This window comes from Bacillus rossius, chromosome 6 (genome assembly GCF_032445375.1).
Source record: "Bacillus rossius redtenbacheri isolate Brsri chromosome 6, Brsri_v3, whole genome shotgun sequence".
NCBI lineage: Eukaryota > Metazoa > Arthropoda > Insecta > Phasmatodea > Bacillidae > Bacillus > Bacillus rossius.
The window spans coordinates 11,065,894-11,137,982 of record NC_086334.1 but is presented as its reverse complement, the minus strand read 5'-3'; the positions used below and the strand labels follow the sequence as shown (position 1 = coordinate 11,137,982).

The 72,089-nt window shown below is 40.2% G+C and overlaps 3 protein-coding genes across 16 annotated transcripts in view; 2 read left to right on the top strand and 1 right to left on the bottom strand.

The window, feature by feature from the left end:
• LOC134532624 (trafficking kinesin-binding protein milt) overlaps positions 1-5,566 on the top strand; it is a 108,320-nt gene extending 102,754 nt beyond the window's left edge. For 3 of the 8 annotated variants that reach the window (XM_063369225.1, XM_063369229.1, XM_063369226.1), the window contains one exon: positions 1,087-5,565. In XM_063369225.1, coding sequence (XP_063225295.1) covers positions 1,087-1,476 — 390 coding nt within the window. In that variant the 3' untranslated portion in view covers positions 1,477-5,565. Of the gene's footprint in view, positions 1-1,086 lie in introns of all 8 variants that reach the window. The other 5 variants (XM_063369230.1, XM_063369227.1, XM_063369231.1 and 2 more) reach the window with 2 other exon arrangements.
• Positions 5,567-12,589: 7,023 nt separating this feature from the next.
• Positions 12,590-19,259, bottom strand: LOC134532626 (large ribosomal subunit protein eL6). The gene is made up of 2 exons (XM_063369236.1): positions 19,118-19,259; positions 12,590-13,515 (listed from the first exon to the last, which is right to left on the bottom strand). Exon 2 carries the CDS (start codon positions 13,506-13,508, stop codon positions 12,645-12,647), a length of 864 nt encoding a protein of 287 aa, XP_063225306.1. The 5' UTR covers positions 13,509-13,515; positions 19,118-19,259; the 3' UTR covers positions 12,590-12,644.
• A 15,481-nt stretch (positions 19,260-34,740) lies between these two features.
• LOC134532623 (beta-glucuronidase) lies at positions 34,741-67,034 on the top strand. 7 transcript variants are annotated; one of them, XM_063369221.1, is made up of 13 exons: positions 34,741-35,001; positions 48,719-48,927; positions 50,715-50,897; positions 52,379-52,545; positions 55,217-55,359; positions 56,365-56,564; positions 56,697-56,843; positions 57,963-58,135; positions 59,932-60,075; positions 62,150-62,234; positions 63,442-63,618; positions 64,192-64,330; positions 64,634-67,034. In XM_063369221.1, exons 2-13 carry the CDS (start codon positions 48,730-48,732, stop codon positions 64,822-64,824), a joined length of 1,947 nt encoding a protein of 648 aa, XP_063225291.1. In that variant the 5' UTR covers positions 34,741-35,001; positions 48,719-48,729; the 3' UTR covers positions 64,825-67,034. The 7 variants fall into 7 exon arrangements, with proteins under 7 accessions (XP_063225291.1, XP_063225289.1, XP_063225288.1 ...); XM_063369219.1 differs by lacking the exon at positions 34,741-35,001 and adding an exon at positions 45,961-46,169 and having other exon boundaries at positions 48,190-48,927; positions 64,634-67,028; XM_063369218.1 differs by lacking the exon at positions 34,741-35,001 and adding an exon at positions 45,961-46,169 and having other exon boundaries at positions 48,159-48,927; positions 64,634-67,028.
• The last annotated feature ends 5,055 nt before the right edge of the window (positions 67,035-72,089 follow it).

Sequence of the window (72,089 nt, the reverse complement as noted above, 5' to 3'; positions counted from 1 at the left end):
TGCACAGCATGAGTAAGCGTTACCTTTGCCATTCTGAACTACAGTGACCAGTTTTTCATACATTTTTAAAATTAAGTTGTGGCTGTTACTTTGCAAGAACGTGTTCAATAATTTTCCATTGCTATTCCTACCATTTCTGCTAGGATTTGTTGAGAATCAAAAAAGCATCTTCTGTGGTTTTGCATTAAGTAGATAAGCTCAAGTTGTCTGCGAAGTTGCTTTGACGAGAATATACCATATGTTCAAGTAAAGATACCGAATACCAAGTGAAGGTTGTAAGTGTGAATACAAGCTTTAGAAACAGATTAAAACTGGTCAAGACCCCATCCTTCATTTTTGTACTCTGCATGCAACAGCGACATAAGTACCTTCTCGTAGGATGACCTGTCAAATAAGATCATTGGAAGATTTAAGATCTTAAAAAAAAAATTCTCACTTTTATTTATGCTGGAAAATACTGTGTAAAAAAAAGGGGGGGGGACTCAAATACTTGCTTGTGCAGTCTTTTGGAATCAGTGATAGGAGCATGGAGTGTATTGTGGAGGAAAAATATTTTCGTCAGAGCTCTGTTGTCCTTGCATCACTCCTCATTGCTTGTAATGTCACAAATACTGACGAGATATTAGTTCTAATTCAATGAATTCCACTTGTGTATGAATTTTTTTTTTTGTTGTATCTTGGAAATGTGATGTAAAACAAGAATGCACCAGCCTATTGTTATGCCCCCAGCACTTAATAAAACATATCCCCGTTTTGGGTTTTCATATTAATGACATGGCAAGACACTGAAGAGGAAGTGTCCATGCACATAGGCGACAGTTGGTCCTTTTCTTATTGCCGACTCATTGGCAGTAACTATGGTCAGTGATATTAAGTATCAAGGAAGTTTTGCACTTGAATGCAATTGGTTCCTAATTGGCTGCTGTGTATAAGGAGAGAGCATACATTTTTAACTTTTTTCATACCGTAGTAAATAACACCTTTGCAAAAGCTATTTGAAGTTATAAATATATCTTTGAGAGCTTGGAATTCTGAGTGCACTCGTTATGGTAGCCTTGACTCGAGGTCGCTCGTGCCACTGCACAGGCTCTGACTGGCATCCGCCTAGTGGAGAAGCTGGAGCGCATCGGCCTGGAGACGATCATGGCGACCACTCCGTCCTCCGTGCCCCTCACGCTGCACGGCGCCCTGTACTCGCGGCGCACCCTCAAGAGCCCCATGGCGCAGCTCACCAGCCTCAAGGGGGCCCTGAGCACGCCCGTGCCGGCCCCCGAGGTCCCGCCGCCGCTGGGCGTGCCCGCAAGGCCGGGCAGCGGGGCCCTGGACCGTGCCAGGAGGCAGCGCGGCGCGCCGGGCAGCGTGCGACCAGACCTGGGCACCGTGGGCACGCCCTCCAAGCGGCCGCGCTCCCAGGAGCCCTCCGCGCTGGGCACCATCAGCTCCCTGCTGTTCGGTCGCAAGGGCGGCCTGCTGTAGGCGCACGGTCGTCATGTCCGTCTCCCGTTCTCGTTGCCGACACTGATGTTGGAGAAGTGCCCCAAGAAGATGCCGATAAAAGTATTTTGCTGCTAGGAAAATTACTTAGACTGAACTGTATAAATACATATAAATAGTTTTGAAAGTGCGTGATGTAAGTAGCATTGCTGGCGTCGAGGCAGCTGTTGTGTGCTGTGACTGAGGAGTGGGAGTTGTCCCCTAGTGTGTAGAAGTGTAACTTGCCCCAGGAAACGTGGGTTGTGAAGCTGCAGGAGGCTACGCAGGTTTTTAAATGTTAGTTTTCATCCTAGCATCTGCTGTCAATAACCAAATTAACATAGTTTTATAAAGTAGTGATATTTAAAATACTGTAGCTCTAGTCAAAATTGTAATAGTAGCTTATTTAGTTACATTTAATGGTAACAGTATTTTAATCCTGGTAGCTATTTTATCAATTGGGTTGAAAATGACGTACAAATATAAAGACTTATACAATTATGAGTTTCAGCCGTAACACTTGTCAAACATGTATAAAAATCAACCGAACTAGATGAAGTCTTTTTTTATTATTATTGTTAGAGCACCAATGCATCTGTCAAGAACTTTTAATTACTCCTGCTGGTTGCATTTTGTAAAATTGTGTGTATCCTGAACGTCATTTGTCTCTGAACGAGGAGTGGTGGATTCGTGATGTTAGTGAGCTGTCGCTAGTCTTTGAAGAAGACTGTGCAGTCAGCTCATGTGGAGTAATAAGCGATTTCTTAAGATTTATTTAAAATTACAACAGAAGTAATGACATGTTGTTTGAATGATCCTTGCATAAGGTGAAGATTGATTTTTAATAATTTTATGAACATACGCCATGCCTGTTTACTTTGTTCGGGTGTGCAAATTACGTTGTTTGAACAAATGTATGGGTGACATCATGTGAAGGGGCAGGCGTAACGGGCGTGGTCTCTGTTGCGTAGTGTCGTGATGTCTCCCTTGTGGGTGCGAGACTTGAACACCCTTATTACACAGTCACGAGTACTGGCCCTACGAGCATCGCTTAAGGCTGTTAGATGGTAGATAGTAGGCTCTCTAGGCATCCCACATGCCTCAGTTCCTATTGAAGTACACATGTGGTGGTTCGGAGGAAGACTTGCAAGCTACTGGTGGAATGGGTTTCATTAACATGTTGCTTACAGATGTTAGTATTTGATAAGTAAATAAAATTCCAACTGCTAAAATCAACAGCAGCACAAAATATGTATATGTGCGGACCAAGACACCATGTGGATTGGTTTTGTGCAAATAATTCTTTGTTAATGTAAAAGAAAAATAAGTGGAATTTATCAGGTGAAACATTTACCACCCGAAGCAAAATCCAAGATAAAAAAAAATTTAAATACTTGGTAAAGTGGCAGATGCTTCCAGATCAGTTAAAAATATAAGTTGCACCCGGCCGGGCCATCATGAGAGACTGGACCTGATAGTGTCTTCTCCGTCTTTACAGACTGTAGTTGTATTAGAAAATGTGCCGATGGGAATATATGTTACTAACCCTTTGAACACTTGCAGATCTGATTACAAATAGACAGAAATAATATCATTGAAATAAATACATTTCTACGTAATTAATTTTAGTAAAGTTCAAAACTAAGCCGCTCGAGCAGGAGTGTGTTTGTAAATCTTGCATGAGTCACCGCTGAGTCATTATAGACCTGAAAATAAAAAAAATTCTTAGGGAGTAAAACAAAAATTAAAAGTTACAGTGTTATTATTTATGTTAATTACTACTTCTGGGGCATGGAACCCTCTTCTCTTGCAGTACTGTAGTTGGAACATGCATACGCATGTTGCTGCCAGAAAGATAAGTTGATAGTGGAGGATGATGCACATCTGGCTTAAGGGAAGGCATAGCCTGGGTCGACGTCAACATGTATGGCAACAAGAAACCTGAAAAGTGAAAAACAAATACGAATAGGTACATAAACATAGTAATCAGCTGACTTGCTCCGTGTAGTGTGTTCACCTTGGTCGTCCCTTCTTGAGGTTTCTCTGCGACATGTCTCCAGTGTGAATCGGCAATGGCATGTGTCCATAAAAATATTTTTTAAAAAATAATTATGTGCATCCTCAATTATAAATATTGTTTTTGATTGAACCCCACAGACCTTAAAGATCATAATCACAGTTTATTATGCAAATCCACACATCAAAAAGAGTTTTAGTTACATGACATGTTGAGTGTGTGGTTCCCTCCCTCCCCTCCTTTGAATATGAGAACACCTTCCATAGAAATTAATTTATGTTAATGAGGATGTTTATTATTTTTAATGATATCTGTGGCCTGAGAAGGATGCACAGCTCACTTATCTTCCTTGCAGCTGCGCAAAACTAGATGTAGTGTGGTGAGGTTTCTTTTCAAGGTCATGTTCCTGAACTGTGGAGGTTGTGCCAGGTACAAAAGAGTAATGCCACTCGGTTTTAAAAAATTGGTGTGAAATGTTTGTGTTACGTAAAATGTAACACCAATAAATATTTATACTTCCTGGAGTTATCTTCTGTGTTACATAGCTCCACTGTGTAATTCTAGTTTGGCGTAATTTTTGTCCTCTATAAATCATAAGCTTTATGTTCAAAATTAATCCATTATGAGAGCATACATACTCATACTCAGTTTCCTAGCTATTTACTCTTGAGTGAAGATAGGAGAGCAGAGAGTGTTGCCCCAGGATGATGGAAACTTAGTGGTTAGTGTTGTTCTCTGCCACATCACTGAAGGTAGCTTCAAGAAAGAGATAGTGTGGTGAATGTTCAGATATTTAACAGTGAATTCCTGTTGTACCCTCGACCAATGCAAGCAGCAGTGTGCATGTCTGGAGTTGGCTTGAGTCCTCACCCTGTGTAGCTCTCCCGAGGGACCTTGCCACATGAGCACACGCAGCTGTGCATGGCACTCGTTTCAACAGTTAAGAGTAGTGGTGTTGGAAACAGTTTGGCCGTGCTGTGCTCTTATGTATTACTGAACACTTGCCATCAGATGAACATTCTTTCTTCAGATAACAACTTCACAGGAGACGTTCCTAATAATTGCACGACTTCACTATCCCGTCGCAGTCCCGATTCGTTTTTAAGCCCTCTTCGCAACAGTCCGACTACACTTGCAGGCATCTAGATACCAACAACGGCACCCTTTCTTGTCCCGTAGGTTTTCCAGTGGTTATGGTGTAATGACAGGCGTTATAAATACTTTATGTATTAAATTCCAAACAAATTCAATCTTCATTACTCCAATGTTTGTGTTGAAACAGTAAGACTGCTAGGACAGCTGTACACTGAGGTTGGTCGTTATATGTGAAATACTTAAATTGATTCAGCCTCATACTGCTTTCAAGGAACCATTACATTGGGCACTGATTAGTAATACATAGTTAGTTCAGGTATTGGTAAATGAAACTGTTTTGAACGTCTCTTGTAATGCATAACGTGGTCTGTGCTTGGCAGCCAAGTCTTCTGTCAAGCACTAGACGTGCAGAGTGACTTTCACAGAATGCCATCTTTTCAAACGCACTGAATTAACAGGTAAGGTTCATAAATATTATGACAATGTGTAAAGATCGAAAACTGTAAACATTCTCTGTACTGTGAACATTTATCAGCATTGAATTTTGTGAAGCATTTGTGAAACCTATTTTTGTGCAATGGTACAAACGAAGCTAGTGGTTAAGTATGTTTTGTTGGTGCTAAAGTATTATGTATGATTTGTGAACAAAGTATTTCTATGATACATGCCGCCTTTAATATTTTGTCCGACAAATGTATTATTAAAAATTAATAAAAATCTGAGAGGCATATTTGGTGGGAGTGTATTTTAATGTTGGTAGGAGACGAAGATTGTAAATGTTTTATATTAGTAACTGTAGATGTTCAAATTTGAAACTTTGAACAGAAAATATTGTCACAGAAATTTTTTGAATTTGACTTAATCTTTTGGTGAGGTATATTACCTTGTATAATATGTGCATTTCTTTGTATATTATCTTAAATTAATATGTTGTAAAATAAATTATTTAAACATGTTTTTGTTCTGCTTTTGCGTTCAGATCCTGATCATTATGCTAACTAACATCTCTTCAAAGATGGAGAAAAATTTTAGGGTGGCTTATAGCAGAGTTGCATGAATATTTTATACACACACACACACAACCACCCCCTAACCCCTCTTTTTTCTTCTGGAAGATAAATTTTACAATCAAAACTTTCTGTTTCTTCAAAGATACCTTTTATCCGGACGCATTGGGATATAGCATCTTTATACGTAATACCAATTCCGATCCACATATTTAAAAATATTTTAAAAAGTACTAAAGAATCCCAGAATTTAAAACTGAACAGCAGGGTCAAGGATAAAGAGGCAAACTGTTGTAAGTATAAAAAATGCATTGTTAACCAGTAAAAAAAAGTTAAACTAGCATTTTACTTATCGGGTACAGTATAAACTATTTCAATGTCTTGGGCCTAGAGCTGCATCAATAAGTTAAGTGTATGTTGATCCATTCCGTAACATTTTCCATAGGTTTGGAATATCCATTGATCAATTGAAATTAAAATATTTTATCAACGAAGCATCACTAACTATTCCTAACAAATGTTTACATAATAATTTTTGAGTATCTAAAGAAATGTTGCATTGTTGTGTCAAATCATATTTTACAAGAGCATATGGTAACTAAGTTAATTAAATTTTTAATATATTCAAAGAAAATATTTAGTTACTACACTTATGAGTCATAAATCATGGTATAGTTTGAAGCAATTCGTGTTGGGCAGCGCACAAATACCTCACATGTTGAACAGCGTATTGTTGCTGTGTTGAAACCACAACCTGGCAGACATCTTTTTTTTTGTGCACTTCTGGTAACTCTGGCAGGTTCAGCACATGTCTTTTGCGAAGTGCATCTGGTGGATGAGGAACTTGAGTTCTCGATAGAAGGAAGAAACTCAAAGTCTGGATCATCCTCACTGGTGGAACTCTCCTGTTCAGTGAAATTGAGAAACTCATACTTCATTCGAAAGCTGAGGCAGAAGTCAAAGAAAAGCATCATTATTCTGACAGTCCTGGTCTTTGCTTTGATTCTGTAAAGGTTCATAAACCTGTCCAACATGTCCACGCCTCCCATGTTCTTATTGTACTCAAGGACAGAAAACGGACAATCAAATTGGATTTTTCTCTGCTCTTTCTTGCTCCAGCGTTGACACTTGTCAGTTGGAAACATTTCCTCTTTGTTGGACAGCATCACAATAGTCTTGTTGTCAAACCATTTGGTGACAGAAATCAAACCATCAGTTCTGACACACTAGTCCATTCCCCCTCTCCCTTTCTTCTCTAGTACTATATCAGTCTTCAGTTTGGTGTTTTTTGGTATTCTAAAATGCTGTACAGTGCCCGTAGCAGTACACCGTGCTTCAGAGTGCAAGAGGTCGAGCAGGTGCACAGAAGTAAAGAACCAGTCCAAGTAAATCGAGACTCCTGCAGGCAGGTTCCGTACCAGTCTCATCACTGCCTTACCTCCAACTGCAAGGCGCCAAAGATTATTCTCTTTAGCAATTGGATCTCCTTGTCCTTGATAGAAGAAATCCAATGGCAGTCCATCAGGTGCAGCAGCCAAAAATATCTTCATACCACATGGGTTTGGTTATTGATTTGATAACTAGCCCAGCAGGCATACGACCCCAAAATGGCACCATTGGCTCATCCACTGAGATATTTGCAGCCTTCGGATTTAACAGACAGCCATTCAGTACCATTTGTACTAAAGGCTTAACCTTTCAAAACTTTTCTTTCTTTTTAGCGTCAGGGATTTCATCAAAATCAACAAGTTTCAAAATGTTTCTAATGGTGAGATCTATCTGTACTCATTTTTTCTGCTACGCCAGTTACTCTTGTTTCTCCCGTCCAGTACATCCGTGTGCGTGGATAACCAAGGTATGACATTACAGTTACAGAAAAAATTTATTTTTATTTATTCTGGTGTGCATTTCAATTCTTTACCAGTTTCTTTGAAAAATATCATGTTTGTGTAATCACTAAGCAGAGAGAACAGATCATGTGGTAGGTATTTTCTCACATAGTCCTGGGGAGGCAAATTTAGAGCTTGCATTTCTTCTGGTTCATAAGTAGGTGCTGGTGGAAGAGGATAAGAATTCTTTTTTTTTTTTTTTTTTTTTCAAAACATTCTCTCTCTCACAGTTTCTGAATACAATACATGCCATTCTTATCAAATGGCTGTTTCTGCTTTTCTTCCTCATCATCTTCCTCCTCTCTCTCTTCATGTCCAACTTCACATTCACTTTCAGGTTCATGGTCTTAATCATTATTGAGGGGGGACACACCACAACGCCGAAATGCCAAATTGACCACAACACCGACAGCTAGAAAACTGCTGTGTACCACAACGCCGAAATACACTAACGCTGAAAAATGTCATTGCAGGACTGCCACAAAGGTTAGGTTAGGTTAGACTAGGTTAGGTTAGACTAGGTTAGGATATGCTAGGTTAAGTTAGGCTAGGGAATATTATACTAGGTTAGGTTTGATTGTGGTATTTCGACGTTAAGGTACATTTAAGAAAAACACACAAATTCATTCAGTTGTTATTTCGGCGTTGTGGTATACAGCAGTTTTCTAGCTGTCTGCATTGTGGTAAATTTTGACATTCGGCATTATGGTATTTCAGCGTTGTGGTAACGACCCTTATTGAGGCTGTCAACGTCAGCTAGCTCCATTTCACTAAAATCTCCATCAAAGTCATACCCCAAAAATTTATTGAGTATGTTTAAATGGAAACAAACATACAAATAAATTTTAAACTTTCTCAAAATGTAAAAGTTTTTATTTTATTCTATGCCAATTAAATGGCTTAGCTAAGGCCATAAACTAGATTAAGTTAAAACATTACATCAAACAATAGTGTAGCAAATAAAGTTACTAAACTCAAAAAGTATAAATTTTGGTCAATATATATATATATATATATATATATATATATATATATATATATATATATATATATATAGGTTATCACATAACCATGAATTTATTTTACTATAGAAAACTTAATATAAATTATTAATTTTGCAATAATTTTTGATTGAACTAGAATAAAATCGAATTCTATGGCCTAATGTCTTCTATAGGGCACATGACTTTAGAGGTATATAAAATAGTAAATAGACTTAAATTTTTTAATGTATCATAAGGCATATAGTTGAAACAACTTTTAAGAAATAAATTCAGCTACATAATAAATAATAAATGTAAAAATAGTGGGGAAAAAATAACTTACCAACACACAATGTTCTCCTGTTGTAGAAATGTTACGCCATCTTGTTTACAACTATGCACCAGAGACAATATGCACAACAAAAAACTACCACAGAGGAATTTCATGAAGATGGTACCATCTCTTGATACCTGTTGGAAACTATACAAGGCTGCCAACAGCTCTATGCTTAAAACATTCCTGTCCAAAGAGGTTAATAACCATTTTGTAAATACAGAATTTAAAAATATTCTCATTTTCCATTAACTGGATAGGATTGTGCTGTATTGTAAAAATTTGTGGATCAATATATAAAATGATTCTAGAAATAATATGAATAAAAATTGAAATTAAATTAGGTTAGGTGCATAAACACATTTAATCCTTCAAAAACTTTAATATTTTGAAAAACCTGTTACATATAATTATTGTAGCTGAATTCAACGAATGTTTTACTTCAGTATTGTATTATTTCCCAGAAGGCACCACTCTACATATTTACTTTTATTTCCTTATGGTTACCTTATTATTATTTGCAATTCCAATTATTGTAAATCTTACTATTCAAAATCAATATTAGTATTCAAGAATAATTTGGTATTCAGAATTTTCACTTTGAACTGATATCACACTGGCCTAATAGAAGGTGAAATTTTTACATATACTTATTTTAAAACTTTGCTACATTTACAACACACTTCATTCTCTCTTCTTTTTTCACTTTCCAAATCATTTTATTTTTAAATTTTAGGATCTACTGAACTTTATACACATATGTACTAAAAAAAAATTTAGTAAACATTTACGTAAGTCCTTCCATGGATGCTATATTTTCTAACAGCACTACCAGTTAATTGTATTTAGAACTAACGTGCTTGTGGCTCTTTGACATAAGTCCAATTTTAAAATTTTTGTAATTCAAGTTGTTCCTATAATTTGTTCAGAATAGTTTTGTTTGGATGTCCTGATAAACGATACTGTACCACAGTTATTTTAGGCTTGTGATATTCATGATTAAATATCACAACAATGTATTATTTTTATTCAAAGCATGAAGCTTTTGCTTATCTCCTTGTGTCATTATTGACACTGATATTGAGTCATGCAATCTGGAAAAAGCTAAGTTCAAAATGTGCAAATGAGTAGTTTGCAACAACTGCAAAAAATTCTTATTAATTAGGAAACATTCTTTAATAGTTCCATTAAGTAACATCTTGTGTTCCAATACCACCCCACCATTAATATAAATAAAATAAAAAAACTTCCAGTACCTTTATAATATATAGCAATAATTTAAGTGAAACATCTAGGCGCTCTGTACACAGCAATTAGCATGAGTAATTTTGTGAGTGCGATGGAAATCGAGGAACACAAATGTGCAACAGCTAGTAGGGAGAAGCACATGCCATTCAATTTTATTTTGATAAAAAACAGTAATATCTTGTTAAACAGAATTATAGTTAGGTTTATAACAGAGGATTTTTTTTTACCATTTCTTCCTAAAAATAATATTAAAAAGTGGAAGCAATTTTTAAATTTCAAAAACTCTTTTAAGTGTTCCCCAAAGCAAAAAGGCTACAAGAACACAATAGAAAATATTTATAATAGCATAAACAACATTTTTTACCTTTTAAAAGATTTTAATCCTAAATTTTCCCTGAATTTCTAAAAAAACTTCAAATCCTTTTTTGAAACTACCAAACATGTTTTCTAAATGTGTAATGTGATACACAAGGTAATGTACCAGTAGGTAGTTTACCATTTTAAATAGTCATTAGGTTAGCTACATTACAAATGGTGTGAACAGTTGGCTGAATAGCTACATTATTAATAAAGTTTCAATGGTTACCTATGGGCGCGGTTACACGGGACCCTGAACTACTTCAGGTGAACATGTTTAAGTAAACACGTTTACAAACGCGAAAGTGTACGGTTACACGGTAGTTGCTGAAAAGTGTGTTCAGCTCTTAAACAGATTGTCTACTGTCAACGAATGACTGTGTTGTTGATCTTCCTATTTTGTATCCAGAAAACGCGGGATTTTCTCACTTGTTTATACAGCATTATCAGCAGAAATGGAATGTGTTTTCATATTGCTCAATATTTTTTTTACAAATCGGGAATTCAAACAACATGCACAGTAAAATTTTTTAAACTTATTTTTTACTATTTTTTGAGCGAGAGTAGGTACCTATCTCAGTTTGAAGAAAATTAAGGTCGGGATCAATTAAAAATATATATATAATTACCGGTTGATTTTTTTTTGTTGCATTCGGTAAAATATTACTCGAATTTGTGCCAGGAACACTTTCCATCTTGAATTTCTGCAAAGGACTGTTTATTCTAAACAGCCAATCAGAGGCTAATGTAGAAGATATGTCGATCTGAACTACTTTGCCAACCTGTTTAAGTTAAATGGGAAATGGCCTCGAACGAAACATGTTCAGACTGTGTGTAACCGCACTCAACAACTGAACATGTTCACCTGAAGTAGTTCAGACTCCTGTGTGACCGCGCCCTATGTGAGGTTAAAATAGCTACCTCATACTAAATTAATTTCTTACAGTATTCTTAATGTAGCTATCCCAACCTAACCAACTGTTCTCATAATTTCACAATCTTTCATATGCCTAACTCCTCATTAAAATGGTAAACTACTGAAAAATTAATTAAAATATCAGAGTACCCCTCCAAGAGGAAACAAAAAACTTCATAGTAATAAAAAAAATTGTATTTATAATAGCTTTTCTTCAGGAGTATCTCCCAAGTTCATAACCCTCCTGAATATAAAAATTTTCTTTTAAAAATAATTGCCATTTGTAGCAACATTTGCACTCACGTTTTTCAGAATTTTTGATAGAAAAAAAAAACAGATTCCACATCACTTATTATTTAATGCCATTATGGATGTGCAGAAATCATGCGTTTAGTATAACCTTACTGAAATTAAAACAAACATAAAGTTAACTCTCTATTATTTTCCTTCTATTTTCTAGTTAGTAATGAATGTCGACTTATGGCAATACATAGACATTTTCCTACTTCAAAAATTTATTTTCAAAATGGTATTAAAAACATGTTAAATACGTATGTATACTTTGTTGACAAAAATACTTACGTCCGCCCATTGATAAAGGATAGGCGTCTGCCATTTAAATAGATATAAAAAGGTAGGAAGAGTTTGAGTCGATCAGTGATACTACTGATTGCTGCTGTAGTAGAAAGACATTTTCTTTTAATAGTTTGTCTTCATCTCTGACATACAGCAGGCCATTCTAAAATAGCATCCTTTCCAGTGTTTAAAACATAAATAGTGGACGTAACATTTGACATTTTCTTGAACAATGTAATTATGTAAATTTAATTGTACTTGAAAACTGCGCAAATATAAATATGAACTTATCCTGGAAAAGTTTGCAACATTATGGTACGGAAATTTATGCACATTGCATGGCATATATTTAATGAGTTATAGATATGTATATATTATATATACACACACATAAAGGATGCTGTCTCTCATCCTGCCAAGTACAAACAACTCAACTTGAGACAAGTCAAGCTTTAGCTACTCACGACCATTCCTAATATTTTAATATCCAAAACATTAAAAAATTATTCAGTGTGTCATGTATTAACAGCAATGTTTTAACACTGCTTAGTTTCCACAATCAAAAATCTGAACAATGATAATAACCAAAAAGGTTTATGAAAGTGCTCATCTCCATACTTTCTTTAATAATGAATAATCATGCATTCAAGGATTTTACATAGAAGTAAATTTAGTTTAAAAACTTAGACATATAAAGAGTTTTCAAGAAGCAGTTTAATGACAGCCAAGTGTTACGTGATACAGGCCAATCAGAACTTGAGTCTGTGTGGGTACTGGCTGCTGCGCAGACCGAACATGGCGACCAGGTAGCGGAACATGTCCTTCTTCTCGGGGTGCTTGTTGATGATGTCCACCAACTGCTTGTCCACCACCTTCTGGTCCGTCTTGCGCTGCTCCGACGGCTTGTACGCCTCCTTCTTCTGATTGAAGATGTCTCCGTCCTCCTTCTTGGCCCGCTTCGCCTTGTTCCTCTTGAAGTAGGCATCGTCAATGTGCTTGGGCAGCTTGAAGCCCTTCAGGCTGAGGCGCGTGCTGGTGGCGATCACGTAGTTCTGGCTGACGCGACGCAGCGGGCAGCCGTTCACCTTGTGGGGCCCGGTCACCAGCAGCAGCCCGCTCTTCAGGCACTTCAGCAGGATCACGCGCTTTCCCTTCTGCACGCCGGCCAGCAGGATCACCACCGTGCCGGGCACCAGCGACGGCCGTGTGTAGCGCCGGTGCTGCGAGAACAGCTTCTTGGCCGGCCGCCTCTTGATCTTGTCCGCCGTGGGATAGTAGTTGCGGCGCTTCTTCAGCAGCACGATGCGCGTCCCGCCGTTCTTCTCTCCGCCGATCGGCTTCTCCATCGTGATGGGCTTCTTGGGCCGCACCGTCTTCGGGGTCTTCTTGCCCACAAACTTGTACACTGCCTTCTTGTGGTACATGTTGGAGTGGCTGAAGCGGTACACTCCGTTGCCGAGGTCATAGTTGCGAGCCTTCCCGCGCTTCTTCTTCTCCTTCTTCTCGGGTTTGTCTCCCCTTTTGCCGCGTTTGCCCGGCTTCGCGTCTCCCGCGGGGGCAGAATCCTTCGCGGGAGAAGTCTCCTTCGCAGGCGTGGGTTGTTGGTCCGCCATCACGACTCTGCAACACACACCCCTACTGTATGCAACTGTGGGCACAGTAACTTGCTGCCATACATGGAGCAAACAGGAGGAAATTATCACTATCGAAATTAAACGGCAGCATTAAACTACTTAAAGCTAAATGCAGCATGGCACACGACTCATTCCAGTGACATGCTCTCGGCAAATACGGAGCAAATATCAGGGATAAGGTTTGGTGAGACAAACAACATGAACTGAAGGTATTACTCAGAATGAAACAAATTACATAGAATTCTACTTTGTACAGTGCTGAATTAACATCGAGGATAAAAGACGGAAAGGTGATGGAATGCACGGTTTTCACCAGCAGGGACACACTTCCTATGTGCTACGTGCTGTAAGTGGTGGATGCCAGCACATTCATCGTCATGCACAGCTATCATACAATTATTAAAGTACAACAATATGTACATCCTTAGTTTCCATCCAGCAACACAACATACTTTGGAGCATTTAAAATGATTCCCTTTTCTGTTAGATCAAATCTTATGTCAAAAATATTTTACTTTGCTCCTCAAAAAAGGTATTTGTATTTGTAGTAGCTTAGTTAGTAATTGTCGAGTTGAGATTTTCTGGAAAATTAAAGGTTATTTTATATAATTTAAGTTTGAATGAGAAAAAAGTTAAAAGATTCCAGAAAATATGAGGTTATATTTTTCCAGAATTTTTTCACTCATTTCTGAATGAGTCCTGAGTAACGCAACAATATGTAATGTTTATTAACATATATTCAATGATCCATTTTTTTGTAATTACAAAACAAAATGAATTTTACTGATCCTTGGAAAAACTGATTTTTGAATTGAGCTAAAATAAGCTATGTCAGCCAAAATACTAAAGAAAATGACAACCTTACAATTAAGTGTTTGCCCTAACATTGCCCTTTTCGAACTGCCCTTATGATTTAAGTTTAAAAAAAAAAACTAAAAATAATTTGTCATATACTCAAAGGTAGAAAACACAGATTTCTAAATGTTTTTTGATAGTCTGCACACAAACTGGATGGTTATTGAGAGATCCCCATGTGACCTACATGCATTGGATTGGCAAATGTAAAGTTTGCCATTCATTTTAAAAATATAATATAAAAGTATATTATATATTGATGTCCCTCAAATTATATCCCATGTCAACTGGCTTCTAGAAAACAACACAGTGGGGAGGGCTAACATAGTCCAATTACTGTAACACCCGTGACAGCATACGTATTTCCCTCAATATTGTAAATGTGGCTTTATTTCAAAAAGTGAAACTTTGGCTGCAAGATATTCATAGTGAACTACTGTTATTCCTGTTATCATAGGAAATAAAGTCGATGTCTACTAATTCTAAAATGAAATATATATGTAAAAGTAAAAATATAACACCAGCAACAAATGGACTAGCTGATGATTTAAAAAAATTAAAAATAAATAAATACCACAAAAGTGCTTGAAATCACTTTACTGAATAGACAGGATAATAAACCGTTAAAGCAGCCAAAGGAGGCAATAGGTATGAGTAAAAATAGACTAGAGATGGGCAAATGGTTCACGAACCGCTCAATTGAACCGGTTCGCCTCGAGGAATGCTCGGGAACTGGTTCTTGAAAAAAGAACCGCGGTTCACTAGCTCAGTCGAACGATGTACACGTACGATCCATGGTACGATCTCTACAAGGAGAGATGGTTAGTTCTTTGTTTCTTCCCTTCCTCACAAGCTGCCCGATTCCATGCGTCGTGCAATTCACATAGCTCTCTGTTCTCGTGTTCTCGGCTCTTTCTCTGTTCTCTCCGCTCTTCGGTTATTTTCCGCACTTTAGAGTGGGAGAGGGGAGAACCAATCCCCACTCCAAACAACTCACCACCCCTTCCCGGCGAAGTGAACGGTCTCGTCTCTTCTTCCCCTCCCTTCTTTCACCGATCACGGCTCTTCTTCCTCTTCCTTCTTTCTCAGTGCACGTGACTCATACATAATTGTGACTAAAAGCCTCCGTCCCTTCCCCCACTCCTTCGACACGTCACTTTTTTAATGAACAAGGTTCTCATCCCTGTTTAGCTTTTTATTACTTGTTTTATCCAGTTTTAATAAAAGCATTTATTTGTTTATAAGTAGATTACTGAACAAATCTCCTCACTTTATTTCAATTACACGTGCATCAAAGAATTTTAACTAACAATAAATTGATATATTTTTATGTGAGCTGCTCGGCTCTTACGGAATTATCGGCTCTCGTGGTTCAAATCTCTCGGTTCTTTCTTTACTTGTCCACTCACCTCCACAAAGGACCTGCCCGGCTCTCGTGCTCGTGGTTTTCAAAGCTATCGGTTCCTTCTTATCACGGTTGTTTCTCTTTAGTTTCACGTGGCATTGCTCGTCGCTGCCATTCGTGCTGACCTCTTGCGGATACATTTTCAACTAATAGTGACAATAACTGCTCTAGTACCCACGAGAGGCCTCTAAATTGGATTTTTCTACATACAATTTATAATTCTCACATCATGAGCAAATATGCATTCAATTTTATTTTCATTTTACGATTAAAAATACTTAGTAAATATATATTGAGTTACTAGTACATCTTTATTATTACTACTTAGTACTTATATACTTTTTATTATTGGGCTTAATCAACAGATTTGTTTAATTGCAGTCCAATAATGGCAATATTTTTAATTGGTTAGCTATGCAATTAAATTTTTTCTTCTATAAAAATTAAGTTGATAGTACAAATACATCGTAATTGCGATAAGTACGCAGTTAATTCAAATTCTAGTAAAAAAAAAATTAAATGAACCGAAGAACCATATCAACGAACCGATTCACTTCGAAGAACGAACCGGTTCTGAACCGCTCATTAAAGTGAACCGTTCTGCCCATCACTAAAATAGACCATTCCTGGTTTTATTTCTATGAATTTGTTGAAGTTGACTTTCATGCTTCAATCTAACGTCTTACGTTTTGGGTGTTTGATTTTGAAGTTTTTCTTGACCAATAGTAAGGTTTGTAATAAGCAAAATGTTATATTTAAATATTGTAAATTAATAAATTTAAATAAGCCAGAGGTATAAAATTTCTTACAGATGTTTCTTTCTCTGCATAATATTGCAAAACATACTTTTCTGCATGAAAAATGACATTTATTAGGTTTTAAGATGGTTTTAAAATTTATGTTAATTTATTCTGCTATGCTAAACAATTTGTTCATAAGAATGAGGTAACCATGCTAAACTGTTACAAAAGTTTTTAGTTGAGTTATAGCCATAGAATGTTACAGTCCATACTTTAAGCTTCTGGAATTTGAATACTAACAATTCGGAGGACTGCAGAATATTACCATAACTTGAATACAAAAATAATTCTTTAAGTTCTATGAGATATATTAAGATTGAAGGTCACCAACAACATACTGTAAAAGTTACTCTTCCACAGCCAGACTACCTCAAAATTAAGCTGTGCTGAAGAAATCCACAAAGTCACTTCATTTTGAAATCGTTAAAGGAATTGTGCTGAAGAAATCTACCAAGTTACTTAATTTTGGACTAAATGAATTGAGGTTTGTAAATGGTGGTTCAGCGAAGTTAATCAATAGCTCAGGCAACAAAGGTTTCAACATGAAAATTTGCCCAAGGCTGAATTTTTGCACAGTGGTAACGTCAATTACGCTTAACAACATACCAAAATTTTACAGCAGTCGTAGACCTTGTGCATATCACCAAAAACATAAATTAAGTCCTACATGACAGACTTACAGCAGTCCATAAAAATGCTTCCCATTAACAAAATTTTTAAAGTACTCTCTCCATAAACGTATTAAAATAATCCAAAAATGATATTATATACACATAAATATTGATAAAAGTTCAGTGTTAATATTAAATGTAAGAAATAATTTATTTACTAAGGAAATAAGTTTTTTTATCTTAGTCAAGGAATAAAAACCAGATTCATATAATAAAGGGTCCGATAAAATAATTACTTTAACAAAATTTGTTGCATACTTCCTAAAATTTAACAAAACATATTTTTCAAAAGTAGCGTAATTGATTTAATCGCTAGAGCATTCTAAGCATAACAGTGTTGTGTACGTACTGTGTACCGCACATCTGGAACTTTTCTGCACAGATGTAATTTTTTAAGTGTTTATTATGGGGGCCCTCCCTATTTAAACTTTACCCAGTCGGTAGTACCCTGCTAATGCTTCAGCGCTGAGCAGACAGACACGCTGTGATAGCAAGCATGCAGCGTCTCCGGTCCAGCCATGACCGTGTGTGCCCACTCGAGCTCAACCCGCTAACTGTTTCGATGCGTCCGCCGTGCCTGAATTATACTAGCCCGCCCTATGTCTACTCTTGAGCCCTGGATGCCATCTACCAGCCAATGGTGTGAATTTATGATCTACAAGATAACTGTAGTGTTTTATTGCATAATCGTTGCATGCGCATAATTGTCGCACCATTATTTTAGGACATGAAAATTTGGAGAAAAAAATTTCTTACATAAACGTAGCATGATGTTTTAGTTTCCGAGCGCCTGTGTAGGTAGTTTTCCCGTATAAAACAACGTATTTTAAAGTTGAAATCTAATATTCATTCGGATATAACCGCTTAATTATTTAATTAACGGAAATACTAAGTTGTCTGAAGTGTAAATTTTCTTTTACAGACTTTTCAAACGTGATAACTTTTATATTTTCGTCTTCGTCGCTGCTGTGTACCGCTTATAAAAATATAGCCAGTGCTAGTTGGCATTTGGCATTTCATGTTTGGTTATGTTGATTTCCGTATAGAACGAGCACACATAGTCGAATATCGATACAGATATCTCATCGATTGCATGCAACACGCGCGCTCTGTCTTGTGCCGAGTTAACTAGCCAGCGCTTTCTCATCGTTTGTACTACGACTATAGTTATGCACTCCGACTCATGTCCGCGTTACAGTTTTGGTTTTTCTATTTAAAGTTGAACAAAATATTTTTGTTGCATAACTTAATTTAAATTGTTTGACATGCTTTTGTATACTCTACTTTTTAAAAGAATGTACTTTGATTGAATAGGTTTTGATTTTATGAAAGACTTTACCTAACAAAAAATGCTTTTTTTTACATAAACAACGCACCATTAATTTTCAAACTTGATTTTAGTATTAAATGTGCGAACATTATGCGTTAAAAACACGGTAGTGAATAAAACTGTTTATTGCCATAATCGGTAAATATGTACAGTCGCGGTAGATGCCAAAAAAAAATGCTAAAAATCCGAAAACACTTTTATTCTGTGCTCTTTCACTTCCTCTTATCAAATCAACCGGCGGAGATAACAAATTCCAAATACTTTATGAGATATCGAATTTTTTAATTTTCATCACAATACCTGCGTAGTATGCGGCGATCACCATTGTTTCTTGTCATAGATATATTTAGTGTACTATGATTTGACTAGTATTACAACCCAAAATGAGGTGAAACAATAAGTGAAGAACATAAAAACAATGCTACCTAGCATGACGGTAATTTCTCAGAAACCATTATAACATTATATAATTATAACATACAGTGATGAAAATCTACTGGAATTAACAAATATACTAACTGACTTACCTCTTAGTCCAAATTTATTAAGTGAAATAACAACATCAAACAACGTGGTAGCCAACACCAGAACTGACCGGAAATAGGAAACTACTAGTACACCACCATTACCACCTCAACGACCATTTCTATCCCTTATTTCAAAACAAAATTAAAAGTAATTATAATTACTTTATGTGAAATACATATATAACTAAAATTATAATTAAAAAGGATAAATATATTATAACATGCTGTCAATGTACTTACAGATGTATTATTTCTCTTTTTATAATATTATACTTTTAATTACTTGAGATGAGACCTAGCGACAGTTATGCACGGGTGTTTACTGGAATCAGCCAGTACAATTAATTACTAAATAACTATAGACTCTAGCCAGATATGGTGATTTGCGAATTTACGTTATTAATTTCAACGTTGGTCAGCAGATGTATGCTCAACTATTAATTAAAAATGGTGGGCTGTAGTCGGCCAACACTGTAAGTTCTTAACCACGCAATAGAATGATCACATGGTGGGTGCATTTAATAATGGCCGAGTTGAGCTCTGCACCGTAAATAATTAGGGGACATGCTGAGGGGAAATGTAAAAAAAATAGGATAAAAATTTATAATTACCAGAATAACTGTAGTCAATTAGAATAGTAGTGATGGCCCCCTGTGGAACGATGCATCTACCCCATACCACAACCTGTTGAAGACCGAAGACTGACGCATGGTGCCTGGCGCGAGAGGAAGGGAACAGAGCTCTCTCCTGCCAAACTGCATAAAAGGAAGACTGTCAGTGTTTATTTTCAACTGCTTGGTAACTATATTTAAAGTAGGTATAAAATTAAAACAGTGTAAATATGCATAACCACAATTTAAGATAGACCTCAGTCCTTAAGGGGAAACTGGAATTCACAGAATTTGGTGCCCTTCTTAAAGGGCCAACATGCCTGTTTGAGGATCTAATCCTTGTGGGCACTAAAGGGGATGATGCACATTGCACTGGCATATGTGGAAATTTAAGTATAATTAACACACGTGACCACTTACCACAAATGTTGATTACCCTCCTTCTGTGTCGCCACAGTTATGTATTTGATGGGGCCTGGGCAAGGGGTTCGTTACGCCAGTGTGGCCTTGTACTGGTGAGGTGGGGACCGGGCTTTTCTGCAGCAAGAGGTACGACGTCAAGCTCTAACAAAAATAAAATGAATTCGTGTGGGTGGTTGTTTAAATTATATTAAATATACTTGACATCGTACGGCCGAAGGCCACCCCAAAGCCCGACCTGCATCCGCCAGTACTCGGCTCCGCTAACGGAAAGCACCCCTAGCCATGGCCCACCTGAGTCAAGTGAGCGGACCGCAGCCCAAGGTAGAGAATAGCGAACCATTTTAATTACGCATGCAATGCACTCCCCGTGCCTACAAAATTCCCCACACAATAATAAAGTAATAAAAAACAAACAAAAGCCCCTAATTAATAGAGTGCGACGTAGGAGTGCCCGGGTCACTCACATGTAGCTTTCTACTAAAACAGCTGTGAGTGCAACCCTTGCGGCCTTCAGCCTAAATTCAGTAGTGAAACGTGTGACAAAACGCAAACCGCCCCAAATTAACATTATCATTCGGCACTAGAGTAGTTATCAAGAAACAGACAGTCTCCAGCTTGACTCTAATATGCAAACTTATTTTAGACAAACTTATTAAATGTCAATTCTAAAACATAAATAGATATTAAATTAATCATTATGTTTTATTATGTGAATTTAGAGCCACTTAAATTTAGATAATTATACAGATTTTTACGAATAACGGAACTTAAGAAACTCTGGCGCGACAGGGAGCTCACCCCTCCCCTCGCGCCAGGGCTAGACGCCAGTACAGCGCGACTCGCGGACCGGGATGGACGCACGTCCCACAGTGTTTCACCGAACGTCCATCTGGTAATTATAGTCACAACCAAAACCTTTTTTTAAATACTCCCCGTGTGCGCCCGGTCCTTTTCCGGTTTAGGGCCTAACCCAGCCGCGTCAATTTAACACGCCCCACACAAAGCATTACGTGGGGCCGTGCAGTATACGGTACGGGCCGTCTCCCGCCACCCCAGAACTTAAGTTAATCGCCCAGTGCACAGGCACAGGCTACATCCAAGCTCAAACGTGTTTTTAATTTAGTAGCGAGTCGCGGTCCACACAGGTGGGCCCGCGCTTCGCAAGTTACCGATTACGAGCTTAGCCGATGCTAATCGAACGCTCTCCCTCAACTGCGACTGGCGTGAGGACTTAATAAGTAAACACACGTAGAGACACGCAGGTGTCCCTCTCAGATAACGTGTGCAGTGTAATTGTGTACGTAAAAGCACCACAGAGTGCCGTTTTGTCAAGTGTAATTGTAATAATAGTGTAATCAAAACTTCTACGTGTTCCGACGCCTCATTGGCAGTCATGTACCGCCGAGTAGACCTCGCGCCCAATGTAATGAACCAGTGTAAATCGTGAACAATAAAACGTCCACCCCGCACCTCCCGTGCGCGACGTGCGACCCATAGAACAACCAGAACAGTGTATGTAAACTAACCTAAACAACCCAACCTAATCAGGAAACAAATTCCATCACCGCCGGTGGTTCTAGCGGACCACGCTGGGGCAACGAACCCATGACCACCACACGGTTAGACACCGAGCTAGCCTGGCGCCCTCCCGGAACAGGAACTTCTAAGAAAGCCAGCCACCCCGCTAGGACCTGCGCCCGACCTCGAACACGAGACCGCAGTGGACGGCATACTTTACAATCGTGTGGATTGTTGGTTTTCATATTTTTATCTTTATTTGGGGTGCCTCACTCCTTCATATTACCCTCCACTTTCCAATGCAGTACCCATTTGGGTTTATAGTTGTAGTTAAAGTATAAGTAAGAAGTAACTTTCAGAACTTGAACACATATGCATTATAACAGTAAGCAAAACTAATTTTAAAAAAACTTAAATTTAAATAAGTTGCCATTTAAGTACAGTGCATTATAGTGTTTAAAATTTTAATTTTGCAAAACCCCAAAGACACTAAAATAAATAGCTAATGTTACTGAGGAATGCTTTGAACATACACCGACTTATTCTTTCATGTTGCCGGCACCCGGCCTCTGTGGAAGGCCCGGGAAGAACCTGACGGGCGCCACGGGAGTCGCGGTGCTGCTGTTGTCCGGGGGGCGCCAGGCTAGTGGAACACTAGGCCGTTGGTGATGGGTCGTGGGTACTCTGCCCCCGCGTGCCCCTCCAGGTAGACGGCTTGAAGTCTAACCTGAAATCCCCTGAGGCCGCTCGACTGTGTGGAGGACGGGGTGGCGCGAAATAATCGTATGCGACACCGGTTATGTTGATTTGCGTTTAATTAACGGACTTCTCCGTTGGTACGCATGGGTACTCGGTACTCCCTATGCATACTCTATGCGGTGGCAGAACCGCTACAAACACTATGCGAATGCGCTATGTGGCATCTGAGCTGTTCTACAGTTACATTACACATGCTGATTACAGAACAAACACGCCACAAGTATAACACAATGAATTTGCCGTGGAAGTTTCGCGGGGCGCGTTTACGAGTGTTCTGGAGACGGCCAGTACCGAAAGTTAACTGTCTTAGGGTGGCTCAGTAGCGTGACCTTAAATTGCACCTTACACTTTGACATGTCCCAGCAACAGCATCCAGTACTGGAGTGGCTTGAAGTGGGGTGAACACCCTCCTGGGGTATGATGTCCTCAGTCGTCACTGTCGAACAGCTCCTGAGGGCGGGCAGTCTGCCAGGCAGAGCAGGGCTGCAGATTTCCCTCTTACTGGGCAACAAGGAAGAGGAGGGAGGGCAAAGTCCTAGAGCGTAATCCTCGAAAGGCCGCTCCAGGGGGAGGGTCCTAGGGCGTAATTCTCTTGAGGCCGCTTCAGGGGAAGAGGGATGCTAGAATTAGACTTGTGTAGTTCGCGAACGAACTAGTTCGGAAGAGTGCTCCCACAGACGAACTACTTGAACTAGTTCCCAGATCCCTCGCTCCTCAGTTCATTAGTTCGTTCTTTTTCCGATCTCCTTCTTTTATTTTGGTGCACATGATCTGGCTCTTATCAAAAGTCGTCACTCTGCCATCAGCCGGGGTTTCGGGTGCGATTCCCGCGGCGAGTCTAAGGAGCTGTACGTGAAAATTGGGGTGTTTTCCGGGAGGGCGCCAGGCTAGCTCTGTCGTTTAACCGTGAGTGGGTCGATCGGCCCCAGTGTGTCCCCTAGACTCGGTGGCTTGACTTGGAAAGTAGCGACGGCCGGGTTAATCCCTGCACCATAGAAAAAAAAACCGACCCGGAGTCTCGTGGGGAGTTGCGTTGAAAAAGGTATTTGGTGATGACTATAGTTACCAGCCGTGAGGAATCAGAGAGACAAAACTGGAAGGCTCCCCAAGGTACGCGCACATCCGCTCCGGGCCGCGAGCTGATCAGAACTGCCTCAGGGGTTGGCGTGCGGATGAGGGGGACACTCCCTCCATGTGCCAAGGTTACGCCGCTCGTCTCATCTGGGTGGAAACTTGGCGAGGGGTGCGTTCCGCCAGCAGGAGCCAGTACTGTGGGCTCAGGCCGGGCTAATGGCCTTCGGTCGGTTCGACGTCAACTCGTTCTCCCTTTCGGGTATAAGTTACGGCTTTGTCGCTGATCTTTTTGGCTGGCTATTGTTATCTTCTCGGATCGGATAGATGAAATTTCAGACGTCTAACAGATACTGACTTTACAAAAATATTGACTCTTGATCGCTGCAAATTTTTACTGCAATGATACATTTTCAATTATAATCATTTCGTTGATGATGATAGCTTTATACTCGTGTCCGAGCACAGTTACCCCAGGTCTTACTTCGCGGTGGGGAAACCGTGGCGTATACTGAGAACAAGTCAGACATAATTACATTAGGTACTTATATGAGTGTTTACAAAATGATTTCAATATTCATAAAATAATTTTGACAGCTGATTACAACTTTAATATTAAAATTTTGACTAATATAAAACCATTGTTAAATCAACTTATTTTTACATTTCTTACATTATTTATTTGTCATTTAATTAAAAAATAAACTAAACTAGTTGTTTTTATGACTGTCTTAGAATGCCAGTACATGCAGTGTTAAGTAATTATCTCAAACATAATAAGAGTTGAGCACATTTTTTGTTAACTTCACTCATATTTATTGTTTGCAATTTTTTTTTATTATTTCCAAAAGTCGTGTGTGTATCTGAAAAAAATTCTTAACTACTATGTACTTAACATTTGATATTATCGACTGTAGATACTTTTCATGTTACCCTATATATCAACGAGCATACATGCTATATTCTTTGATCAGATGTCTTTAGCTCTTATGAATACGCACGTCTAAAGCTGTGTTTACGATGGATTACCTTAAGAATTATAACTTAACATCGAGCACACGATTAAGTCAAAACTACATTTTCCAGTTTATGATTGACATAGAAGTCATTAATTCCAACCAATCACAGCACAAAACATATATGATCGGCCATTGTTAGAAATGGAGAAGCAGGTTTGATATAGGTTATTGACAAATGGGATATCTATTTTTCGAAATGGATGATGATTACAAATTACAAAAATACGAATTCTAACCAAAAATACTGCCTCGCTCGGTACAATATCAAGCCATAAACTTCCGGCTGAAAGGTTCCGGTTTGTTGTGATTGGTCGCTTCCCTTAAAGGTGGGTTTACGATTGAAAATTAAGAATTAAGAATTAAGACTTAGTCGTGTACTTACCATATGACTCTATGTAAACTAGTGGAATGGTTTATGATTGTCGTGTGTGAATTTTGACGGTTCGTGTGCGAACCATATGATGTCTTAAGACTTAACAGCAATGGTTATATTTTTTATTTTTCGTTAAGACTTAAGGGAAGCAACTAATCACAACAAACAGAACCTTTCAACCGGAAGTTTATGTCTTGGTATTGGACCGAGCGAGGCAGTATTTTGGGTTATAATTCGTATATTTGTCATTTGTAATCATCATCCATTTCGAAAAATAGATTAACCCATTTGTTAATAACCTATTTCAAACCTGCTTCTCCGTTTCGAACAATGGCCGACCATGTGTTTTGTGCTGTGATTGGTTAGAATTAACGACTTCTATGTCAATCATAAACTGGAAAATGTAGTTTTGACTTAATCGTGTGCTCGATGTTAAGTTATAATTCTCAATCGTAAACCCAGCTTAACCATTTCTGTTAAGTCTTAAGTCATCATGTGGTTCGCACACGACCTGTCAAAATTCACACACGACAATCATAAACCATTCCACTAGTTTACATAGAGTCATATGGTAAGTACACAACTAAGTCTTAATTCTTAGCTCTTAATTTTTAATCGTAAACCCACTTTAAAACTTAAAAAAATAATTAAAATTTGTACATTTATAAAACGGTATTTTATTCACTAAAATCATTGAATATGTATATATACATATTCAATGCTAAAATAAACACATTTCATAAATAATATTTCTTAACCTAGCTATAAAATAAATCCTTTTATAAATTAAAATTTTTCGATAATAGTGTATGTTAAGTGAAGAATAAAAACAGAACACCATTTTACCCAACTATGTAAATTATTGTTTCATTTACTCATTTGATGTATAATAACCCAAAAAAAGGATAATAATCTAGGCGTTAACAACACTGATCATTATAAAAAATATCTACTATAACATACAAAGATGTTCACCTGCAGTAGCGGTAGCAAAGTGAACGAACTATCCGTGACATGTCTTCTTTGAATTCGAGATGGGAGTGGACGAACTAATTGAGCGACCTAGTTCGCTAAGGAGCTGCGAACTAAAAGGAATGCTCCCGGTCGCGAACTATTATGCGCAAGTCTAGCTAGAATGTAATCCCAAGGGCCCCTCCAGCAAAGGATTCCAGAGCATAATCCCGGAGGCCGCTTCAGGGAAGGGAAGGAGAGGGAGGGTGTGGTAAAAGAGCGGGAAGCAATAAAGAGCGGGAAGCAATAAACCAAATTCCAAACTTTTGCTTTAATTCTCCAAATTTCTCTGGGATACAGACCTCTGACTGGTACAGTACAAGCCAAGCTTATATACAAGTCGGTTACATTATCATTACAGTCAATATTTACAGATTTAGCCTTTGCAGCATGTTCTATAAGATGTCACTGACTGTCCTGATCATATGCTAATTTCTGACTCTCCCAACACGAGCGGAAGCCTGCTCCTTCCCTAAGTAATGACACAATGAATCCCACTTCGCCATCTATTGGCGCCGGGTGCATCACCATCTTACAGGATAACTAGCTTAGGCATATATTGACGCCGTCGTCGGTGCTCCCTCTGAGAGCACAGGCCGTTATGTGTCCTCAACACATGATCAGTGTCGTGCCTCGAACACGCCCGTGCGTGCAACGTAGTGCAGTGCCCCGAACGGCGTGACGTCAGTCACGGCCTCCTACGTGTGCAAAGCGCACGGCCGGGTGTGGCACTGCGCAACTAAATAATCTGTTCATGCATTCGATAAAACAAGCAAAAACTAATACTTGTAAAATAACTAATAATTAATGTTAATTCAATAATCATTTTGTAAACTAATATCATTCACAAAACTGGCCGAAATCATCTTCCCGCACTCCGCAGTTTCCCGCGGAATTTTCCCCCTCCCTGGCCCCGGTGGCCAGGGAGGATAGTCAGTCGCCATCCAGCACTCGCCAGGGCCGGCAGCCCCGCGCACGGGGAGCATTCATCTTTCGCGCCAATCTCACCATTAACAGCAATAGGTAATTATAGTCAAACCGTTTCAACAGCTCTCCGGTCGGCCCTAACCAGCCGTACGATATTTCGTGCGGGCCTTCAATTTAATGTGTGACTCGCCACCGGGTTTTTCTTGTGCTACGTAAATTAATTAGGTGACCCGCCGTGGCACCTGCGCCTCACGCTACTGAAACTTCCCACGGGGAATTAGTTCATCGCCCACGCGGGGCGGCACTGTGCCAAATGCGAGACTAAGTTTACGGACGATTCATCAACTGGGACGTGCGACGGTCATGGACGCGATATCCCGCCGGATTCCGCCGTGCCCGTACCCAGCATAACATGGCCCTCGCCACCACGTGGAGTAGCCGCCATTGTGTGACCACCTGAGTGGGACACTTGAACTTGACCCGAACCCGAGACTAGCCCTAGTGATTAGTGTATTGTTTTGTATTGAGTAACTTTGTATGACCAGTCGTAAACATATTTCACGTTACGTCCCGCACGAACTTTCACGTATACAGAAACAGGCTTGCCGCTCACCCGAGCATTCATCTCGCAACTCACCGGGTAACTACCCCTCTTAACGTACTAGCCGTCGGACTACCGAGTGACCGTAACGAGTACCGCCAATTGAGGGTAGTGTAGGCTGAGTGGAGGTCGACGATGATGCGGCCAGTCGAGTGAGAGTGCCATATGTGATGTAGCGAAGTGTAACGTGTGCGACGTAATAAATCAGTTAAAATTACGTGTGTGGTTTTTCTAATACGGCGTCCTGGGAGGCCTTAACAGCCCGGGGAGCCCATTGCCGATGCGTCCCTGCCTGCAGCCACGAGGCCAGGAACCCCGCCCTTGAGATCAAAATTCATCAAAACCTAATAATTTAGCGTAATTTCAAAACAGGCAGCGGGGACGGCGTCAATATATTAGGTAAAAAATACCCTCCAGTTTCAGGGCAGCCATGTTTTTTTCAGGAATGAGCATGTAGCACTCGCACAAGGGGGCCGAGGCCAAATGCAGGACACGACAACTTACTTGTGGTTGCAGCCGGCAGGCGTATGAGCGGCAGTCTAGCGAAAGCGTGTTGGCTGGAGTCGGCCAGTGTCGTAAGTGGCGTGGTCCGCGATGCGGTGCGGAACTACTAACGAAGGCGGTCGGGATAATCCCGGGCCCGCAAAATACACGCCGAGTCGACGTGAGCAGCTATGAAGTAAAAGAAAAGATTTAGATATTAAAATGACTACAGAATGAACGAGCGGTGAAACAAAGTGCGAGGCTGCTCATGGACACACGTCTTGACCCGGCGTGGAGTGGTTGTAGACTGCCGAACATGGCCACCTCTCAAGGGAGGGAAACTTTCACCTCCTTTGTGAGCCACTTGTTTAAAGTCTGGTAATTAGTAATTTTGTCCTAATGTCTTTACCCTTAATTGTTTTATGGGTTCGAACCCCCGGGGTTCCGTGTCCTTTAGTTTCTTTACGTCTATTGGGGTCATGCCCGAGGCGCTCGCCTGACTCATTCCGATTGGGTTGGGGGTGCGCTCCGAAAATGGGATCGGGTACTAGCGGTGCGGAGCACGGGCTTAGAGGCCATGGTCGGAACGATGTCAATGTGCAAGACGTAAGTTTAGTTTGAGCATACAGCACTGTGCTAACACAGAGCCTGGTGTTATATTATAACTTAATAAAATGTTTTTTGGAGACATGTTTGTAAAAAGTACAATAACCAATATGTGAGGCGAAAAACAAAATTGAACTGCTTTTCGGCAATTTTTGGTTTTTAGTTAGTGATATTTTTTAATTAAGCTCTAAATTCTAAAAATAAAAAAAATAAAAATGTGCAAAAATCATGTGTCTGTGATTTTTTTTGTTTGAGGCATAGGCATTTGAATTATAAAAAAATTTAAATGGGAATTTTGAGAATAACGCACTTAAAAATTCAAAACAACACAGAAGCTGTATTTTTTTACATTTAATAAATAATTATAGTATGAAACAAAAGCTGAAAATGTCCTCTTTAATATATATATATATATATATATATATGATATGCCGAAAACTTCAAAATTTAAACTGAGCATTTGCGACACTTCTTTGAATTTTTTGGATGGGGTTGAGGGTCTTCTGGGCAGAACTCCCAGTATTTGGTTCAAGTTCCACAGATGGTTCCGGTTGATGGCATAACGCGTCCTTGAACTCATACTTGCAATATTCCCTAATGTTTTATAAAAGGTAGGCACTCTTTACATGTCCATGGCATTCTGTTCAGAATTATCTCTTCTGGAAATCTGGCTGGTCCATTTTCGGTTTCGATGATCTGGCGTACATACTCACTTCCAGCAATCTCTTTTTTACAGTGAACATTGCCTTTGTCATCAATGTCAAACTCGAAGTGGTTATACTGGGAGATAAGGGCCATTTTATTGGCACCATTGATGTGAACAAATGGTAGCCAGTCATAAATTTTTAGAGCAACTTCGCGTTTCTCATTTGCAATCAACTAATTTGGACAGAGTATATGTATATTTTTTTCCAAAAGTCCGAAGGCACAATCACAGATAAATTTTGTGTAGCCCACCGGCATGAACGACAAAACTATTTTTTTTTTTTTGTTTTTCTGTTGACATATCCTCCATGCCAAGGACCCCAGAAAGATGTTATTCTTATTTTATCCTACGCAGTTGTTGGCATCGATAAACATAGTTTGTTCGCCCAAAGTGATGGAACAGGCTCACAATAAAATTATGACCTTTTGTTGTACTGGCACTTTCGGTAATCAGGTAGTTAACTCGTTTGTTCGTTGCCTCGCACATCTCACAAAATAACAATTTTAAATGGCACTAAGAACTAGATAGGGCCAGACTGCAAAGGGTTGCTAGGTATGTGCACTTGTGCTATATAAAAACTGCACTACATAGAAGATTTGTGATCACTTTCTAAATTGTCTGTAGTTTTTTCTTATAGTCTCGTTGTAGTACTTTCTTTCCGTAGAAACAATCTGCAGATGGGATCTAATTTTCTCAATTGTTTGCATCTTTTACTCTTTTGAAACTAAGGACATGGCTACTCCAGAAGTAAAATGTTTCTGGCATAAAGCACATAGGTCGGTTTTGGGTTTCATTACTACTATATCGAGACAAATACTTCGCCAAATGTTGGTACAACCCTAAAGTGTACAGGTTTTTGAGTCATGTCAACTCTAAAAGAAATCTTGTATAAGTAATATATTTTAATAATCATATGTGTTTGGTACAATGTACTGCTTATACCTGGCAATATTATGGCATGCAGTTCTACAAAATTGTAATTTAACATCAAACTCAGTATCCGAAAAAGATGTCACATTATTTTTCATTTTGTGTTACCATGTTCTTTGTCAATCAATCCTGTAGTGTTATACAATTTAGTAAGTCATTTCAGCTTTTTAATTTTGATTTGTTGACAAAATATGAAGGTGTTTTTGCAAACTGACCTTCCTTTCAACATTTAACTGGTCGGTGTGGTGTATCTTTCGGTAAGGTTTTTTTTTTTCGCACAAGAGGTTAATGTGGATTTTAATATGAGACAGCGAAGTTGTCCTAAGACGACTTAGTCTAATATATTAAAAAGGTCATTGTAACGATCGATCTCAGCTCATTCATAGCACATTTGCTATGAATGCATAGCACATTTCCTAATTCATTATCAGAAAACAATTTGCAACACTTTTCTTTGCATCCACAACTAATCTTTAGAAAATTAGTCACCAAATGATGGTCATATTCAACATCTAGAGGGTTGACAGTATTAATACAATTGTTAACTGTAACCAAATCGAGCACTCTATCATTTTCATCAACAAATTGATCATGGTATCCACCTAAACACTATTTCTGATGTAATTTGCATTTTACAATATCACATAATTACAAATTGATATATAAATGAGTAGGATAATTAGAAAACACGAGTAGTTGAGAAAACTTACAATATAAAATCTACCTTCTATTCTACTTTCATTCCGCTCTCCCCAGACATCCTTGTGGGATCAACATATTTGCAGTGGTGAATGGTGGATATCTATTTCACATGGTTACCTATCACCGTAATGATTTCATTAGAGCATTCGTTTGCTGGGTACATAAGCTACACATTCAACCGCTTTGGTACTAATCTATCAGTGGTGTTTGGTGGATATCCAGAGGATAGGATCTTCAGTAGTTCTAAAATCGCTGAATGCTTGTGGCGATATAATACTACTGTTCTTTCTCGCAGCAACATCGTGTTTAAAGATTCAACACTAATCAAAGTGCCCCAGAAAAAAAAAGTAGCCATTGATAAGATCTAACGATACCTAATTGAAATTATGTGCTCAACATTTGAAAACTAAGGGACAAACTAAGAGTTCTTCAGTAGATGCAGACAGCGACATTGTGAGAACCACGCTCGACAATGTAATTTCCTTTGAGAATGTGCTGATAATGGTATAGTATGTGGACCTACTGGTTCTTCTCAATGTCTTGGACTCGATTATCGATGTTTATTTCCAGAAAAGGGGCAGAGGTAAGTCATGTTGCGTGCAGTTTTTCACCACATCAATCAATCGTGGAGAATTTGAATCCTCCCCGGGATTTTAACATTTTTTAACACGCATTCAGTGAGTGCGGCATCAGCTCTGCCCTTAACTCCATACCACGTACCCCAGAAGAATCACCGCCCGGTGGACTTAGCGACAATTTTGTTTCCACCTTATGCCACTCATGAGGTCATTGCCAGAGCTGGAGAGAAGTACCTCGTGGCTCTTTATGAAGGGGAGAGCAACACTACTCTCTACATAGCTTACATGGTCTTTTTGAAGATGGCAACATGCAAAGTTTAACTTGGCTCGTTTGCCTCCAACAAAAGAGGCTGCCAGATATTATACCTACCGCACACATCACCAGGTGCAAAAGTGGAGATAGAAGCGAATGATTGGGGTTGTATTAGATGCCAGCAGGGGTCAACCCCAATCACTGCAAAGAGTGAACCAGCTCCACAAACTCTCCACAAATGTCTATTAATTGCAAGAAAAGGTGCACTGGAAGCTGCATGTGCCACAAAGCAGATGTGCTATGCCTTGTGAAATCCTGTGCCAGCAAATCGTGTCAAAATGTACCTGTCAACCAGATTTTTGACCAAACAAATGACGAATACGTGACCCCAACGATCCATTGCCTGGGGAAATGTGGATGGAGGAACAAAAAGCGAGACGGAACATGGCGACTTTGTCAGAACTATTCAAAATATCAATATTTCGACAGTATAAATTTTAATTATGAGTATTATTATTGTACTATATTATTATATTTCATTCAATTAAATACACATTTCATTTCGTTTACATGGTATTATGAATTTTTCCCCTTCAAATTCTCGCACTTCATCATGGCAGGTGTTTAAATCAATTCCTACAAATATTAAATTTTCCTTTCTTTTATAGTACGTATATATTTTTTCCAAATAATTAGAGACCTACTACATCTACATGCATTATTTGTACTTAAATAAAGGCTAAAAATGTGTAATGCAAATTCATTGCTACTTCCCTCATAGGATAAGTACTTTTTCCGATATTTGGCTCTAAATTTGACCAAAAGAAAACTGCTTCACTTTTATAAGAAAATAAAAAAAGGCCCAATGTTTTAAGTGTTGCATTCATTTCGGAAAATAATAGAACAGAACTTCGGTGTGGCTCAAATTGTTACCAATTAAATCTACTTTGAAGAATGTGTGTGTGTATATATATATATATATATATGTATATATATATATGTATATGTGTATGTATATATATATATATATATATATATATATATATATACACACAACTCTTTTTTTCTGAACCCTTATTTTAGGACTGAAAAGAGAAATTTTGAATAAGTCCAAACTTTTTGCAGTTTTTCACTCATTATACAGTTAGCACAGGCCTTCCTAAGCTGCAAATTTGGATTCAAAATTATAACTACATTAATTATTGCATTTAAACTGACTGGCCGGAGCACGAAGAGAGCCGGTGAGTATATTTGTGACCCTAGCTCACTCTCCAGGCCACCAAACCCTCGCGAACAACATTTCCCTCTCAAGCGCAGGTGCTGTAACGAAACCTTCCAGAGTGTCTGTCTGGGGCTGCTGCCCCCGGCCCGACGCGGGGTCAACGCCTAAGTGAGTGGAGGGTCATGGTGGAGAGGGAACGAAGGTACACAACACCTCCCACGCATGCTGAGAGGCTCCTCACTAACCATTACCTTGCCTGGGTGTCTGCTGCGGTCGTGGCTGTCCTTGGTAGCTGGATGGTCGGTGACCCCAATGAGAAGAGCGAAGGAGGGGAGACGAAGAAAAAAGCAAGCTTTGCCTCCTGTGATGTCAACGACGATCAGCGCGCTACTTGCCTGTGAGAAGAAAAACTGTAAGAAAAGTACTTACGTTTGCGTAGCTTACCACAGACGGAAGACGAGGTGGACAGCTATAGTATTCTATGCACTCCAGAAGGACTGCCTGGATCAAGTCGAAAGATGCCTGCATCGGTCTACATTTGGTATTACACCATATTTGAGCTTCTGGAAAAAGTTATTTTTTAAATTTAAATAATTATATCTATAGCATTGTGATACATGTCAAAAATAATTTTAGTAATGGTGATAAAGGTAGTCTACTTTTTGTACAACAATGTTATGGCCAATATTAAATAATTACTTTGTAAGTTATTTTTCATAACAAAATATAAATTTATAAATGGATACAGTGCCCAATTTAGGTCCAATATGCGACCCATCTTTGCATTACAAGCCAAAGATACTAAATCTGAGGCACAAACGAAGTGTTGTAATTCACTGACGTGTGAAAACTGCGCTTTGAGCTGTAGACAGTGTTGGCGAACAAGCTGTTCATTGTTGGAGTAGCTGACGGCAACCCAGAGTGCTCGACTCGTGACTGTCGTTTGTTTGTTCTTTGGTTCCACTACCTTATCCACTAAGTCTGGTTACGTGGTTTTCTCGGAAACAGTCATCGACCTAAACAAAAGATAATGTTGATTTGATTGATGGATTTCGTATTCCTTGGTCTGAAGGCCAAAGCCAAGTTTGGTACTGGCTATTTCTTTTTTTTTTATTATTATGGCTGTTAGGTTTCCTGAAAGGAGACTAAATTCCATCCTTTCTTTTTTTTAACTCAATCAAAATTTTTTTGGATATTTTACTTACCTTCGAGTAAATTCAATTAATTTTTAAAATGGGCCTATTTGTCGAGGTAAGAACGATACAAAAAACTTACATTATTTCAAACTTTGTTCACAGTGACTAACATTTTTTTTTACCTGCCAAACAAAATTAAATGGGTTCGTTTGATTCACCGAAATTTTTACATATTTGTATGCTTACGACCCAAATTTGGTTCAAGCAAACATTTAATACAGGCTAGACTTGGTTGATCCTCTGAATGGGTAATCTCATTATATAGGTGTAAATAACATTATTTATTGAAACCACTCAGCAAATCAATAGTTTTTTTTTCTATTATTTTGGCAGAGCAAATTACTCTGACATTTCCATGATGCCAATTAGTTTTATGTTTAAGAAAGATTTTGAACGGAGAGAGCGGCGGTGCTTCTTTGAACATCCAGTCGACAGCCGCGACGCAAGAAGAACAGTGTTGTTAGAAGAAGAAGGAGAAGAAGAAGAGAGGGGAGCTGAAATGCGCGGACCACGCTCACACGCACACACACGCACACGCGGTTCCCATTCAAGTCCCAAAGATCGCAGTTCGTTGACCTCACATCTGCTGAACATGTGCTCGAACCCTCGCCAGAGGCCAGCCTGGCCGCGGCTAGTGGCGCTCCCAGCGGCGACTGGAGGAGGCACAAGGGCCAGGTGTTCCAGCCCCTGCGAGGCGACTGCCAGAGCGACGCGCCGGCTGATAGCCCGGGCTTGCGGGCTGTGGGCCGGTCTGCTGGCCAGTCGCCAGTCTGCGGTCCACGTGGTGCGAGGACTCTGCCGGAGAGGAGGGGTCCGGTCTGCTGGCTCGGACCGCCAGTCGCCAGTCTGCTCCGGGAGCTGAGGCACTGCAGCGTGGAGCCAGCTACGGGCCGAGGTAGGCACAGACTGCGTGTAGCGCTCGTAACAAGTAGGAAGTAACCATTATTCAAAATTTCACCAGCAAAAGAAAAAAAAAATCTCGGGAACTATAACTCGAATAAAAAAAAAAATCTGAAACGGAATGAAATAACATCTGTCTGAAAGAAGGTAAACAAACGCCTAATCATGACCGCATCAAGCGCTCGCGGTGGACAGTGTCTGAACCAGCACTGCAGTCGCTCGCTTGCTTCGCACTAATACCTCCATGGTCCAAACATCGACGACAACACTGTGAGTTATCGCAGCCAGGTGTTCCCGTGAACTCTTTGAATGAAACCACAGTCATCGTAGCTAGCCTGAGGAATGAAGCCTTATCGATGATGTAGATGACAAATTAAACGTTATAATGACTTGGTAAGAGTTTATACTGTAAACGGTAGGAATGCTATCAAAGTCCTATCTCTGTGCCCACTTTTTGTTTTAGGAACATTATGATAAATAATTAGTCGCAATGTTTCAGGTTTATTGAACACGTTTTCCTAGAAAAACTTGAATAATACATCAAAAACTTTTACGACTTCTGGTGGTTGTAACTTGCGCCATTATGGAAAACAGAGATGGATATTAATCTAGGCACTAGATTTTATTTGAATTCAAAATGTCAACATTAAATTTAAAAAAAAATGTTTAACTATTTACCAGAAACCCTGCTTCATTTTATTTATTTTAATTAAATAATATTAAATTTAAATAAATTTTGATAAAAATATGTTTTTATTAGAAAACATTAAATTGAACAATTTAATGTGTAAAAATTGAATACAAAAAAGATTGTTTAAAAAGATATTGTTTAATAAAGGTTGTACTATGCAACAATGTATACCTGCCCTACAAAAACAAATCTTAACGTTCGGCATTGACTTTCCACATTTTGATGTATTTTAGGGCAATTGGTACACATTTTTAAAGTTTTGAAATTGAGTTTCAGTTGTTTTTTTTATTTTTTTTATTTTTTTAGTTAGTTAGTTACGTCGACAAATTAGTAGGCTTGCACTTAATTTTATTATATTTTTTTGGAAGGGTATGGTGAAGTGTTAAGGTGACTTTGGTAATTTTTTTTTTAAATGTAGATACATATACAGCGTGTTCGGAAATTGCTGTGTTAATACAGTCAATGGAAGGAAGTGTAAAAAAAAATTGGTTGTCTGTAAATTCGGTTTACGGACGATAGTTTCATGTGACGTCATAACAAAAAATTAATGAAATGATTGCATACTTTTATGAATAAAATTGAATTAATTTTATTTTAATAATAAAAGAATAAATACTTGAAATTATACTAGTAATCAGATTTTTAAAATGCAAGAATAATTAACCTTTATTGCCGAAATTGTTGTTGTAATAAGCAATGAAAACCACATTAACTTTTCACTTCACTTTATAAACAGTCGACGAAACAGTTCACGTGTAGATGACTTGTAATTAATTTTAAAAACTGGCGTTTAGCTATAAAGTTTAAATATAATTAAGAACAAGTTTTCATATAAATAAACTGTAATTAAATATCTATCATCAATTATATGAATCACCATAATTTTTTAGTCAATTGTAACATAACCTATTATTACTGCACTCGCCGACAGCGTAACGGAACATAGCGTAACGGAACGATGAGCGTAACGGGATATAGCGTAAAGGAACAATGAGCGTAACGGGACAGAGCGTAACGGAGCAATGTGTGTAACGGGACACTTTTTGGTGCGTGCAGCCGGCGTTCATCGATTTATTAGACGTCACGTCAAAAAGCTATATTTTGCTAAGGGCCGTATATCCGCGAGTCACAGGCGCACAGCAACACGTCAGGGCATAGCTGCGCCGGCTGGAGACGCCGTGGCGATCAAGCAGGCTTGTACAGGATACTAGACACACTGCATTTCCCTGTGAGGATGACAAGGTCAGTTTAGGTTCAACTGTTTTCACTAGAAAGTTGCACGGTCATCTCGCCATTTGAAAGAAGTGTCGTGTGTCTCCAAATCGCAACTGCCATTGTTGTCATCAAACACACAATGGCCGCCAAGCCGTGACGACGAATATTCCCTGCGTATTTTTTTTTATTCCCCTTCTTTTCATCAGCTGCCACTCACCTGCCGGCACACGTGTGACGTGAGATTCTCGTCACGGAGAACATAGAACATAGTTCGGAACCTCGGGCACGACTCCGGACAAGGAAGCCCTTGCAGCGCCGACTCTTGCGCAAGCACGCGACTCCTCGCGCGTGCCTCGTGCCTCGTGCCTCGCTCTCTCCGCCCGCGGCGTGCGTGAGGCCTCACCCAACCTCACTGACACAAGCATCACTGCACTGCCCGACGCATGTTCCAGTTGGCGCTCCGATGTTACGTCATCCCTATCAGTCGGTTACGGGAAACCTAAGATGTACATCAAGCTCTGTCCCTGCCCGAAAATTCACCTTCAGCCAACCTCGGGATATGTTTTATTTTTGCGCAGGAAAAATGAATTCAAATATTAAAATTGGTCGGTTAGGTTACGGTTAGTTAGGTTAGTAAAGCTACATTAAAATAAACAGAGAAATATAAATATATATAAATAAACCCGAGGTTGGCCGAAGGTGAATATTCGGGCGTGTTCGGGCAGGGACAGAACTTGATGTACATCTTAGGCTTCCTACGGTTACTGCTGATACGCGTACACCACTCGCAACTACGCCGCTCCGATGCGGTCAACAGCAAACATTTAATAAAAACTTTCACAAGAGTTGCAGAGCTAAATTCTCGTTGTGTTATAATTATAAATCAACCCTCAAATTCTCGAATACAACTATTTTAGGAACTTATTTCACCTAGGAAGTAGTTTCATTGCAACAATATTATAAATTGTGTACACCCAGTATCGCGGCTAAATTCATTATAAGTATTTATGTTATCACCACATCTGATAATTTCTAAACACACGTTTTTTATGGTTATAGTTAATTACAATATAATTATTTTTAAAGTGAAACTTTTTTGGGCACGATAGAGTAAAATTTCAAGGCGGAATTTTAATACAACGTTTTTAATGAAACATTGTCTTGAAACGTTTAAAGAGAGCACTATGTTATATACATTTCTGGTCTCGTTTCCGTTCTTCTCTTTGTGCGATGATTTGTTCCTCCACCCCCTCACACGCACAAAAAAAAAATAGTACCGAGAGAGATAGATGTACAAAAGCATAATACAGACTTTGTGCGCAAGCGCTCGTTTCATAAAATGGATATATGTATTCCATACAGTCATTTGTGAATGCCTAGAATTTATATTTGCTACCAGCGCGCTCACGTTCCTCCTTGTTCAACCAGCAGCGTAGAAAGTTCTGTTGAGTCAGTCCTTGCATCTCCCGCATACATAGCGCTACCTGTTATGAATTTCATATCTCATTCGGGGATTTGACAGAATGGTTTGTAGAACAGTAGCACGCGCAGTTTTTCTTTATGGTGTATTTCAACAGTGGGTAATTTTTATTGTTAATTAATCATTATTGATTTATCAATAAATATTGATATCTTGAGCAGTTATTTTGAAGCGAGTAATAATTTTGTTAAATAATGTTTATTAATATGTATTATATTTATCTCAACTTTCTAATTAAAAAATTAAAAAAATACTAGTCTTAAATACTTGAAAAATAAGTGGAAGCCCAAAAAAACCACGCTGTGATTTTTTTTACAAATTTACTTTTTATCTCTCTCTCTCTCTCTCTCGCTCTCTCTCTCGCTCTCTCTCTCTCTCTCTCTCTCTCGCTCTCTCTCTCTCTCTTTGCCGTTTTACAACTTACGATATAACGACTAGTCGAGGTTTGAATTACCAAAGACGTTAAACTTACATCACGTGTACTGAGATATAAATGCTTTTTTTATTATTATTTCATTGGTTTAGTAGTTACAAGATACGAAAATACAATTTACGAAATATGTCATTCTGTTTGTGCAAATAAAAAAAAAAATCAGCCAATCTATATCAGCCAGAAACAGCTCTACGCGCCAGGACTTTACACATGTCATGTGCGTAACAAGAAAAGGCGTTACAGCTGCAGGAGTCACGCCTGTGTGACATCCAAGTGTTCCTGGATCGTGGAACTATCGGGAGATGTCTTATTACTGAGCACAAAATACACTGGGCGGCATCGCTGACAAGACTAGATTAGCCACAAGTTAGCCACGCAGTTTGGCAGAACATGATGGACTACAGTATTATAATGGGCTCCAACCATTTGCGTATCAAAGAAAGCTGCACATTTAGGTACAAAACCCAAAATCATAGTCCTTCGTACTGCTGAACGCCTTGAGCTTCATTGTTGGGGTATTGTTGGTGGCCACACTCGCAAGCTTGTAGCAGTGCCGCTGCAACTCTAGCGGGCCAGTTTTCATGCAGGCAAGGGCGAGCCATCTGCTTGCACAGTCCGAGCTAGCGACACCCACGGCTGCTAAAAAAACCACCAGTAGCCAGGCATTCAAAACCCGCGTTTTACCTTGGTCTTTATAGTTATGGGTAGAGACCGGAAAAATTCGCGGGTTCAATGACCCTTAGGATAGAGTCCAATATCCTTTACACACTCGGGCAAATGTCAACTGTTCATTGGCTGTTGACTTGTGAGTCGTCACGACTAAGTGGCCTGTGATTCGCCACTTCTATGAGTGAGGGTTTCTAATTGGCCCTCAGTCCTCCAGATTAACAGTGGACCAATGGCAGAAGCAGCACTAAGGTATAATTATTAGAATTTTAGCATAGCACGTAATGAACCCGCGAATTTTTCAGGTCTCTAGTTATGGGTTATTCTCAAATCACGGTCCACTTTTTGACATCTTAAGTCAGGAATTCGGCTACTTACTCTGTAGGTACTTGTATTGAAGCTATTGTGGAGGCGTGAAGATGTGAACTGCAGTGCGAACCGTAACGCCGGCCAGTTTCGTCCGCAGGGGTGCATGCTGACAGTCTCTGCGCGAGACAAGTCGCAGCCTGCTCCTCCAGCTCTGTCTAGCTTGTCGGTGACCCGCCGGCAGCCAGCGGCTATTGGTCGCCACCTCAGCGCCGAACAACTCTGCCAAACGGAACTTTCCACGTTCGAGGATGCAGACGGTGTTTTGTACCAATTTCATGAACCCCCTCATTTGACTTCACCTTTAAATACGTTAAACGAATCTCTGAGAACCTGCCGGCACGTCCATCAGGACTGAGCCCAGCTCTTGGACGCTCCATCGCTGGAGGCTCTTGAAGAAGTCCGCCGTGTGTTGGAGTCGAACCCACGACTCTCCCCCACACCAGCTAGCCGCATTTGGGCCACAAGGTTGTTAGCTGAACGGGTTAAGGTGAGCGCTGCTTCAGTTGTCGGAAATATTGATATTTCAGGTTCAATATTTCTATAATTTTCTATCGATGTTTTAATGCCGATATTTTTATATCGATATTTGGTTTTGATAGTATCGAAGTAAAAAATAATAATTATATTAAAATTATCTGTAAATAATTTTGGCAATAAATAATACAATGGTGTACCGAAGGTTTTGAAAGAATAAGTTATTATTTAAAAGGGAAATATTGGAGTTCACGTAGGGAATTTCATTGATTGGTAGGTTGAAGCATTGCAATGCAGTGGCCGGTGACGGAAAGTAGCTACTTGGACGTAGGCCTAGTAACTGATTTCATATTAATTTTAGCTTAAATATATCAAGAACTCAATGTAGCATATACGTAAATAATATTTTATAAGTAAGCATGAGCAAATGTTTGTAAATTATTATCGACCTATATAACGAAAATATCGATATTTTCAGGCCAATATTTTAACGGTTTCAATATAATTCAAGCTATATATTGAAAGACCGAATATCGATGTGTTGAAAAGTTTTGCCATCCGTAACTTCGGTGATAATGAGTTTGACCGTCAGATGGCCGACGACAGTCGTCAATTGTTTGCTGTTTCTGTGAGCACGAGGATCTGAGTGTTAAACGTTGCTGATATTATATCATCCTTGCGGTGTTTGTGACCGTTGCTTTGTAAACTGTATAAACCACTGAATGATTTTTTTCAAATAAGTTTTTAACTGTGCGTTAATGCTTAAAACCGTATTTAAAACAGTGGTAGCTTAATTAGTAAAGTATTGGTTGCTGAGGATTGTAACCTTGTGTTTACAAACCAGTGCTGCATGCAAACTCATTAAATCCAGACTTTCAATACGCCAAACCATTTAGGTCCCTAACTTGATCTATGTAGTCAGTAACCTAAATGGCTATTCCAGGCGCGTTAGTTACTCTTCCAGGATGCAGACCACAACACTCGTTATTTCAATCTCACACGCATGAAAACACGTACCAACAACACACTTATAATGCACGATGGTGTTAATCATATAAACACTCTCATCACTGACTCACTGACTGACTCTGTAACGTTGTATGAATTCTGTCTTCATGCGCTTACAGTGTAACATTTTCATTGCTATTTGCTAATCTGTTTCGCCTAGCATTGCTGCCGAGTCCGTGTCGCAAAGATAATATTTTGAATTATGTTTCAAATTTTAACATTGTTTGAAGATTGTTAAATTTCTCGGCTTGCATGGGGGCGTAGCGTCATCACCGGGTGTCTTAGGCACCTTACTACTAGCTAGTAAAAAATAATTTGCCTGGAGAAGTACTTAATGGGGCGTAATTCAACTTTCTCCCATCTACGTTCAGCAAACATGACACGCAGGCATATCGACAGCGCCGAACTCGTTCATTAGAAAGGCGCGTGTGGTGACAGCTGAAGGCAGCCCAGTGCGACGAAGTAACGACCCAGGCTCCCGAACATGGGAAGCCATCAATTCACAGACGAGAGAGCCACACCCGAAGTTACCCGAAGTTCATGCTCGCTTTTTTTTTCGTTCTATTTCATATCTTTAATGTAGCTATCCTAACGAAATCAACCGTCCACAATTTTTTAAAGTATTTATAATGTAGCTAACCTAACCTAATTGACCATTAGTATCCTTTTATCAACACCCCCATATTTATTTACAAAGAACAAAAAAAAAACGAAGATGCACGATCGAGCATTTGGCTCTCTCGTCTGTGAAAAGAAGGCTTCCCCCCGAACATGAGCCTCGCCGCGCTCGAGGCGTGAGGCATGAGGCGAGCGGGTAACCACTGCATGTGGCCGCTAGCAGCGCTGTGCGCCAGTGCTTGCCGGAGCTCGCCAGTCTGTGATGCGGCACGTGACGAGTCCACGTCCACCGGGGAAAGTGTCACCGAGCTTACCCTGAGCTCCACCTACGCCATTCGGCACTACGCCATTTCTAGTCACACCGTACGCCATAAGAAACTTCAATAACGGACACAAAAATTGGTTGTCTGTAAAGTCGGTTTACGGACGACAGTTTAACGTGACAACGTCATAACAAAACATTGATGAAATGATTGCATACTTTTATGAATAAAATTGAATCATTTTTATGGAATAATCACTATTTTGTATGGATACAAAGAAGGAGTGAAATGAAATCTACAATTTCAGTGATAAATTTACTTTTATTTGCACTCATTAATTCAAATATGTTTATTACTTTAACGAAGAGATTATTTTAACTATAACTTTTATACATGTTTGCTATTTAACTTCTTCCAATCTGTGTTATTCTGTTAAGGATAGGACGATGATAGGAAAAGTAGGAAACGAATGGGAGTGTTTCAAGTTTAATGTGCCTCGAAAAATTCAAATCGATGGTTGTTCCAATCGAGTGGAAGAGAGATAGATGCGGCGCAAGCGTACAATAAGCGTAACGGGACACAGCGTAACGGGACAATGTGCGTAACGGGACCCTTTTTCGTGCGTGCAGCCGGCGTTCATCGATTTATTAGACGTTGTCACGTCAAAAAATATGAATTGAAAACACGCAGAAAACAAGCCAAAATCAATCGTTGTCAAAAGTTTATATTTTCTACACATTATCTGTTTATAATCATCGTTGAATTGTCTCTGGGTTGTCCGAGGTCGATTTAGTCTTTATTTATTGTTCTTGTTTCAACTGTTTGGTCGTTGTCAGTCCACGTGTTCGTCTGTGCTGTCTTTTTTTTTTTTTTTTTTTTTTTTCTAATTCCGTCCTCGGAATATTCTGGGTTGTTTATGCATGTAACTTTTGACAAACGCTGGCAAAAGCTTTGGCTCGTTTGTGTTTTGATGTTTGTATTTTTTGTACGTTATTGAGCCTTCTTTTGACATACAGCGACATACAAACCACGAGCCCCACGCGCCCCACGCGCCCCGAGATCCCTGTGAGCAATACAAGGACCAGCAGGGAGTTAAGCCCTCCTGAGAGCCTTGGCTCGCGTCATCGCCGTCACTTAGCTCCCGTACGTGCTGTTCTTACACAGTAGCACACGCAACGGTCGACTATTTCGTCACTTGTGAAGTAACAAAGAAGACACTTAACTACGGCACGAGCTAAAAGAACAAGTCCTTCACTTAGCTTAAGAATGTGTTTCAGTGATTAAATCCGTACGATATGTGATGTTCCTACAACGCTTTTACTTAGTTACAAAATATTTTGGGATAGCGGAAACTTCAAATTGTCATGCTAACTATGGCTGTCAGTTAGGCACCTGATTATGGCACTCATTGTCCTGGTTGTGCCAAATATTAAACTCCGGTACCCACCAAGAGTAACAACTAAAAAACTCTGTTCGTATCGGCTAACTGTGGCATACTTCTACAACAGATCTCTTTTCTTGGTTGCATAGGGTTTGTTCTAAGCAATAATATTTTATTTTATTTAACTGTGCAAACATTTATCTATATCAACATCGTTCAATGCCAGCCCTGCTGGCTTGGAGGTGACAGCTTTGACTGCGAGCAGAGGTCCCGGTCCAGACCTGACTGTGAACTGAGGTCCCAGTCTAGACCTGGCTGCGAATGTGCAATGTCACTACGAATGTGGCCTCCCTCGGGATACGGGTAGGCCTACTTGCCCGAGAATAAAGTGCCCTCGCTGGACCGCACTGTGGGTCGCCGCATCTGGACCGACAAGGGCACATCAGCCGTCGCTCGCCAACTAGGTCAGTACTCCAGACTGCAGACGTCGCTCTTCACTCAGCCACTACGGCAGGTCATAGATGCCCTTGGAGTGTGTTGTCCCGCCTGATTAACCAAAGTATATTTTAAAAAAAATAAGTAATAAAATATCCATTACCTCTCCACAGGAGCCTGAAGAAGAGAGGTACTCCAAGATTGACGAAGGACAAAACGGGTTGACAGTGTCTAACCTCCCTCCATTGGAGACTGGCCCAGGTCTGTATCTGATGCACGAACAAAGGCCTATAAGACAAAACTATGTTCATAATTGAACTTTCATAAATAACTTCATTATGTTACTTCATTATGTGACGCTCGAATTGCCCTCATCATACATTCAAAAACTTACGCGACCGTATGGAAACGGTGAATCAACATAACGCCAAAATGATAATCAGTCCGTTCAGAAGCTGACGTGTGACAAGTAAATTAACTCACTAAAGTGTCTTTATTATGTATAGCTCATCAGGTAAGCTCAGCCTGCAGTGAGGGTAGTCCGTGAGATGATCCTGACTCAATGATAGTCGAGTGAAGATAACAGCCGTTGATATCAACAAGCTGTAAACTAAAATCTTAAAAATTAGAGAACAAATTATGTACATATAATCCAATCACAGACTCTTGGAGGTTTAATGAGGTTTTAATATATTGATAAGCAAGAAATGTTAAACTCTTTTTAGCGACAAAAGCACTTTCTCCAAAAAAAACCCAATAAAAGTGGCCTAATGATGTAGTCGTGGGGTAGACTTGAGCTCGCATATTCGTGGGTGTGATGACCCTATCCCATCGCCGGTAGGTCCTCCGCAGAGAGGGACCTAGTCACAGCAGAGAGCCCTGACCTGACACCCTGACTGGGCCGGAGCCGTGAGGCCCGACTTCGGACTGACACTCCTGCTTGTCTCCTGATCTCCCGTCTCTGGGGCAGTCCCAGTCCTCGTGTAACACGGCCGAGTGGGGGGAGGGGAGGTAGTTAGTGTCGCGAATGCTAATTAAGGCGGCGGCCTTGGTACAGTTGAAGTTCAGGTGTCTGGCAGCAGGCCTGGACCGATCTCAGCTGGCGGCCCGCTTTTCCCCCCTTCCATCGCGCGGGCAGCCCTGGTGCTGCCGTCTTTCGCCGTGAGTTCAACAGAGTTCATCAGGGCGTGAACCTGTGTGCTTCACGGGCTCCAGAGACGGCGTGAACGCTCGGCTCGCGTGGGGACAAACAAGCAAGTCAGTATCTTTTTTAAAATTGAAACTCCTGTTTTTCGAGTATTCCTGGTCCAATTTATCTGCATGTTTCAACTAAATATACTTTGAAAATATTTTCATTGGACGCACTCTTGTGAACTTAGAGACAATATTCATCACTTCGTGGCTTGTGAGGGTCTCTGGAGGCCGATGTTGCTCAGGGACATGAACACCTTTGCCAGAAGTTCAGAAACCCAGTCGCCTCAAGTCATTGCATAAAGTCATTTGACGTTCATACATACAAATTTCTGAGTGATTATGTTTGTATTTATTTGAAATTCAAGTTATTTTCGTCGGCCGATGTATAATCAAGATCAACCGTAGACTTAAGTGATATAAATTTGTGACTTTGCAACTTTATACGTCAGGCTGAAATTTCCAGCGAAAGGATTAGGTTTGTTTAGGCGCAGGACTATGTCAGAGCAGAGGACAGGTGTCATATTCCCGCGAGTTCATGCGATGGAATGGCAAGTGACCCGACACAAAACCGCCTCCCAGGGAAGTATCTAAACAGGAAGAAACGAAGTGCCAAATTAAATACCAAAAAAAAAAAAAAAAAAAATACGAGGAATTAACAGTAAATTGCTATCTTTGTTCCCCTTTCTAGTGTGCACAACCATAGAACACGAACTGTGATAAGAGGCTCATTGCCAGAGCTGATATGTTATATTACGTGACTGACAAGGGCCCAATTGGTAGCCAAATTGCGTACAATTTAGGATGTGATTATGTCTTAAATTCTCCAGTGTAAACTCAGGATTATTCGTTTCTAGTAAATTTCAGTGGACGTGGCTCTGGGGTGACTGTTGTTGTATACCAGGGGCAGCCAGGAGAGTTTGTCTGCTATCCAGGGACGTGAGTAGGGAGTGGCGACACTTGGTGTGAACAGTTTTTCCTCCTGTTACCCTCTCTCCTTCTGTATCTATATGTAGAGACCTGAAAAATTCGCGGATTCGTTTCGTGTTAGGCTAAAATTCAAATAATTATACCTACCTTAGTGCTGCTTCTGTTATTGGTTCACTGTTAATCTGGAGGACTGAGGGCCAATTAGAGACCCATCACTCATAGAAGCGTCGAATCACAGGCCACACAATCGAGATGACTCACAAGTCATCAGCCAATGAACAGTTGGCATTTGCCCGAGTGTGTAGTGGATATTGGAGTATATCCTGAAGGTCATTGAACCCGCGATTTTTTCCTGTCTCTATCTATATGTGTGTGTACATGTGAACACACAAGAGTATACATTTAAAAAAGGTTAATAGTACTTTGATAGTTTTTGGTTCAATTTTTTTATTTCCCCAAATCTTCATATGCACGATTCATCCCAACTTTCTGCTCTTCCACTACACTGGCCAAATATAATGCTGCAAAGCTATCCTATTTGTAGCCTCGGTCATTTTGATTCACCAAACCCGAACAGATCTCGATTATGTTTTTGTAAAGCGTCTCTAACTTTACCTAGGAACTAACTGTGAAAGTTCAGTTAGAAACATGGTAATCTCGTAAAATCAATTTTAATATTTAAAAAATGCTGTACATTCATTATGGAATGTTAGACGAAATTCAATCATTAGTAATATCTGAAACCTAGATTAGCAAAATATTTCAAGAAACCTTGTTCAATGTGTTTAATTATAATAATTGTAATATCATCGATAGCCAAAATATTAAATAGAATAATTTTCCAAAATAAACAAGTGTTTTATACAGATTTTTCTAACTTGAAAAATAGTTAGTTCTAGTAATAACTGCTGTAAATATAATGGATGATATATATATATATATATATATATATATATATATATATATATATATATATATAGAGAGAGAGAGAGAGAGAGAGAGAGAGAGAGAGTGTGTGTGTGTGTGTGTGTGTGTTTGAAGGTCAAAAAATTCATAACTACCTTAGTAGGCGTAATACGAAATTATTTCTAAGCTATTCAATGCTGAATGAATTTAGTGGAAAATATTCGGAACGTTTTCGCTGCATGGAATATGAGATTAAGTTTTATAGATCATTTTAGAATATTGGAGAACATACAGTATATCATATACATTAAGTTCTTAAGATGATCCAGAATTTTGTAGAAGTTTCCAGAAGAATTTGGAATTTAGAAATCTACCTACGCCGAAGAGGGATATATATTACATTTTACAGGGGACGAGCAAATAGCCGTAACTATTTCTTAACTTGAACATCGCGTGAACTCGTGGCCACGTAATTTTGAGCATTGTTGGTCAAAGAGCCGTAGAATGTTGGGAGGTAAACTAGATCTGCCAATGACAGCACCGCTCTCTTCACTTCACCTTCATGGTTTGTTCTCCTTGCCTCCGTCAGAGAGAGTGAAACTTTGCTGTGTTCAGTGGCGCGCAGAGTTCGGGCGAGAAAAAAAACTTCGCCCAGTGAAAATATTGACGAAATTCGTTGGATTGCGGTTAATGTAAATCAGAAAGTTGCGGTTTGCTGACGCTTTTGTCTCGTTTTCGCAGTAGTGCTGTCACATCCTCTAACTCAGGCCGAAACTCCGAACATCACCAGAGCATCAGACAAGGTGTCTGTATTTTAAGGACCATGTCCAAATGAAATAGTTTTTATCATGAAATAGAGTAATTCTTGGTCGTCTGTTACTTGAATTCCTCTCCATTTCCGTAAATGATATTCCTTTAAACCTGTCTGCGATGTCGTCACTCGGTGAACTAAACACGGCCAGTTCAGCATGTTCCTTCGAAAGATCGCCGCAAAGTGTTTCTTATCCCACTGTTCTCCCAGGACGTCTTACCGGGCCTCTGTCTTCACTGCTCTTCTTTGCTCTTTGTGCTCTTCTGCAACACCGGGTGTAGCTGCCTCGCACATCGCGCCTGATACTGTTAGTGCGAGCACTCGGCGGGCTGTTGGCCATCAGGACTCCGAACAGCATCCCGCCTGGAACACCAGATCTCCCGGGTTACAAGCCAAACACCGCCCAGGCGGGAGAGGGTTCAAGTTCCGTACTTGAGAGGAAAAACTTTATAGTTAAGTTCTTCGTCTTTCACTTACCTTAAACAAGATATAAATATTTGATCATTTGTATGTGATATCTATTTGGTGAGTGAAAATCCAAACTCCCAATCAATTGATAAAAATTTAATACGTTATGTTGGTCGATACTGTTACGTTTGACTTATTATACAATATTTCAACTAAGTCACTTTTGACCAATTTTGTCAGCTATTATGTGCAGAGAAATTATTTGTTATAAGTTCATGATGTTCATCCAAGGATGAAAAACCGTCATTAGAATGCTTTTAAAATATAATTATAAAGTTTGGGACAAACTTAAAGTAGTTTGAGGAAATATATCACATACGAGGCCCAGACTCGTCTTGTTTCAATGGATTGCTCGCCATGGAACGTGTTCCAGATTGCCGGTGGATGGCGGCGGTGCTGGTGCTGGGGGCGGCGGTGCTGGGGGCGGCGGCCCGGGACGGCCCCGGGGGCGGGCTCTACCCGCGGCAGTCGGAGAGCCGCGACGTGCGCAGCCTGGACGGCGTGTGGGACTTCCGGCTGTCCCCGGAGTCGGACCCGCTGCTCGGCTTCCGGGAGCACTGGTACAGCCAGCCCCTGCGCCAGGTGGGAACCACACACAACTTAGATCTGTCATAACTTAGAAAACTTGGAAATATCCACGTAACTTAGAACGATCATAACTTAGAAGCACACAACTTAGAACGATCATAACTTAGAAACACACAACTTAGAAACACACTACGCAGAACAAAAAATAACTTAGAAACACACAACTTAGAACGATCATAACTTAGAAGCACACAACTTATAACGATCATAACTTAGAAACACACAACTTAGAAACACACAACGCAGAACCACACAACTTAGAAACGTAATAACGTAGAAAGTCATAACTTAGAACTATTGCAACTTAGAAACACACAACGCAGAACCACACAACTTTGAAACGTCAGAACGTAGAAAGTCATAACTTAGAACTATTACAACTTAGAAACACACAACTTAGAACTGTTATAACTTAGAAACACGTAACTCAGAAACACGCAACGCAGAACCACACAACTTAGAAATGTCTTAACGTAGAAAGTCATAACTTAGAACCCTCACAACTTAGAACTGTCACACTTAGAAACACGTAACTCAGAAACACGCAACGCAGAACCACTTAACTTAGAAACTTCATAACGTAGAAAGTCACAATTTAGAACTGTCATAACTTAGAAAATTCTAAGTTAAGTGTTTCTAAGTTGTGTGTTTCTAAGTTATGACAGCACCCCCGTGCCGGCTGCCCTGCTGCGCCATCTACGCGACGACACCGGGTCCTTCGTTGCCAGCACGTCGCTCGCTCGCACACGGTGTTCCATGTGTACCCCTAGCTGTTCTTTTCGGAGACCATACAAGCACATACCAGACTACGTGGTCTTTTATTGAGGGGAATTACCGGAGTTCGGTAACAGTCATCATTCATCAACAGCACAGGAGGCGGGCTGGCTCACAAAGCTGAAACCACTCGCGGAGAATCAAGACTTTTTTTTTCTTCATTGCAAGCATGCGTATTGTTACAACACGCATGCCGTGTATAGATTTACGCTGAATTCGTGGAAGAAAATGCCATGAAATGTTTCCAAAGCCATTTACTACAAAGCCCAGCCCCTCCTGGGACGAAGGACAGGTGCCTGAGAACCATGGGGGAGAAACTCTAATTACCGAGACTGAGACCTAGTTTTTTTTGAAGTAGTAATGGGCCCGTCCGCTAGATAGTAGTTTTCATAATTATATTGCTGACATAACTACATTAATTTATTAGAAGTAATGTATAAGCTATTATCAGGCAAACAAACCAGTGAAAATTCACCTTATTTAGGAAGACACTGATTTTGTGGTGTGTAATACAATGAGTTTTTGCACCTCCTACTCCTTTATTTATTACATGACGGTTTATTACAAAACAGCATTAAGTATTTTCGCATCGATTAAATTAGTGTTGCGCCGCCAAAGAAAATAACTTAATATAACCAAACAAACGTAGTATGTATAATATTGTAAATATCTTTTTCTTTTCTTGTAATCAAATTTTCTCCTCCATGTTTTGTATTTGTATTCGCCCTTTTTCAAATAAAGAGCTCATTTTTTGGCGGGGCGGACCCCCTGGGGGGTCCCCCATTAAAAAAAACTAAAAAAACTTTGTGTGAGAACCTCCATTCCTATTTTTTATTTGCTGGTAGTTATGGCCCCGCCCAACAGGTAGCGAAACATGTCGCGTGAAACATGGTTTCAGTTTCCACTGAAAGAGTCGCACTTCTTTACTTCCCTCCTTGCTCTGTGCTGCGAACACCTGGCCTGAGACGCCGCAGTCGCGGGTGAGCAGCCGGCCCCGTGTTGCGCAGACGGGGCCGACGGCGCCCATGCCGGTGCCGGCCAGCTACAACGACGTCACGCAGCTGAAGGAGGTTCGCGACCACGTGGGGCTGGCCTGGTACGACCGCAGCTTCTTCGTGCCCGCGGCCTGGCGGCTGCCGGCGGTGCGGGTGTGGCTCCGCTTCGGCAGCGTGCACTACACGGCACACGTGGTGAGTGGCTTCCGGCCTGTTCCCCCGTTCATTAGGTTGTCTATTGGCCAGGTAATGCTTGGTTCATTCTTGCCGGCAACATTTCTTCAGTTGGCTCCCTGTCTGGTGAGATAAGAGTTTAGCGAGCAAATTGTCTTTCTTATGTCGACTGGCGTAAAGTTCGGTGATATAAAGTTCATGAAATCAATTTTTTTTATTCCATATATATATATATATATATAATTTGATTATATATACGTATATATAATTTGATTAACGAGAACTTTGTCTAACCGCAATTTTTTAAAGACACATATCTACACTTATTAAGTAATAAAATGCTTCAATATAACAACTAATTCTAATGTTTACTTTTCAGCTACATCATGAGTCCAAAAAACTTAATATTCAACTCCAACTTTCAATGTGATATTAACTATTTTACTATGGTTTTGTTTTACCTCTAACTAAGTATTAAAAGCACTATAAGACAAAAAAATAAATAGTTGGTTAATTATTTTCTGAAATTTCTATACCTTACAAGCTATTGATTTTACTTACATGAAAACGTCGAAAAGAACTTAAATTATTCCCGAGGAAGAGCATTGTGTAAAAATTTAAATAGTTACAAAAGTCACCCAGTTATTAACAGTGTGGACAAAGTTTCACAACGTCTTCCACCATACTTCAGCTAGTTTGTTTCTGAGATAGGCTTAACGCATGTATATACAATATTTTGTTTCTTAGAGCTTAGTTATAGAAACAGGTATCGTCTTGGAGTCGTAAACGTAGTCTAAATCTTTAATAAATTAAATTAATGTAAGTGAAATCCAACATTAAGTACTGTTTGGGAAGAGGAGAAATGACTTGCCGCGGCCTAAACACGCGAGAGTTCGTCTTCTAACGGTTAGTTGAAGTCTCCTGCGACTAGGGAGCGCCTTGACCTTAACCCCGGCCCGCAGCCACCAAGGCCAGCCGCCAGGCCCACACCTGTGCGAGTCTCCATTATGGCTACCCTCTCTCTCTTCTTGCGCGCACGAGGGACCGCGGCAGCACAAGAACGAGTTCCTTCGACCGCCCACTCTCGGAGTCGTTGACCGCGGAGAGACGCAGCAGCCAAACATACGGGAGTCCCGGTTCACGTCCAGCCTGATGGCATTCGAGTTGTTAAAATATTGTTTTAATCACTTTTCCTTTAGCCAGTCCGTAAGTTTTATAAATCATAAACAAGTCAGACATGTCCGGATAGTTTATCATTAGCTAGGCAGTTCTCTGGTGTGTCTCCTCCAAGCCGACCTTGAAAGTGGCATGATGGAAGAGGTGTTTTGTTCGTAATCAGCCCCAATTCACCCGCATTATTTCAATGTGAAACAGCATTTATTTTAACTGAAAATTTAATACCTGAATACACAATAATAAGATTATCAATGATAAAAAAATGGGTGTGTTGACTGTACAGACTATCCCAACACAGTGGTGTGAACCCGCCCTTGTGTCGGCAGTGGCTGAACGGACAGCTGGTGATGACGCACGAGGGTGGACACCTGCCCTTCCAGCGTGACGTCAGCTCTGTACTGAAGCACGGCGCCAGCAACCTGCTGACAGTCGCCGTCGACAACACTCTGCTGGAGACCTCCGTGCCACAGGGCCGCCTCAAGGAGCTGCACACGTGAGCCCGAGTCCTGGCCATGTCCTGCCAGTGCCAGCCAGTCCCGGCTAGCCCTAGCCTGCTCCAGCCAGTCCTAGCCTGTCACAGCCAGTCCTAGCCTGTCACAGCCAGTATCAGCATTCCTAGCCTGCTCCAGCCAGTCCCAGCTTGTCACAGCCAGACCCAGCAAGCTCCAGCCAGTCCCAGCTTGTCACAGCCAGACGCAGCAAGCTCCAGCCAGTCCTAGCCTGTCACAGCCAGTATCAGCTAGCCCTAGCCTGCTCCAGCCAGTCCCAGATTGTCACAGCCAGACCCAGCAAGCTCCAGCCAGTCCCAGCTTGTCACAGCCAGACCCAGCAAGCTCCAGCCAGTCCTAGCCTGTCACAGCCAGTATCAGCTAGCCCTAGCCTGCTCCAGCCAGTCCCAGCTTGTCACAGCCAGACCCAGCAAGCTACAGCCAGTCCTAGCCTGTCACAGCCAGTATCAGCTAGCCCTAGCCTGCTCCAGCCAGTCCCAGCTTGTCACAGCCAGACCCAGCAAGCTCCAGCCAGTCATACCTGTCACAGCCAGTATCAGCTAGCCCTAGCCTGCTCCAGCCAGTCCCAGCTTGTCACAGCCAGACCCAGCAAGCTCCAGCCAGTCATACCTGTCACAGCCAGTATCAGCTAGCCCTAGCCTGCTCCAGCCAGTCCCAGCTTGTCACAGCCAGTCCTAGCCTGTCACAGCCAGTATCAGCATTCCTAGCCTGCTCCAGCCAGTCCCAGCTTGTCACAGCCAGACCCAGCAAGCTCCAGCCAGTCCCAGCTTGTCACAGCCAGACCCAGCAAGCTCCAGCCAGTCCTAGCCTGTCACAGCCAGTATCAGCTAGCCCTAGCCTGCTCCAGCCAGTCCCAGATTGTCACAGCCAGACCCAGCAAGCTCCAGCCAGTCCCAGCTTGTCACAGCCAGACCCAGCAAGCTCCAGCCAGTCCTAGCCTGTCACAGCCAGTATCAGCCAGTATCAGCTAGCCCTAGCCTGCTCCAGCCAGTCCCAGCTTGTCACAGCCAGACCCAGCAAGCTACAGCCAGTCCTAGCCTGTCACAGCCAGTATCAGCTAGCCCTAGCCTGCTCCAGCCAGTCCCAGCTTGTCACAGCCAGACCCAGCAAGCTCCAGCCAGTCATACCTGTCACAGCCAGTATCAGCTAGCCCTAGCCTGCTCCAGCCAGTCCCAGCTTGTCACAGCCAGACCCAGCAAGCTCCAGCCAGTCATACCTGTCACAGCCAGTATCAGCTAGCCCTAGCCTGCTCCAGCCAGTCCCAGCTTGTCACAGCCAGACCCAGCAAGCTACAGCCAGTCCTAGCCTGTCACAGCCAGTATCAGCTAGCCCTAGCCTGCTCCAGCCAGTCCCAGCTTGTCACAGCCAGACCCAGCAAGCTCCAGCCAGTCATACCTGTCACAGCCAGTATCAGCTAGCCCTAGCCTGCTCCAGCCAGTCCCAGCTTGTCACAGCCAGACCCAGCAAGCTCCAGCCAGTCATACCTGTCACAGCCAGTATCAGCTAGCCCTAGCCTGCTCCAGCCAGTCCCAGCTTGTCACAGCCAGACCCAGCAAGCTACAGCCAGGTCTAGCCTGTCACAGCCAGTATCAGCTAGCCCTAGCCTGCTCCAGCCAGTCCCAGCTTGTCACAGCCATACCCAGCAAGCTTCAGCCAGTCCTAGCCTGTCACAGCCAGAATCAGCTATCCCTAGCCTGCTCCAGCCAGTCCCAGCTTGTCACATCCAGACCCAGCAAGCTCCAGCCAGTTCCAGCTTGCAGACAACTGAAGCGTTCACCATATAAAATGATGTATTTCAAATACCAAACCAAAATTAATATGATAATGTCATATTTAATATGGACCTCAAAATGGGAAAAAAATCTTCACCTGATTCAAAATAATGCCAGAATTTTCCAGTTGCCACACAGAAACAATATGACAGAAAATATTGTGTAGCCAAAAAAAAAAAAAAAAAAGAGGGTTTTGAAAATTGTTAATGTACTGCATCGACAAGCGAGCGAGATATTACTGGGAATAAATAACTTCCAACCCTCCACAATCTCGGTTATCCTTTATATTGATGTTCTACATTCGTGAGCAGTTGAGCCACAACAAAGTAAAAATTCTCCCCTCTCTTTATTCTTGAACAAATTAGTGACGCTGAGTAGTAGCACTGGGAACTAATAGTCATCTGCAGCTTTGTCGACACATCCACCACCATCTTCAGGATAGCAACTCGCTGCCAACTTTCAGTTCATGGGGTCCTGAGTTGAAGTTTCTGTTGTGAGGCATTGGTTTATTGTAGTTGAATACAGGGGTGCAACAACAGGGGGGGGGGGGGGCAAGGGTCTTTTGCCCCCCCTCTGAAACCTTGAAGTGGGGGCAAATGGGGGCAAAGAAATTGCTGTGTAATCAATTTTTAGATAATAAAACTGCTTAAATAGCACCATTTTCCACCTAGAAATACAAATTTTCCTGGGGGAGGACCCCCGGACCCCCCGCTTCAATAGGGGGGATCGATGATTCTTTATAAAAAGGTATATTGCCCCCCCCCCCCCCCCCCCCCCCCTTTGGAAATTTAGTTGTTGCGCCCCTGGTTGAATAAGACCTGTACCTGAATAAGACCTTGTGAAAGTTGTACGTGTGGGAAAACAGGGAGAGCACTTGTTGCAGGGACAACGGCACACGCATCGTGCAGACGTACACCTTCGACTTCTTCAACTACGCGGGCATCCACCGACCTGTGCTGCTGCATACCACACCCGCCACTTACGTGGACGATGTGTCTGTGCAAACTAACCTGAAGGACAGCCTGGGTGAGTTTTCGCGGTGAATACTGCCTAGCAGAGGACACATCCTGAAGGTGCGCACTCTGCATGTTGATTTTCCCTAAGAGTTCCCATCCTGCTCAGTAGTCAGTCAATGCCTTTGGATAGATGTTGGCATACGGGATCCAAAATTTGCTCATGTGCAAGGTCTAAGAATACATTTGCGACGCAGTGCAATCAATACTAATGCACGTTCGCAGGTTTCTCTTCACAGAGGACATCCTCCACTTCATAAATTCTGCCGGTTCGTGCATACAATACAATGCGTCAGCGACGCAAATGTCAAGACCACTGACATGTCAATTCGTTAAAATGAATGTACTCTAACATAATACCCACCATCCTAGTTATGGTTTATGGTTTATGGTTTATTTTTTATTCCAGACCAAGCCAAAGCCTAACTAGCCATACATAAGTCGAAATCAGTCATATCAAGGTGATTTGCAAACCTCCCAGTACCCCAAACACATGCTAAGGCCTCATTTTCGACTAGCATAAGCCATAACCATAAGTGATGAGTAACCACACAGTCTTTCTTGGCTTAGGACTCGGAGCACCAAGTTGTTGGCATCAACATTCAATACAAATTTCCGGTAGAACTCTGGCAGTTGTAACACAGGGAGTTAAATGTCTTCACTTTTTGAATATCATAAACAAATGGTTCACTTTTCTCCTTCAGCTGATTTATGGGTGCTACCACTCCGGAAAGTTTGGCACTACATTGCAATTGCATCGCACCACACCCTTTTGTGTTGCACACACACCCTATGATGAATAAAGATGGCATAGTGGCCTGTGCGAGCAGACAAGTATCGTCAACCTCATGACCTTAGAGGGCAGTAATTTAACTGACCACTGAACCTCTATTGATGTGTCCACCGCTGGAAATCATGTTTAGACACAGAGCAAATTAGTAGCCCAGTCTACAGGCGATGCCTTGGTAGATGCCTTACACAAAAACAGCTGCCAAAGAAATTATGGCTGTGTGTGCAGGTGTGGTGGAATACAACGTGACCATAGGCGGCACGGACCCATCGGAAGAAATGCTGTGCCAAGTAACACTAATGGACCGAGATGGAAAGCCAGTTGTTAATGGCACACCAGGGCTGCAGGGCCGACTGGAGGTCAATGCACCACAGCTGTGGTGGCCCCGCCTCATGCATCTGGACCCCGGGTACCTCTACACCCTCCAGGTACCTCACTCTCTGTTGTGTGGTAAAGGGCACACTAGGGCTGCAGGGCAGTCTGGATGTTGACCTGTAGACACGGAACAGCACTGCCGTCAACATAAACCAGAAACACTCAACATGTCTGAACATTTGCAGGTGCGACTAGAGGCGCCTCATCTGGGCACCACGGATGTGTATCGACTACCCATCGGCTTGAGGACACTGCAGTGGAACAGCACTGCCATCACCATCAACCAGCGACCACTCTACATGCGCGGATTTGGAAAGCATGAGGATGCTGACGTAAGTTGCCGACATTGGAGACATAATAATTGTTGTTTATCACAGCTGGTAAATGTAACTGTAGTTCATTGTCTCTCTGTCCTCACTCACATCGCCACCAGCCTCTCAATTGGACTCGCCTAGACTCTATACTCTCGGCGCTGATCCACGATCCTTTTATACCCGCCGGGATCCCTCGTGGTAAGGTCTCATAGCCCTCCGAAGAGTTGCGCCTTCGAAGTTCTCCTGGCTAAACACTCGAATCTGCGCTTTAGTGATGACAAAGCAACACCGAGCCTGGTGGCCAGAGAGTCTTCCAGGCGAGGATATGCTATAAAGTATCTTCAATAAACACAAATAAAATCTTCATACTTGCTTCTTTCAATGAAACCAAAGCAACTATTTTACTTTTATGTAGTACATGTGAACAAAATATACATAGTATGCAATGCACACCTTCCTACCATGGATGCATTAGGTACTGTGTTGGCAAGTTTGTTCCAAGTAGCAGTAGAGGATTCAATGAGTGTAAATTGGGGGGGGGGGGGGGGGGGGGGATATATCACCTCTTCCCCCAAAAAATTATGAAAAAATTTGTGATGCGAGTATATCGTATATCTGTGAAGACGGCATGCTACTGTGTAGGAAGCCAAGTCACCTACAACTGCTATATGCCCATGTCAATGTATTAAAGCCAGTAGTAATGTAAGTTTTAATACATGTTAAAATATTAATATTTTTCTATATGTATTATTAAAATTTCCCCTAACCGCCGAAAAAGGTGTCCTGTATTTGCCACTGCCAAATAGGTATCCAATAATATTACTGTTAGTTGGATCAATTTTTTTTTAAATTAGTATGAAAGTTTTTTTTTAACAAATTCAAGTGTTTACTTTTTAGTACCAAATAACAAAAAACTTAAGTCCTATTAAGTAAAATGTTTTGGACTTGGCTGTCATGCATCCTGGTGTTTCTAGTTTTGGTTATACTTCCAACATAAAAGAAAGTTTTTCCACAGAATATTGTAATGTAATGGTTAGAAGTGGGGTAAACGGCAGGTTCCCTAAAGTACGAGCTAGTGTCGAGCCAGAAGCAAGTAGAGGAACATGCACGTGTAACGCTGCCTCGCCGTGCCGACAGATCCGCGGCAAGGGGCTGGACCTGGTGACTGCGGTGAAGGACTACAACCTGATGGAGTGGATTGGAGGCAACACATTCCGTACGTCGCACTACCCGTACAGCGAGGAGGTCATGGAGATGGCTGACCGGCGGGGCTTCATGGTCGTGGACGAGAGCCCTAGTGTGGACACCGTGTGAGTGTCAAAGACCCATCACGCCTTGCCCCACTGGAGACGAGTGCGAGTCCAGTAGCGTGACTAGACTGAACCATACACGCTGGTCCAGTGAACTGAATATTACATTACTTAACTTATTTTATTCCAAATTTTGGTAGGAGATGAAGTTCCTGATCCTCCACTCTCTCTGAAAATCGTCAGTCAGTGGGTTTTACGCTCTTCAACGAGTCTTGACCATTAGCAGGACAACCCCTTCTCGTCTTGCACATGCCTTCCCCTGGCCCCAGTGACTCCTCGTGGCGGTCATACGGAAGGGGCGTTAAGGGCGATGGCCCCCTCCCCACTCCCTCCATCCCTTAACAAAATGGGCGGGATCACAAAAAAAATAAAATATATATATATATGTATTCTACATTTTGGACTTGACCTATAAAGCCAATTAAGTTTTTTCAATATTTGTTTTTAAATGTTTTAATGCTACTGATTTTTTAAATTTTTTTTTTAAAAAAGCTCTAATAACCTTTAAAAATAACTTAAAAGTGTATTGTTGTAAATGACTTTTCAAAATGTCAAAAACGTGTTCAAATAGGCTTTTAAGGGCTGTTATTTTTCAAAGTTTTAGTCTCCCCATTGACTCAGACCGAGCAACCCTCCAATCCCTGCCACCCCACACTGACTGCTGGTCACCCCTCACTTGAGATTTACTGGAATATTTACTTTTTTTTTTTTCTAAAGTCAGTGTTACATTAGTTATGGCATTTAAAATGAAATAATACACATTTGTACCAGTGTGCTATGTCTCCTATTGGCCGCAGTGTGGACACCACCCAGCCAATGGCAGCACCAAATTTAGCAGCCAATGACAGATGAATCTAACTTGAGGACTTTGACTCCATCCTGAAAGTCATTGAACCTGCACATTTTCCCAGTCCCTAGTTACAAGTAATTGCCTCAAAAAAAATATTGTACTGGTTCTTGATTTATCCAATGACAATAGTGAAATCAAATACAAGTAACAGACTGCTTCAACAATCTGGCTTACTATATCTGAATGTCTGCTGAAGCCTGTGTATTAATATGAGTGTTATGTCAACTTCTGTACCTATGTATAAAACAAAAAAAATATGCATTTTTTTTTTGTTTAAAGATGGTACTTTTAGTAGGACATTAAAATATGGAACCACTTCTGTTCATTTGCTTGTAAACTTACTGAGCCCATAAAGTGCAATGATTAAGGCAGAGAACGTTTAGTTCACAATTGTACTAAAAAAAAAAGACTTCCCAGCCAATCTCACTCGACCACATTACAAGGTGTGTGTACATTGGATTAACATCTCTCAAAACACAAACACACTATTGCACAATGTACATTCACAGCCTCAACAAGTAGGATAAAATCATTCACAAAAAAACATTGCTACAGGTATGTCTATTTGTAGTTCAGTTGTGTGCACGCCAATAATTCAAGAAAGAAAAATAATGCATAGAAAGCATAAAAAATTTAAAAAAAACTTATACAAAATTAAATTTTGATTACAATATTTCTTATAAGACAATTTTTTTTTCTTGGAAATTAAAAAAAAATTAAAAACTTGCCATTTTTAACTAACTCTAAAGTTACTAGAATTGGTTCACCAGAAGAAACCACAATGGTATATTTTATTTGTAATTTATTTGTTGTATAAAACATATACAATTAAAAAAAAAAATAATAATATACAGTTCACCAGTGGCTGACTGAGAGCCACAAATTCACAAAGTTAGTGTTCAGTAAGTTCGCTACAAGAGAAGTAAGTTCTTACTTCGCGCTGCAGGGGCTTCTCGTCAGTCTTGCTGGAGAAGCACAAGGCCGTCCTGAGCGAGCTGGTTCGCCGCGACAGGAACCACCCCAGCGTGGTCATGTGGTCCGTCTCCAACGAGGCCCGGACCCACCTGCCGGCCGCCGAGGCCTACTTCGAGTGAGTGCGACGCTGTCCAGTCCCTGCCGTCGCGAGGCTCACGCCAACGTGCCGGCCAGTGGCGGATCCGGGGGTTCACCTCGGAGGGGGGCACTCTAGCATTTCAGAGAAGCCAGAGGAAAAAATGTCTCATAATTACCAAATTTGTATTTAATCTACTCACACTACACATAACATTCAACCACCAGATTTTATAATTCTACAAGAAATTCATTAATTATATCAAAATATTTTATTGGTTTCAGAAACGATAATTTTTGTCGGCAATATTAATGTAGCAGACAACATGTTTTTCGGGGGGGGGGGGGGGGGGGGCACTTGCCCCTGGTGCTCCCCCCCCCCCCCCCCCCTTGGATCCGCCACTGGTGCTAGCCCTAGTGTCAAGGACATATTCATTCTTCATAGGGCCCGACCTCATTTTTGAAACACATACGAGGACCATATTACATGAATAATATTAAATTTCTTATAACAAATGTTTTAATATTATGTTATTCTGTATGGAAAACCAATAATTCGTTTGTGACATGAGATAAATAAAAAAAAATATCCCTTAAAAATACTATATGCTTACAAAAATATTTTTTCATCTAAGAAAAATTCATCAAAAAAATATATAAATTGCATTTAAAAAATGGGTGCATGTACTTATGTACATACATTAGAAGTTACACTTACTTGGCATAATAAAAACTAACTTTAATTTTACATGTAAATAATTAATAGAAATAAAATAATACAAATACTGTAGGGATATTATAAACATGGTAGATAACAAATAAATTACCAATCAAATTATAATTTTTAAATACACATTTTTATACACTAATGTAATAATACAAAAATGTGTATATAATTAACTAATTAATTTAGTAAAATAACTTATATAAATTTTAATAATGAATATCATTAATATATATGATTTAAAAGTACATATATAATTTATATTTATATGTAGCCTTTTTTTTATACAGTGAAAATTTTGCTGCATAGTGCGTACACACATAAAAATTTACTCGCATCATTTTTTCATAACATGCCTAAAGAAGTTTAACTTCAAAAAATAAATACTTCAATAAGAATAACATCTTTTCATAACAGTGTGTGCTGATAACTTATTCTAGATACATGCAAACAAAGACAGCTATGACAAGACAGTATACCTGATAATAATATTTCTTTGCTGAAAGAAGATGCTATAGGTGAACTAGTAGCTGACCAGAACTGACTTAAGAAATATTAAAAAAATAAATAAATAAACTGCTCAAATGTTAATTCATATTTTTATTTGTACACTGACTTATAATAAGTGAAAGAGGTTAAAGAATGGTATTCATGCACTTTTCCGTACACTGTGCCTTCATTTTCAGCAGTTATCATACAACTTCCCTGTCTGAGAGACACTTGTCTGCCTAGACCCACACACGATGTGCAGAACTTCAGAGGAAACGACGTCATTTGTAAACTACTCAAGATGTCAAGAGTGGGGTTAGTTCACAAAAAGCAATTCAAAATATGCTGAGGGCGGATGGGTATATTCTGTTTCTGTATTTAGTTTTTAACTGGATTTTTATTTATGAGTGAAAATGGCTGAAATGTGTGTTTTATGAATAATTTTTAGACTTGGAACAACCGGTAAAGATTATCGAAAACACCAAAGAGCCTTACTTTGCACATTTATCATCATTTCCTCACCATATAATGTTAGCTCAAAAACTCATAGTCCTCCTATGCACGATGAGAAGATTTCGCGCCAGTCCACGACGTTGCGCTTAGAGGAGATATCACACTAGAAACACCAGCGAGAATCACACCTATCATCCAACCTCACTGACACAGATACACTCTGCTTTAAGAGTAAAATCAAACAGCATGGAACATTTCTCTTGATTTTACCCGTACGTACGCATCTTTCCACGTTTCTCTGATGTGGACAACGGTGTGAAAGGCTGTTTGGACAGGCACGTGTCAGTCAGTCAGTCAAAGCCTCTCATGAGACGAGCTCGATCACACGAGCCACGGGCACGGCCGGCGCAGCTCAGCGGGGTCCCTCACGGCCATGTTGTGCCCGCAGGTCCGTGGTGCAGCACGTGCGACAGCTGGACTCGACACGGCCCGTCACCTTCGCCACCGCACGGGGCTTCTGGGAGGACAAGGCTGTGAGTACCTGCGCTACTTCGCCCGCAGAGATAGTGTTGGTTCGCTAAGCACCACAAGCATGCACTGTAAAAACATTTTACACGCAACCAAATAGAAATGTTGTGTAAAGAACATTTAAGTAGTGAAGTATTCATTATTATGAGTTTAGTTTGGTACATTATCGATCTAAGAATGCTTTTAAACTGGCTAGCTATACAAACAAAGATAACAATAATCACAGTGTACTTTTCAATTAAATAAAATTTATGAAAATATGGTATCTCAATATATTACGGTAAGAAATAATTTTCCTCAATACATGAGAATTGCATGCACAAATATATTTTTGTTAAATAATTTACATGCCATCCAACGTACAGCCACCGAAGTTCCACGTGTTTCACAATCAGGAGCTGCAGAAGGGCTGGCATGAATCTGCCCTAACTGTACCGTCCAAAGGACAGTTATCTGGCCACCCCACTGTCCTATCCAGACAGCTGGCCAGCCCCAGAAGTCTTGTTAGAATAACACTTATCTGGCCAGCCCCAGCTGTCCTGTCCGATGGGACAGATGTAGTCCAGCGGTAATGCCCTGTCCGATGGTAAGTTGTCTACCCAGCCCCAGCATCCTGTCCAAGGGACAGTTATCTTTCTGGCATCTGCCTTTTTGTACAAGGGACAGTTGTCTGGCCATCACCAGCTGTCATGCTAGGACAGTTGTCTGTTCAGTCCCAAGCTCTCCTGTCTGAGATACAGTTGTCTGCAAGCCGTGTCTGTCCTGTCCAAGGGCCAGTTGTTTGACCAACCTCTGCTGTCCTGTCCGAGGGACAGTTATTTATCTTTCCAGCCCCAGCTGTCCTGTGAGAGGGACAGCTATTCTGTCAGAGGGATAGTTTTCTGGCTAGCTAAACACGAGGGCAACATTGAGAGATTAGCAGTATCACGAAAAAACCCTCAGGCCACAGGACCAATAAATATTCATGCTTTCTACATCATTAACAGCATTCCAGTCCGAAACCATGTTGTGTATGATTAAATAACTGGTTGTAATTTTTTTTATCTGAAATCTTTTTAATTATGGCAGAACTAAGATAAAAGTTTTTGGCTTTGTTGTTCTCTCACAACTGTCACTACATGCAGTGAAATTTTGTGTAACACCCGGCAACGCTGTATAGGCGAGCGCGGTTGTGAGCGGTGGTTAGAGCGAGGACGTGCTATGCCGAGACAGGCCCAGTTCATGGACGTGATCGGCTTCAACCGCTACAACGCGTGGTACTCCAACCCCGGTCGCACCGACACCATCCGGCCCAACGTGGTGCAAGAGGCAGAGGGCTGGCACCGCGCCTTCCACAAGCCCGTCTTCATGAGCGAGTACGGCGCGGACACCATGCCGGGACTGCACCTGGTACGTGGGGTGTCTGCCTCCACACCTCGGGCGCGAGTCTCCTCTCGCCTCTGGTCCACGCTGCAGCAGACCAGCCCGTCCCCAGATAATCCTTCTAAAATAAAGTACATAGATGATTCCAAGTGTGTTATTACTACATTTTAGTTCAAAACATTAAAATATATATATTAAATCATAAACAAACCAAACTGATGAAAGTGAGGTGACAAATGTTCTGTATGGGAAAAACTACTTTTTGAAGAGTTGCTAAACAAGTGACACAATAACAATGATGTAACATGATTTTAAAAAATTAAAAAAACCGTAAACCCTACTTAATTGTGTATATAAACAATACTAGAAAATTCACAAATAATAATTTATTTGCTTATAATTTATACAAATATTTTATTGTCACTTTCTTTCCCATTTGCTCTCAGTCATTGAAGTTAAGACCATCTCACCAATTGGTACAGATATAAAAAAACACCTGCAATCACACCAGTTAGCGAGCCACTGGTACGGTACACATTCCTGTGTTCGCGGAATGTCTGACGTGTTCGACAAACACCATCCCGCTGATGTGTTGTGCAGTCGCCGGCGTACATCTGGTCGGAGGAGTACCAAGTAGAGGTGCTGTCGGAACACTTCAGGGCGTTCGACGAGCTGCGCGGCAAGGGCTTCTTCGTGGGCGAGATGGTGTGGAACTTCGCGGACTTCAACACAGCGCAGAGTGAGTGCCAGTCGGTCGAGTGTAACACCACTTACTTCTAGTTAGTCCAGTGCTGCTGCCCACTGCTGCCCAGGTCCCAGGTGAATCAGGTAAACATCCTTGTAAAATATGGCTTCATCTTACACCACATCCAACTGTGTCATGCAGCATAAAAGTAGCATTTTGTCGCATATAGCAAATAAGGCCCCATATTTTAATGTCATTTATGATTCATCTTTATAAGATATAAAAATATACCTTTTAAGTTACTAATAACTCAAAAGACATGCACATAATGATGATGCTGGCATGGCCCTGTTCCAGCCTACACGAGGGTCGGTGGCAACAAGAAGGGCGTCTTCACGCGCGCCCGGCAGCCCAAGGCCGGCGCGCACCACGTCAGGAGGCGCTACCTCGCCCTCGCCCAAGAGCTGGACCTAGTGACTCCGCCGGAGGACGTCCGCAGCTACGTCTTGCAGCCCTGCAACTGTAGCAGGACGAGGGACGAGTTGTAGCCTCATGTTGTCCCGGGAGCCACCGGGGAGCAACTGGTCGGAGCATCTTGGACACACGACCCAACTAAGCTTCGTCTCGACACCCTCGCTAGCACCAGTGGCTTACGTTGGCGCTGATCACGTTAAACACAGCCCTACTCCAATGTGCCTTGCTCGCTACAAGATGGAGCTGCTGTGGTGTCGGTGTGAACAAGCCACGCTTGTGTTTCCTACAGAGGCCCGCCAGCACTGGGAGGCTCAGGGCGTGTAGCAGTTGTACCAGCGGGAAGTGACCTTGTGCATGTGGCCGTCATCACTCTATACTGGTGACGAGCACTACTAGGCTTTCCCATCACCAAGAGATGTGGGTGCACTTTGCCCCGTGGCGCGGTCAGCAAGGGTTATTTCAGTATTCACAAACTACTCAGGTCTTATGGAAGCAGATGCATCGACAAATGCCAGACTTCAAAAATCGTTGTTTGAGCAGAAAGTGATGTGGGTGGTCTGACCTCAGCCACCTTGTGGTCAAAATATTCATTGAATTTTATTGTTTTTGTTATATATATATATATATATATATATATATATATATATTTATTTATTTTTGTTTTTCTCTTATATTAGAAACAACTTTGTACCTAATTGGTATTCTTTGGTAAACATTTTTTTTCATCCTCGGCACTCCTTTTCCCTACTTACTTCCCATCACTAGATTTTTTATTTAATTTTTTTCTCTGCTGTTGGTATTTCTTCTAATATCTATAATCTATACAGTTCACTAATTTGTGTTATGTTTTTCTTCAGTGAATGTAGTGCATTATTTTTATTTTGTACTTTCTGATTCTTGCTGTTCTTTCTCTGGTACTTACCAATATATTTAATAATACAGAATGTCTACAATTACCTGGTGATTCAAATTCAGGACCCTTTTTAATTTAATACTCTTAAAACTTATTAAAAAAAAACTGTTATATATGAAAAACAAAATAAAGCACAAAACAAAATATATTTACTACATAAACTTTTTATATTAATGTGCACTTATAAACTTAAAAGAGGCGTCAAACAATAAAATTCAAGTAGGCGAAAGGCTGCTGGTAATGAGATCTTCGTGACTGCCAACACCCTTGCTGTTCATTTAAACTTTTTCCTGACTTTCATAACCAGTCCTTCAGTTTCGTTCTTTTACAAAACTTTCTTGCCTTTTGTGATCTGTAGACATCCTGTAATAAAGTAATTTATGTGGCGCTCTCAGCTGTTTGTAAATAAAAAACTATTACAGAATGCTAGTCAAATTTAGTTAGGGGACACAATAACAGTAGTTGTATTTATCACGCACTCAACTGCAGATTCCACTCTATCATCCTTCACTTGAAAGACAGGTGCATTCACTCGTGCCTGCCACACATCAATGACATGCGCTTGTTTAACAATGTGTGTCGACCAACAGAAGCAGCAATTCCTTTACAGCCAGCGACTACACTAGCTCGGGCTCACACACCAAGCTGTTTGCTATGGTTTTCTCGTCATTGCTGTTCTTGCAGATTTATCACAGAAGCGCTCTTGTATTTCATGAACTGATACTTTCTAAATACTATCTAAAAACCTGCAAGAAGTCACACAGTGTTCATAGTTGATTATGATCACTTGTAGACTTCTTGCAGCTTAAAAATAATGTTTAGGAAATACCTGGAAAGAAAAACTTTTACCCAACAACAAATGCAAGAGAACTAGAACACAATTAAATGGTCAACAAATTGTTTCTTTTTTAAATTAAGCTGTTGTGTAATAGTTTTATTCTGGTTAAGCATATGGTTATGGGTATTTTTGCCTTCCATAAGGAAAAGGAAAACTTGTAGACCAACTTTTTCTTGCAAGACATCATCTTAATTTAACTATGTTATGTCAAACTGGAGCCAGCAAAGCTATTCTGCAAAACACTTTCATTGGAAATAAACAAATGAAAACAAAACTTTTTTTTTAACTGTGAAAACCTTACTGAACCATGTCAAGTGGTGTCGAAGTGGTTACTCTGGGTATGTTCGTCCTGAAGGCAACAAGCTGGCCAATCCCCTTCCTTCGTTCCCTGAGGAGTCTCACATGCTCCTTGACAGATCCTATCATCCATTGGACCAACGGATCAACAACACCAACACACACACAGCTCAATATCAGCCAGCAAAAATTTTAACATCATGACTAGAATGCAAATTACTACAAATGACTGCAGGAAAAGTAACTAGAAAAACTTTTTTAAGTTATCATTAAATTTAAATCATCTGATGTTGAATTATTTTGTCAAATAGACCAATCGTGCATTATGAAATGTATTACCAGAGTTACAAAGAAACAACTTTTAAAATATCTTACTGAAAATCTTAACACGTACTATAAAATAAGGCATCAACAAATTAATCCAAAAATATATCTTAACCTTATTTGGAATAATACTACTGTGTAATTTTTTGGATTAAGCCCTTCTCAAAAAAAAAAAAAAAAACTAAATGGTTAAAAGTACTGTCAATTTATTTAATAATACTGTAGAGCCATTATTTTGAAATTCCAAGTAATTTGTTACCTGAGAAAATTTTTTTTTTTTTGTGCATTTTATTGTTTCATTTCTGCCATGTTGAACATTGTGTCCGACATTTGTGTGGTAGCCTGACATTCAGAATTATAGTACTGTGCCCCAGATAAACACTAATTCAAGTAGTGTTTTTTTTTTGTTTCACAGTTATATAAGATCATAAGTAGAATGAAGGGTTGTAGGGGGAGGTTGAACACATTTAACATACTGAGATAACCATTATGCTTCCAAAGAAACACAATCCTGAAGATGTTAGCCAGAACACGAGTTATTCGGGCCTAACAGCTAGCACTGCAACCCTTGTGAATGTAAGGCTACCACAGGAAGGCTGATAAGTGATAAGTGATCAACATTGGCAGAAATAAATTGACACATCCACCTTACTGAAAATACAATTGTTCGTGAGGTTATAAAATACTATGAATTTCTTGAATTAAGTTGAACTGACTTGTTCTAGAATGTTACTTAAAAAATTTAAAAACACTCATTTTAAGTAGAAATAAAATGAAATGCTGTGTTTATCACAAAACTGCACTATTTTGCTTCCTAGATGGTTGGCGAAGCAATTCAGACAGCCATTACCACCTCCCCACAGCAACATTGCCATTGCGATTAGTTAGTACCCCCATTTCAAATAGGTACTCCTCCATTCTGGGATATTTTTACTGTGTTAAATGTTTCAATAGTAGCTATTTTAAGCTATTATACATTTATAATTTATAATGGTTTTAACCAAATTTCCCTAGTCTTTATAGTCATCTGAGTGAAGACAAGCTTCAGGCAGCATTCATTTGTGGCACTTAAACACACCTATTTTGTTTAAGTTTTTTTCCCCCTTTGAAAATAGCTCCTAAACTAAAAAATTACCCTAAGGCTGCAGCCGCACAGAAAGCTACGCTAAGTTCGCAATGTTCGCCGCACCAGGTGGTCAGACAGGATAGTCTAGTTCACTATGTTGGAGAGATGCATGCTGTGGGATCCGGGTGATGATTCCGACGATGACAACATTCTGCCGACTCTCACAGCATGTATATGTAAAAAGAAATGAGTTCATGAAATTTATTTTATTTATTTGTTTATTTCAAGATTTTCATAATTTGATGAAGCAGTTGCTTGTGACGACGAAACCAAATTTATGGATAGTTTCAGAATAAATACAACTCAGTTTGATAGCATTCCCTTGGAATCACTTCCCAGGCATTGCCCTGCATATCCTGCCTTCAATATCCTATTCTTCCATTGATTTATTCTATAAACATGAATATTTTTGTAATCTTTCAATTAATTTTTCCATCAACTTGACTATTTAAAGCACAATACTTAAAGAAATTGAACATCATAAAAAGCAAACACGGTAGTACAGCACAAATCAATGTGAAAAATGATATTTTTGTTTATCTGAGCATGCACAAAGTAAGCGATGTTTTATAAAAATAGCAGAGAACCGAACACTGGCGATGTCGCCAAAATAGAGAACTTAGCGTAGCGTGTGTGTGGCCAGTGACACATAAGATGCAGCTGGCTATATTTTACTCGCGTAGCAAACATAGCACCCTGTGTGGCCGTAGCTTAATATACATGTTTGTAAAAGCAAACATATAGAACATGTGGTAAATATTTACTTGGGCGGTATTTCCGAAAAAAAATGTTAAAAATCCGAAAATACCTTTATTTAATGCTCTTCAACTTCCTCTTTTCATTAAAAGCGGCGGAGATTAGAAATTCCAAATACTTTAGGAGATATCGAATTTTTAAATTTCTTCATATGTAGTTGAGCGGTATTTGCGAAAAAAAATGTTAAAAATCCGAAAATACCTTTATTATATGCTCTTCAACTTCCTCTTTTCATTGAAAGCGGCGGAGATTAGAAATTCCAAATACTTTAGGAGATATCGAATTTTTAAATTTCAGCACAAAACCAGCGCATTCCTGTGGCGTGCGTGCACCATTGTTTCTTGTTTACGTACAAGTATCTATTTTTTTATTGGATAATGATGTCATGTGATTGTTCGTGATAGGCCAGAATTCAAATGAACTAATACGTGATTATTTAGTTCAATTATTGTTTAAAACGGTGTTTAATTACCGCCTCCAACTTAGGTGAGTTTTTAACGTTTCTAATATTAAAGTCTTATTTGTTATTTTGATATTGTTGCGCAAGTAATAAGTAACAAAAAAATTTACGTGAGTTGTTACTGTACATCCTTTGTTACGGGTTTGTTAGGTAAGGTCAGTTACATTATAAATAATTTAAAACTAAAGAATAATTAAAATTAATTCACATTTTTAATATCACCTTGGTTTGAAAGTATTTATAATGTAACTGACCTGACCTAATCAACCATTTTATTAATTACGCATTCACGATTCACGTATTCACGAACACACGGCAAAATAACAAAAATGGCGCCGCTCGAATGGTTCCACAGGTCTTGTATTGCAAAATTAAAAATTTCGATATCTCCTAAAGTATTTGGAATTTCTTATCTCCGCCGCTTTTAATGAAAAGAGGAAGTTGAAGAGCATTAAATAAAGGTATTTTCGGATTTTTAACATTTTTTTCCGGAAATACCGCCCAAGTAAATATTTACCGAACATGTTTTAATCATGACATCAACAAAATTTATAAACTTCACCAGGTAAAAGACTACTGCCACCATCTTTGAATGAATCCTGCAATGAGGATAATTGATTTAAATCATAATTTGCCAGTATTTTGGGCATCCATACTCACAATGGTCTATGTCCAAATATGATTCAATATAAAAAAACAAGGAAACAACAAATTAATAATTCAACACATCAAAATTAATAATTTTTCCAATTCATTATTAAGTTAAAGCATTTACAAAATACATATCAGTGATTGTTGCGTAATAAAGTGAAAACCACCAAATCTTGCATGAAAGAATAATGCACAATTTCATAAAACTGTGAAGATATATTACTAAGCAGCTATTAAATTGTGTTTAGTAATAATAGTAATGAATTAAAACTTGTTTATTAAAATGATTACATGAAATTTTCAGCAAAAAATAAATTAGTACAGGAAATTAATATTTTCAAGTTGGGTAATTTAGGGACAAAGCTTCAGTATTTAAGCAAAAATGTTCCTGCGTGAGATCTTGCTAAATAACACATCTAGTTTCTGAAACAATTATCCTGGAGGCCTGCTTAAAGTTTTTCACTTTCTTCACTAGCCCTTTGGAAAGCAGGTGGTGTTGCAACTGGTCTCAATTTTACCACTCATAACAAAGGTTATCTCACACAAAGGATGACAATGGTTGTACGACTTATCATGAGTACATTAGTTTGTTACAAACGCACCAAAGAAAGAAAAATTCGTGTTATACAAGTTCTTGGAATATTCGGAACTAACTCTGGCGACTTTGGCTTGCAAGTTGTGCTTGAATCTGCGCCTCCATTATATCCATGACGGCCTCTCGTTGCTTGTTCTTCTCCATTGCGAGGGCAGAGATTTTCTCCATTTGCTGGGTCACATAAGCAACTCTCCGACTAAAATAATCCCTGGCACCACTCACATCTTTACGGATGAAATAACCGGTCCCTATGTCGATTATAACAGAATTACCATTCGATATTTTCCCAGGGACGTACATGGACCCTGTGAGAGGGACCATAATAGTCGAACCTTCCACCTTACTTGAAATTCTTTCCAAACTTTCATTCGAATCCATGAATTTGCCTTGAGCCATTTTCAATGTTTGTAAGGAATCGGAGAACACGTTCAACTCTCGGTCAAACTGTTGTTTAAGTTGAGTCAGTTGATATAAACTTAGTTTCGTTAGATCTAAAAGTTCTGTTTCCCCGTTCGACGCCATAATCTAATTCTTGAACTATTCACAGTATAATACAATTAAAAACAATAATTATTAATATAGGTTTGTAATTTTTCAGTACACTACTCCATTTTACAACCAACACAGTTACAGTATAACCCAGTAATACCATCGAAATAACCTTAAAATAGAAATTTCCTAATTACGTCAGAGGCCGGTTTCCGGACATTACTAGACAGAAAACTTGTTATCCAGCAGTATTTTTTTCTTTCCAGCAGCTGTAGCCAATATTTTATTTTAAAAAGAACTTTTGTCAGCATTCGGATATTTCATGTGAAGTATGGACATTCACTGAAATGAAGTTAAGTATATTTATTTAAAATTTATTAAAATTTTTTACCTCGTGTAGTAACTTTACTTTTTTTAATACAAGCTCCAGAGCCTTCGAAATAAACTAAGAATGAAATTGTTGGGTCCCTCTTCCTTACTTAATGTACCTACAACTTTTCAAACTTCAACATTGGTGCGCATCGCATAACTTATAAGGTTTCCTATGAATTTGAATAGCAATATAATTGTAATTATTTTCTTATGTACATTCTTCTCTAGCTGTGTGTCCCCTTAGTCGGGTTTTCAGAGGGTAACAAACACCCCCTTTTCCACCAAACACATTTCACAACCATTCAACATCGGTATATGGGTCTGCAACATTTTTCAGTAATGGCCGACTCTCGGTTACCACCTGACTGAAGACCCAGTGTCAACATTGTGTCTAAATTAGTGTGCAAGAAAGTGTGACATGTGATTGTAGCAGCACTCTTCAGTGCATCTCCATTCGCTACAATAAACCAGTAGTTTACTGTGACCCGGAACTGTGAGTAGGTACTCTCGTAACCAGT

Coding starts and splice junctions, on each gene's coding strand:
- LOC134532626 (XM_063369236.1), bottom strand. CDS start 13,508: ATGGCGGACCAACAACCCACGCCTGCGAAGGAGACTTCTCCCGCGAAG.
- LOC134532623 (XM_063369219.1), top strand. CDS start 48,703: ATGGAACGTGTTCCAGATTGCCGGTGGATGGCGGCGGTGCTGGTGCTG. Junction 48,928..50,714: donor ACAGCCAGCCCCTGCGCCAG/GTGGGAACCACA, acceptor CGTGTTGCGCAG/ACGGGGCCGACGGCGCCCAT. Junction 64,331..64,633: donor GGACTTCAACACAGCGCAGA/GTGAGTGCCAGT, acceptor GCCCTGTTCCAG/CCTACACGAGGGTCGGTGGC.